At 38.5% G+C, this 72,089-nt stretch overlaps 1 protein-coding gene and 1 long non-coding RNA gene across 2 annotated transcripts; one reads left to right on the top strand and one right to left on the bottom strand.

The window, feature by feature from the left end:
- Positions 1 to 1,136: 1,136 nt before the first annotated feature.
- Positions 1,137 to 57,365, bottom strand: LOC124265898 (activated CDC42 kinase 1-like). Its single transcript, XM_046700751.1, is given in 16 exon segments — positions 1,137 to 3,330; positions 3,438 to 4,108; positions 4,110 to 4,183; positions 5,844 to 5,938; positions 6,780 to 6,876; positions 18,263 to 18,357; positions 33,127 to 33,221; positions 34,030 to 34,176; positions 34,591 to 34,717; positions 34,961 to 35,052; positions 35,733 to 35,918; positions 37,884 to 38,036; positions 38,315 to 38,500; positions 39,190 to 39,325; positions 46,011 to 46,124; positions 57,043 to 57,365. Coding segments are annotated over 16 exon segments (3,987 nt in total). The 5' UTR covers positions 57,249 to 57,365; the 3' UTR covers positions 1,137 to 1,817.
- LOC124265870 lies at positions 28,956 to 30,147 on the top strand. The gene is made up of 3 exons (XR_006895565.1): positions 28,956 to 29,065; positions 29,412 to 29,515; positions 30,021 to 30,147. It is a non-coding gene; the product is annotated as an uncharacterized LOC124265870 (long non-coding RNA).
- Positions 57,366 to 72,089: the final 14,724 nt, after the last annotated feature.

The following is a 72,089-nucleotide window of genomic DNA, read 5'->3' on the forward strand; positions in this document are numbered from 1 at the left end:
TCTGAACTGTGTGTTTTTCACCAGAAGAATAATCTCAATCAAATTTACAGTGTAAACTTAAGTTGAATTTCATTCATGATTCAAAAGTAATTTTAATCAATTTGGACACGTATGTGATGCTATAGTTGAGTCCAGTATACCTTGCTGATGTAAGTATGTAAGTATGCAACGCTAGTTACCTCCCTTTCATACACATTAACAGAGACAGATGTCAAAATGAAAATACTTTGTTTCAGTTTTAACCATTCTGCTCACTTGGAAACACTTCATGAGGATTGAGGTACATTTGCAACAGAATAAACATAAACATGGTTAAAACAAATACCGGTAGACGTAATGTAACTGACAGACTTGTGTCATTGCCATGCTTTACATCACATATGACCATTTTTCAACACTGAATATCATTTCTTGCAGACATGCATCAAGTTCAATTTCCAGTAACCAAAGTTCTTTCCCCCAAAATATGATGAAATATTACTATTCAAAGAAACCATCTTTTTCAATTGTCAAATTTAAATTGTAAAGATATTTGTTTAAAATGAAACAATTACTTAAATATTAGTAAAAAAATGAGAACGATTCTTCCATTTCTATTCTCTGTCAGGTCTTTTATTGTGAAATCCAGCCAGTGAATCTTGACGAAACATGGCCGTTAGAGTAAGACAAATGTCATCAGTGTTCATAATGACACGCTGTGGGGAAGGAGATGTCTGTTGTATGTGTCATGTAATATTCAACATGACATCCAGACATGACAAGATGCATGTGCTGGAAGTTTCACTTTCAATACAGACAAAATTTGACAAAGCAGGAATGCAAAACAATTTTTATGGATAACAACTTCTCCCTTATTCTTTGTCATGATATTTCAGAGAAACATCATCACAAGAAGAATAACAGAAATTGTCCTTAAAAGCATCAGGTGTTCCTGTTCCTTCAACTTCTATATGTCTGTAATAGGCTCGATGTAGCAACACTGGGAAAGTATGAGGCATTTGCTGAATTACTACTTTGGCATTTGCTGAATCCTACTTGAAGAGATGAAATCAAATGGTGGTTCTCATATGCCAATGATCATGCAAAATTATGGTTACTTTCCATTTTATTTTTTTAAAAGAAACAGACATAAATGTGTAATTTGGGAATCTTTACTGACATTTGCTGATGACTTTGGACAGAATATCAGCCCTGAGCATGTATGGATACATGTGTTCTCTTTCATCCAGATAAAGAAAAGGCTGATGGCTAGATGAATGTCCGAAACACTACCACTTCCCTCATCACACATCGTTTCACTTGATCATCTTGAAGTAAAGATAAATGGTCAAATTTGCACTGATTTACCTATCTGTCACTGAGAACACAATTTCCTATATCACTTGGTGTAGTTTATCCACTGACCAAAACGTTCTCAATGCAGTTACAATACAACTGTTTCAAATTTCTGAAGTTCCAAAACTATGAAGGAGGTAGATATGGCAAGGGAGGCAACTCTTGACTAGTTAAGAAACTGAGCAACTCGTACCTTTCATCGAGCCAAGTTGAGGGGTCTTCAAATTTCTTCTAGCTTTACAAGAAGATCAGGTATGGCTTGGGTTGAGAGTACACTTGTAATCTACGTACTATAACAAGTAAGTTATATGAAACTAATGTACTTTTTTGTAACATCATGGCACACAAGTTTTCTTTGCCCTGCAAACGAGATCCACAAATTAGGTTTACAATGCCACTGACAGAAAAATATAAATAACTTTTAAGTTTAATGTCTTCACACTGTACAGCCTAAAGTCTTTGCACAATACAGTCTAAAGTCTTTACACAGTAGATTCTACTTGAACGTTTCCCGCACCGTCAAGCATCACCGAGCTGGCTAGCTCCAAGTTCCACTGCAACGCAACTAGGAGTTTCTCACAGTGGTCTCGAGATGCCAGACCAAGTCGGAACAGTTGTTCAGTTTTTAAATATTTCACAGCATTTTCCATATCCCAGTGCGTATGACACAATGCTGTATGACACTCTTCGTCAGTGACACCGATGACCTGACTCTGAACCTGAGCGATCCGATCCCGAGGGGAGGAACTCACGAAACTGTCTGTCTGTCGATTTTGACTGCCCCCTTTGATATCCCGCGCACTGCTGACAGGTTGATCTGGCCTTGACCTTGGTGATTGTGCTTGTCTCCCCTGTTGCCGTGGCGACTGAGGAACAGCTTGTTTACCACCGGTATTATTTGACCACGTGAATGATGGATTTTCTCGGGCCAGTTCAGCCGGCCTTGTCGAAGATGTGTACGATATGTTTTGATACTCACTCTGATGATGCTCACCATCAGTTTGATCGTGGCTCATCATGAACGGCTTCACCTCCGCAGTGTTCACACCCCGCTGAGAACCTTTTGGCGGAATCAAAAAATAATGTGTGTGGCTCAACTGTTTCCCATCCTGAACTAAAGGATAAATGTTTGGTTTTTGGTTCACAGCTTCCCTTCCGCCAGCGGAGTGTGCCCCTCCATGATAGTCCCTTGGAGGGAGTGGAGGGGGGATGTCACCTGCCATTGCACATGTATTAGCATCACCTTCCTCAAACTCATCATCATCGAAATCTGAATCAAAGTCATCACCCCATCCATCAGGTCCGTATGATACTTCTGAAGCAGGAGCATACTTAGAAAAGTTTCGGACATCCTCAGGATCGTCATCAACTGGGACCTGATCATACTGAGGGAAAGATATTGGGGGTGTCAGCACCGGTCCTTGACTAGGTGCAGGCATTGACTGTCCTGCAAAGGTATGAGATCTTGCTTTGTGAACATCAATGCGAAGACTTTCTGACCCAGGACTTGGTGTACAGTTCTCTTCCTGTTCTGAAGACATATTTGGTTCTTCTTCAACCGGCACCTCGTCATACAAAGGAAAGGTAACCCAGTTCTTTTTTGCAGGAGGTTGTAATGCCTTTTGTCTGTTGTTTGCCCTAGCTATTGCAAAATCACTCATAGCATCATTAATCCAATCAAAAGCCTTGTCAGCTTTATTGGCTGAATGTCTTGGAACACAAGGGTTTAATGGCTGTGGAAAAGCATTGGGTGGAAACACTGGTTGTGCATTAGTCGGAAGAGGTCTGGAGGTGGTTGACTGACTCCGCACAGGGTTTGGGGAAGATGTCTGTGACGATGATATTAATTTAGGTCTCTGAAAAGCAGGTGAGGAGCTTGCAGACAGGCTGCGAGCAGACGGTAGTGATCTTGCTCCAGACGACCTAGAAATACACTGAGAACCTGGACCGCTTCTTGTTGGCGATAATGGTTTTTTCACCACCGCTTCCAGAACTCAAGGTCTTTTCCAAATTTTGTTTGAAGCGTTCACGCTCTAAATTATTGATCTGTGGTCTTTTCTCAGGGTCTTTATGCTGTCTGTCACTCGGAGAGAACTTGTCACTGGAATTGTAAGTGGGAGGGGGGCCGGACAGGTACCGATGTTTTTCTCTTTGTTGACTCAACACAGGAATTGGAAACTTTATCTATCTTACTGTACTGGGAATCTTCCAGAGGTGGCATAGAGTAGTAAGCCGGTCCAGAATCATAAGAGAGCTTATCTTTTTCAGTGACAGGTTTCTGAACTGTATATGTTGAAGACTCAGAGAAAACATGTCCTTCAGAATGAAACACAGAATGAGATCCTTGCCAAGAATCTTCAAACGATTTGGATGTGTCTGAGGAGAAAACACGCAGATTGGGTTGAATCTCAAAAGGGTCTGCAGCCTTGTCTGAGAAGATAGGCTTAGGAAGATCGACGTTACCGTAATGGCTTGTGTTCTGTTGCGTGCACAACGTGTCAAACAATGACAATGTGCTCCGCGTAGTTTTGATATTTGTTCTTGGTGGAGGCGCCTGTTCCTCTGTGTCCTCACTTAAGTCTATTAAAGGTTTTTCTGGTTCGGATCTTACACTCCGAGTTGAACTTCGACTTCCCGATGAACCTCGACTTGTGTTGGATCCTCGACTTCCAGTAGAGTTCCTATTCCCTAGTGGCCGGTCATTGTTCTGTCTGGGGGTGCCAGAAACTGCAGCCAAGGGGGCTGATTTTTGGGCAGGCGGGTTCTTTTTTGGTTGGACTTTTGGCCTCGAAGGATGGTTCGTTCTCTAGTTTGGAATAGTTCTTGTGTTTCTTTCCAGGGAATGGGCCTTAAAGAGAAATAGAGAAACACATGAAACTCCATCAAGAAGTGATAATATGAGTAGTTGTTGACATATTCCTGAGCCATAAATAAACCTGTAATTGGAAATAACTACTATAATAAAATTGCACCTAATACTCTCAGTTCCAATTAAATTTATCAATGCCTGTTGCTCCAGCAGATCTTACTTAAAAAGAAAAAAACTGCTTTCCCCTTCCTTAAAGAGACCTCCCTCCTTTCTACACAAGTAAACAAGGTAATAAGTACTGCTCATAAGATACTTTATGTTGGCATTGATTCAATTTTTTAATAACTATATTTTTATGATATTTTAATTAAAACTTACTGTTTACAAGTACTTTCTGGGAAACATCTGTTCAGTAATATTATAAAAAAGATTTGGGCCATGTCGGAACAAAAAGAGATAAACTGTTGAAGCAGTCATAAAATCTCATGTTGATCCCATTGGAAATACAAGAAGAAGCATGCTGTGGTACATTGCCATCACCAGAGATGCAGATAGATCAATTATGTCAATACTCAGATTGGAAAAGAACCCTTCTTGTAAAAATCAGATCTTATACTTCACTAAGACACCTTTCAAAGAAAAAATCTGAGGACACCTCGAAAGATGGTCACCTCAGATGAATTTTCTAATCTAATTGAGCAAAGCATTCACACTAGCATTATCTGATTTCTGAACCTCATTAACAAGCAGAAAGGTCAATTTAAACCACAGTGTTAACAGAAGACTGGTAGATCTGGTTTAATGCGATTGGGTCAGGCAAACAAGTGGTTGAAAGAATGGGCAACAATCCATTCCATCAGGGAAAGATGATATATAATCTAGGACCATCAGAGTCCCAGTTTGAGTTGCCTCACAAGTGGAGGATTTAGCCTATTTTGACCTTTAGTTTCCAGTATAATTTGACTGTGAGATTGTTGTAAGTTTATTTGTAGTGACTCAGTGGCAGCAAATGACTGAAATGCTCTTACAATGATTACTGTAGTGGCCCCATTATAACAGAAAGTGTAATAAGAGTAAGTACCCTTGGTTATTTGCACAGAACATATTTGATCATTCAGTAAGTTTCATGAACTGGCAGATTCCAGAAGACAAGAAGATTCATGGCCTTACTTGTCCAGTATGGAGGGGGGAAACCTTGTCAAAACACTGAAGTCTTACCAGCTTTCAACACTATTGAACATTTAAGAAAAGAAATGACACAGATATTAGATGTCTATTATGAAATAAGTTACTTCGAGATTAAAGCACGACATTTCAGAAATTATAGTGAGTGAGTATGGTTTTACACCGCTTTTAGCAAAATTCCAGCAATATCACGGCAGGGGGACACCAGAAATGGGCTTGACCCACTGTACCCATGTGGGGAATCGAACCTGTGTGTTGCAATATAATGTATTCATTATTCATTCAACTTATGAGGACATTTTACAGTTTAGTTAAATTTTGTTGATATAGGGACTGGGTTGTAACAGTGTGGGTTTTTGCTCATGGTATCAACCACTAGTTTGCCAATATATAGAACATGTTGCACTGATGCTAGCTGCAGCATAAAGCAGTGTCTAGCACATCAATGATAACCCTTTCAAGGCATTCAGGCTTGAACCACAGCATTATTGACATTATTCAATCCTTTTCTTACGTTTAGTACCACTTCTGTCAGAGAGTTTGGTAGCAGTCAGTTCATCGTTGACACCACCAATATCAGGAGGTTCCATAGGGTTCCGCAAATACACTCTGCCATAGAAAAAAAAATCAACATTGGTAACAATTGAACATGAAGAAATCATATGGATAAAGGGAGACTACTCTTGTTGGGATAGTTGTCCCACAGTTGGAACTTTGTTTTGAGTTAAATGATATGGCTGCAGTGGGTGTCTTATTTTTTCTGCTTGTCTGTTATTTGACACCACACTAGACAATTTTCCAGCCTGTATCATGATGGTCTGTAAAAAACTGAATCTGGACCAGTCAATTCAGTAAACGACATCATGAACATTGATCTACACAACTGGGATATGATGACATATACCAACCAAGTCAGCAAGCCTGACTAACTGATCCCTTAAGTTACCTCTTACGACAAACATGAGCTGATGAAAACCAGGGCCTAGATTTTCGAATCTCTCGTAGCACTAAGATAGTTGTAAGTGCCATACATTAACATTAACTTATGACTATCTTAGCTCTAAGACCCAGGGCCCCATTTCAGAAAGCTATCGTAGCGCTACAATTGTTGTAAGTCTATGTTACAGTATAGGAGGCATGACAGTTGTAGCGCTGAGGCAGCTTTGTGAAATGGGGCCCAGTTCTCTCAAAGACCTTCCATGGCTTTCCGAGTACGCGTAGTTCCTCCTGTAAACTGTATTTTTATTCACATCTTGACATGGTGGCTTGGTGAGGGAGAAAAGTCCACAGTAAGATGATTATCACTTTGGTGAAGTGATCAATACCATTATAGTGTGGTCAATCCTGAATCATACTCTTCATCTGTGATAAGAAACAAAACATCATAGGATTCTGGCCCAACAAGGGGACATAACCCTTCACAGAAGGCAGTACTAGAGTGAGTACATACTCATCAATGGCACTGGGGTCCCCCCATGTGTTGCCTCCCACGTCTCCATGGCCGGTATGGATGAAGCTGTTCTTCAGAGGTTTGCTGATGTCATGGCCTGAAACACACAGAAAACTGATAAATGCATGAGGGTGAGTGAGTGAGCTTGGTTTTATGCCGCTTTTAGCAATATTCCAGCAATATCATGGCAGAGACACCAGAAATGGGCTGCACACATTGTACCCATGTGGGGAATCAAACCCAGGTGTTCAGTGTGAAGAGCGATTGCTTAACCACTAGGCTAAGGGTGGTGTGAGGTACAGCACAACATGTGTCAAGATTAGTGCATTTATATAGATGCACCCGTCCTTGCATGTGAGGGTGTGTCTGCATCAGTTAGTTCAAACTAGAGCTGTTTTTTTCAGTGCTAGCCCATGGAGATTTCATGCTAAACATGGACACTGTGGTTGGTTGTTGTTTAACGCCGCAATCAGCAACATTCCAGCTATATGGCAGCGGTCTGTAAGTAACTGAGTCTGGACCAGACAATCCAGTGATCAACAGCATACGCATCGATCTACGTGCAAATTGGTATACAATGAAATGTGTCAACCAAGTCAGCGAGCCTGACCACCCAATCCCGTTAGTGCCCTCTTATGACAAGCATGGGTTACTGAAGATCAATTCTAACCCCTGGCTGTTACAAGTCACTCTCATATTTGGTGACAGGAACTGAATCCCTTCATGAGTTCAAATCTTCATTTGCAATCACTTGAATCAAATATATACGAATTTGTACAAAAGGAGTATTTTTAATAAATTAGGGTGATAAAATAAATGACGAGATAAGCAAACTGGTACATATCTAAGCCAGGCAAGATAATAGCCAACACTCACATAGAAATTCAATTTGACAGTAACATGGTCACTGGTCATTGCTGCGATAGATTTACACTGTCAACATGGTCATCACATGGACAATATTTCTTTTGTCATTGTTTCATTAAAGCTTATATGCAACCAACACAATAAACCGAATTAAAACACAATTTTCATTTCTTCATGACATATAATATACATTGCTGATTATGAAAGTATTTTTTTGAAATTTATAAGCCTACAATCACAAATCAAAAATGCAATATTTTGTACTTGGTTTGTACCTTCGAAACAAAGCACCTGGGGTACTGAACCCAGTCAGAGAGGGTAGGCGTGCACTTAAGTGTGACGAAGGCTTTCATTGGCTGGTTCATTTGCCAATATGCTCAGGGCTCTTTGTGTGTGTATAGGGATCCCAGTTCAAGCCGCTCGAACCTATTCACTGCGCATATGCCATGTGTGCAGCGCAGCACAGCTATTGAAACCACTTATCACCCCAGCTGTTTTTTTTAGTGAATTGTTTGAACTCCGATTCGCAGGATTTTCTTCATCGCGTTATTTTTTTAACTTTATAAGTTGAATTTGTATCTGCAAAGTAGAGTTTTGCGTAGCATGTAAGCTTTAGACATACTGACTGACTGACTGAGTTTAGTTTTACGCCGCTTTTAGCAATATTCCAGCAATATCACGGCAGGGGACACCAGAAATGGGCTTAACACATTGTGCCCATGTGGGGAATCGAACCCAGGTCTTCGGCGTGACGAGCCAACGCTTTAACCACTAGGCTACCCCACCGCCCCTTAGACATACTGAACAAGTGTAGAAGTGAGCACAGCTCACATACCCCCACTTCCCACTTTGGGACATGGAAATGACTGATATTGATATATATATACTGTGACAAGGATCAGCAGCTCACAAGACTCCATCAAACTTTATACACATCTTAGATAATAGTTTTCCCATTTACTGATTACATTAATAATTGAACCTAGCATGTATAGCTTCAGAGATATGCTCCGGACAAGATTACCATCAAACACATTTTGCACTAAGTCATCTTTCCATGGAAACAGCATGAAATTCTGATGAACTTCAAAATAGCAAAAGGCACACCTGTTGGTCATGATTAACTTGTGTGTTAAGTTTGTTGAACCTAGCATGTAAACTTTAATAGATATGCTCCGGACAAAGTTTCAGAATGGAAATACAGATGGAAGGATGGAAGCATGGAAGCGCTACATGTATAGGGGAAAACACGCCCCGAGGTTTTGATAGAGAATGTAAAACCGAGGGAGGAGGGATTTCCCTCCTCCCAAGGTTTTACATTCTCTACCAAAACCTCGGGGAAGTGTTTTCCGTAACATATAAACCATCAATGATGGATAATTATGTAGATGATCATTTAATGAAGCTACATAACAATAACTCAAGTAAAATCAATTTACTGACAGTAACTATAAATAGACAATTCAACCCCTACGTCTTCGTCAGCTCGGTGGCCATGAGGTAGAGCGTCCGCTTAATAACCTGATAGATGCGGTTCTAATCCTGCTTGGGAAAACATTTGCATTTTGAAATTGATCTTGGACGATATTTTTTCAATTGATTTCAAACACTCATATATCATTTGAATATTGATGTTCATATAGAGTTAGGAAAAAATAAAACCTGGGAAGAGGTCTTACTTACAAAAGGTAAAACCTGAGAGGAAACACAAACCTCAAATGCAGTTATTCCGGGAAAAGAAGAGATGCTTAATATAGTAAGAAGTACACTTCAGGTGTATATGAGTGCTATATACCCCTGTTACTACATCAGCTGCTGTTACTGTATTGTTACCCAATACGTGAGACAAGTATCATATTCGCCTCATAGTTGATTCGTTGCCGCCCGAACTGATACAATGCTCGAGTATGCAGACTCCCAACTGACCGTCCTGGTAACCCCTTAATGCAGAACACCAGAGAGGGTTAAACATAAAACCACAGGATGACAGCCTATAAATAATCGAGTCTGGGACTGGCAATACAAAGAGTGATAGCAACAATTATCACGGTAGGGAGTTAGACATGATGACAAGCTACCAACCAAATCACCAAGCCTGACCATGCATTCCATTTACCTTAGGATCAGCATGGGTTGCTTAGGAAAGATTATAAGCCTTACAAGACCTAGTAAATTTGCCCACAAACCAAACAACAAAATTTACACAACGTTACAGGATAGCTGTGATTGTCAAAGGATAATGGCATCAAACTTTCACAATATGTCACCTGATTATGAATCAATTTTTTCGAATGTTCAGAATCTAGTTTGCTAAATAATGAGCAAATGAATTTAATCAAGCATTCACCTAATTCCCTAAATTTCTAGGGTGCAGCCATGTTGACCTTCCTTATTATAACATACAGGGGGCAATGTCATCAGGAAATGATGAGGTTAACATACATTGACATCATATCTTAAAGAATAGTTTGATGCTACTTACGTTCAGTTTACAGTAAACCTTAAGTGACATGTCATATAACAGCAATTCTTAAATGTCTTATCATTGACTACTTGACTATTGTCATCCCAGCATTTTGATGACTCATTAATGTCTATGTCGTTGGGCGGTATGGTAGCCTAGTGGTTAAAGCGTTCACACATCACGCCGAAGACCCAGGTTCGATTCCCCACATGGGCAAAATGTGTGAAGCCCATTTCTGGTGTCCCCCGCCATGATATTGCTGGAATATTGCTAAAAGCGGCGTAAAACCAAACTCACTCTGTGTCGTTAACCATAGTTGTCCAAGATATCACTGATTTGTTGGGTCTCTAACATCACATTCAGCAATATTCCAGCAATATGATGCAGTCTGTAATTATTGAGACAGGACCAGAAGATCCAGTGATTGATATTGAGAACAATATATCCATGATGTCCGGCTACAATGAAATGGTCACTGAGCCTGACCACCCAGTTCACCTCCTATGATGGGAGGTGGGGTAGCCTAGTGGTTTAAGCGTTCACTCATCACGTCAAACACCAGGGTTTGATTCCTCACATTGGCACAATGTGTGAAGCCCATTTCTGGTGTTCCCCGCCGTGATATTGCTGGAACTGATGGGAAATTCGTCATTTGCAATCACTTGAATCAAATATTCATGAATTTTGTTCTAAAGGAGTATTTTTACTCAAATTTGGGTACTATTAAACATAACAGGACGTGCAAAATGGATAGGGCTGGATATTGCCCTGATTCTCATTGCGATATATTGCAATAATTTAAGAGATATTGCAATACATATTGTGATATATTGAGTGGAAGGTTTCTGCCCAAGTGTGTACATCATAAATTCATAATAGCTCTCTGTGTGCGACATCATCTTCTTATTTGCTGTTACACAATACTTTCAGGCTCCCCATCCACATTGTGTATGGCTGTATGCCAATGGTTTTCCACATAAATAAAATAATATAGAGTTTAACGTGGAATGCTTAGTTGAAATATTGCAACAAAGTTTTGCGAACATAATGATAAAGGTAATAGTATAACATGATTTTCATGGTCAGTGTTGTTTGCTTCAACAGAATGCACTTCAAAGCAGTATGTAATTATTGTTACTGTATGTCAGTGATTCGTTCAGATTCAACTCCAATATAAACATGTGTTTACATGAACTGTTGTAAAATGAAACAAAAGCATGATTTAGTTGAACTACATGTACTTGAGCTTAACATCGCATGTGACCTCCAATAACTCAGATCCTTGACTAGAATGTCATTATACAGTACAACAAAATTTATAAGACTTAGACCTTTATGATAAATTGATGTCACATGTCCCATTATGAAACAAACAAAATGGTCACTCAGAGCTAGAGGCTCTACTAATAAGTCCAAATAAAAAATGGTCCATTTGAGGCCACTTAATTCCTCCAAATGAAACCATTCAAACTGACAAAACATAAAGCATTTGGTATAATATTTGGCACTTTTGGAGCCACTTATAATGACACTTCCACTAGTTAAATGTTACATGAAACCATCAGAAATAAAAATATATATTTGGCACTTTTAGGGCACTTTTTGCTATGGAAATCAACGGCAGATAATTCAAAGGGAGCTAACTCTGGATGACCCAATATATTGCAGAATCTGAACCATATCGAGATTATCGTATCGCGAGATACTGTACCGGTATATACCGGTTTACCGGTAATATTGCACAGCCCTAAAAATGGAACATATCTCACTCACTCACCTACTATGACAAGCACAGACTGCTGGGGACCTGTATAACCCAAACTCTGTATGAGGCATATCACTGAAGTCTAAACACCCTGTTCAAGGCAGATATAATCAGAGACCTCTTCAATGTCAACTAGCCAAATTCATGGTTTATGAATCCTGGAGAACATCATCATAGATGTAGTGTCAAACTATTATAACATGACAGAATTAAGCTTTCCTACTTTCCAATATGTCACATTGAGATAACAGTTCTATTTCATTCAGCTGCAAATAAATAACATTAAGAATAAACATTATCTATTTTTATAAATACAGAAATATTCAGAAATATTGAAGCATTTCGAACAAGTCAACAGTGTACTTACATAAACAAGTCCTACCAACACTCTAATACGTCCTATAATGTGAGAGAACCTCACCCAGCTTGTATGGCTGTACGCTTCACTTCACGCTATAATATGGGCAATCACCTTGCTATTATTCTCATTTTTATGCCGTCTGTGTATTTCCCCTCCACAAGCAGATGTTACGTATAAACTTCCTGCCCAGAATCAGATTTTTTTCCTTAAGTAAAAAAGCAAAATTATCCATGCTGATCAAAGAAAAACTGATAAAAAAGACTGAATGACTGGATCTAACCAAAGGGAGTAGACTGCCACCAACACAATCGTCACCCCCTATTATATTAAGACTTATGCTTCGCTTAGCATGGCCAGCACTGGGAGGTTTCAAAAAACATCAGACAAAACCTGAGCGTAAAGATTTTGGGTTAATGGACTGAGGCAAAAAAAGCCACCACAAGAATAAATAACATTACCTTAATGAAATATTAATATATCAATCTGTAGAAAAATATTTTCATTTAACTAAATAATAGTAAAACTCTATAGGGAATAGAGAAGGATGTGGTCTCAATACAATGTTGTTCATGAAAGGAAACAAGTGATATCTAATGATGGGAGTTGTCAAAGGATAACTGTGTAGCTAAAAGTTAGGTGAGGTGAAGTGAAATTGGGTTTAACGTCGTACTTGAGAATATTTCGCTCATATGACGACGCGCATGCGCGTGTATGTGTATGTGCGGCTGCTTGTACTAGCGCAGACTGAAGCTGGTTTTATAGTGCTAGCCCACTGAGATACCATGCCGCAGTGAAGCATGAATACCCCAATCAGACACATTATACGGACTCCTAGCCGACCAGTCCTTGTTGTAACCATTAATGCCGAGCGCCAGGCAGGGACCAACAAGTACCATATTTTAACGTCTTTTGGTATGACGCGGTCGGGGATCGAACCCGCGACCTTCCGCTCTCCGGGCGGATGCTCTAACCACTACACCATGGAGGCGGTCACTTAGCTAAAAGTTAACACTCAAGGGATTTCACACATGAAAATACTTAACTGTCCAGTAATTTAGAAAACTCTTAATGGGAGACTTTCCTTAACCGCTTGTTAGCACTCAAGGAAGCTCTTAAATGGAGACAATCCTAAACAATTCCTTTGCAATCACTACTATTTAGCCTCATGGGAGCTTGTAACGAGAGCACCTAACTAGCAGTTAACACTCAAAGAAGTATTTAAAGTGTGACCATTAATTATGAGTAAGAACTCAAGGAAGATCATAAAGGGAGACTTTCATTAACTACTAGTTAGCTCTCAAGGATGTTCTTACATGAAGACTTAGCAGCTAGTTAGCATTGTAACAATGCAGACTGTAACTACTGATTAGCATTCAAAGACGTTCTGAAAGGGTGACTCTAACTGTAACAATACTAAGATTGACCAGTCAATATGCTGGGTTTCAGCTTTATCAACTCAAGCTATCATGTAACAGTTTGTGTATTGTAAACATACATAATCGTAACGATCTATGAAATATACACATAAGACAAATAAGAGTAGATAGATCTTAGAGATCGAAAACACATTTTAGTGGGTTTTTTTATAAGTAAACAAAGTGATTGAAATCCAACCATTGAGTAGAGATTGTATTTATTTTCATATACATTTTATGCACACAACTAGTACATAAAACATAATGGTTTGCTGTACATGTAAATATAATCTTCACCTTGATACGAATGAATATCCAAACTAAAGTACACGTATTACAGAACTCACAAAATGACAGTATACTGAATTATTATAGTGTATAAACTTGCAGTTCAAAACACACACACACACACCCCAATATTTATGAAGGTGGGCGTGCCTATATTTATACTGAATGTAAACGAGGTTCATAAGATTACAGATGTGCTTGTATGCATAAACATTAGAAAGAGAGGCGTGACTCCATAAAGCAGGTTGTCCAATGATATAACATCGCATCTGTTTATTTTACACTTGTCACGGGACAAACCTTTCAACAAAGGCGTAAGTACACATGCATTCTACCGGAGGCTGTTATTTCAAGGTCGAAAGAGGTGTTCGATTATCTCATTACTGTGATCTGACTGAATGATTATACGCATGTATCTACGTAACTGATATACTATCCAGCTTTTAATGACGATAGATCAATAGAGACTGTGTTCACACCGTATTTGAAAATTACAGAGATCAAATACAAACGTTTTACAGAATGCTCATGTAAATTGCATAGAAAACTGACAATTCAAATCAACATGAAACTTTCAACAGCTTGAACATAAATGCTTGAAATACCTTTGTATGGTTTACATGTAATAACTCACTCACTCACTTCTGGCTATGTCTAAGAATCTTTTGAATTACCAACTTGCTGTGTTTTGTAACAAACGTAGTAAAAGATTTCATTGTTGTAATAACACTGACATGTATATACATGTATATTCGATGCCAAGGCTCGACTTATCACTTTATATTCGATTAGGTAATATTGTCAACTTTAGATTATGGAAAATAAATAACTAGTTACAATTCAGTAAGCTTTAAATTAGTAAGTGAAATTATGTCTAATCTATTCGAGCTTGGATGTATAATTATTTGTGTTTATACATTATGTTTCATTATATGAAACATGACAACGTAATAATACCTGAAAAGTAAATTCAAACTATTCTATTGTGTTTGAATTCTTTGTATGTCCTTGAAATTTCGTATATTGTTACCTATTTATTAGGAAGTTGAAGAAAATATAATCTTCAGTAACCTCTAAACCATTACATCTAATTCAATCAATGTGCAAAAGAAGTTTTTTAGTATCCATTCCCAATGAAGAGTACCAGACACTTACCTCTGTAAAAACATCATAATCCCCTTTCTCGCCGACATGTGTTCATTTGCCAAATAATGTATTAGCCTATGATAGTGATTAGCAATTGCTATCAAAACACTTTAAATACTTCTTCTGATTGACACTACAGGTAGCATTTCTCGTAAGAAAGACTAATATTTGCCCAGTACTACTAAATTGCTTGAAATAATAGGTACAGTGCGATTTTTAAAAGTACGACACACATGTGTGTCTCTCGCTGAATAAGAGGTGCTTTCTGTTAATGAATATATGTGGCTCTCGCTGTGAGAAACTGCCAATTACCTGCCCCATTAACACGTCTCTTGCTGTGAGGAGCTGATTAATTTGCCCCATATATGCGGCTCTCGGCCTTAATGAGTTAAAAGGCCTTGAATTTAGCTTCTGCGTTCAAAAGGGTCTCCCTTGTGCCACCCATTTGCTGTTATGTAGAGCAGCAGCTTATTGGAGGAAATATGGTAATTTTGGCCTTTATCCTTGTCCCTGTTGAAGGGACTATGTAAGGAGCTTGACTCCACAATGGTGTGATGTGAGGTCATTCAGGCATTCAGTGTGTGGGAGGTTGCTGCACAATAACAACCCTGTGGCAAGTTTGGGCTAAACTGTTTATCCCTGAACTGTCTGTATCTGCCGATCAATCAATAAACACAATATCCTTCTGTAGGTATTAATAGAAAGTGGCTGTCAGACACACACACATGACAAATATACAGTGTATATAAACCTTATATGCTCATGGCACAAGATACTGATCTGTTGTTGAGCCAGTCGAACATGATGATGCTAACAGTTACAACAGTAATATCAACAAGTAAGAAGGTGAGAGAGTGAGATTAGTTTTACGCTGCACTCAGCAATATTCCAGCTATATGGTAGTGATCTGTAAATAATCCAGTCTGGACCAGACAATCCAGTGATCAACATCATAAGCATCAATCCACATGATTTTCTGAGCCTGATGTGGAATTAACCCAGTTTTATTGGCTGCCCCATTTTTCATAATAGAGTATGATGAGTATGATCTAAGCCCACTGCTATCAATACTCTAGAAGTTTCAAGAACAGGCCCACTCACAGTACCCACTCAGGGAACTGAGCCAAGGATGCTATTCCACAAAGGGAGCAAAGGGTCCTAGTTTCATGCAAACACTTAAACCACCACACCATCCTTGCTATGAATTACACTCAAGGGAAACCCATTAATAGGTGGATTTGTTGCTCAGTATCGCTGACATGGCTGATGCATGTAGGGGTTCAGAGGACTCTCCATTACTAATTTCATTGGTTTGCAGGAAATATGAAGTTCCAGTAAAGTGAGTGAGTGAGTGAGTTTTAAGCCGCTTTTAGTAATATTCCACCAATATCACAGCGGGGGACACCAGAAATAGGCTTCACACATTGTACCCATGTTGGGAATCGAACCCAGGTTGTTGGCGTAATGAGCGAACACTTTAACCACGAGGCTACCCCAAGTTATAAAGTTGTGTCCTGCACTGTACTGGAAGACGTGATATTATGTTTACAGTTGGAATTTTATATTTATTGTCAGGAATTTGTTACAGTGGATCCTACTCCCTCCGGATGCAAGATATACTTTTTGTGCATACCAATCAATACACTCATACAGGAAACACATTCCATGTGTTTAAAATTATGAGGGCTTGAGGTTTGCTGCTGAAAATGTAGTATGTGAACCTAAGCAGCCCTAAAACTAAACTTTCACGAATGGACCCCTCATTAACTTATAAATGTAAGACTTTTCATTTGTGTGACAACTTAAACAAAATCTAAAAATGAACAAAATTCGCTGTACTTAATTCAAGCCCACCACAATTACTGTCTACTCAAATTCTCCCCAAGTTTTAGAAAGTGGTAGATAGTTTGTTATGAGCTTACTGGACACGTCAGAGATGGATCAGGCCCTGCTCTCAGATTACCTCTAAACTGGAGAATCTATGTTTAGATGCAAGCTGGGAAGGGATTTCCTGTCTAACTCCCAATACAGGGGGAGGTGTAGCTATATTTGGGAATATGTTCTCATATGAGCTATATATAACTCAGACAAAACAAACACACCCACGAAACTCTGTAACTCAATGACATTTTCTGGTTGGTAGGTTGGCTTGCTGTTTAACACCGAACTCAGCAATATTCCAGCTATAAAGCAGTGACCTGTTAATAATTGATTCTGGACCAGACAATACAGTTGATAAACAGCATGAACATCGATCTACGCAATTGGGATCTGATGACATGTGTCAGTGAACCTGACCACCCGATCCCGTTAGTCGCCTCTTATGACAAGAATGAGTTATTGAAGACCAATTCTAACCCGGCTCTTCATGGGTCGACATTTCTGGACACACGTTAATCCATAAAGGGTGCTGTAAGTCATGTGTGATAATATTTAACCTTGGAAAAAATTAATTAATTTGTGCATTTTTCAAATACTCAGTCAACCAGGAAGGACATGCAAATATCAAGGATTGAAAAGTATTACTAGTACATCGATATACTGCAATAGGACTTGCAAACAATACATTCTTGCAATATTCTCCATTAATTGGGGTAAAACATTGTACCACATTTTGTTTGTACTGTTTAACCTGCCATCTACACAGAAATTCATTCACAAATGAAGTGTCCCTTTGAAATTGATTGATTAAATCGTGGAAGCAAGGAATCGATTTTTCTCACATTTTTCTTCCCTGTATCCATGGCTACAAAACAACAGTGACCATGCTTACTTTGACATCATATTATATGCATTAATTTGCAGAAAACAGAGAGGGAGATGACATTCTCAACTGAATTGATTGCAAAAGACTAGCTCATATTAAAAAACCTTGAAAATCATTTTACTTGCAATGTATTTTGTAGCTTGATGAGTGAGTAAGTGAGTGCGTTGAATTTCAGCTATATCACGTTTGTTTCAGCTTGGAGTGGGAGGAAAGCCCAAGATGATACAGATCTTGGACAATTCCTACTTAAATTAAGAGTACGAGTCCAAGGGACCCTCAAATACAGGACTCAAGGTACCGGTATATCCCTAATGACTGTATATAATCAGAATGAACATTTGGGGCAGGCAGGAGATGGGAACACAGATTAAAATGACCACAGCCCAACATGTCCAAACTGTGCAACTTACTTGCTAGTCTCCTCTGGGGATCCAGCAAGTTCCTAGGGAAGTCGCCAACTTCGGATGTCCGCTTGTTTTGTCCCTTCCACCAGTAATGTTCAGGACTGGAAGTAAAGATCATTGTAAGTTATCACAGTGATAGAGACAGTGGTTGAAATAACTAGTGGTGGGAATTGAAAACCAAATCCACTATCGATTATCAGAGGACTTGTGGTGAACAATTATCGATTATAATCAAAGTTTTTACCCAGTTTTATTTTCTAATTGATGTTTTTTATTACTAATACTATCATGCAATGAAATTCAAGAAAGACACTGGAATTGTAATTAAACAATAAAAGTGGTTCAAATTTAACAATGCGCATAGCTTGATGCTGTTGAGCAAATGTTTGTTCGTGAATATTCATCAAATTTAATGGTTAGTTTACTTCATTCAAGTGTGTTAAACTAAAACAACAAAATTCCAATTAATCGAAAACATGTTTTTTACAATCGATAATTATTTTTAATCCTTCTTTCGATCGATTTTCGATTATTTTCGATCATCGGAACACCACTAGAAAAAACTGCCCTGACAACCAGTGTTATAACAGTCACTCACTCACTCAGGTTGAGAATAGGCGACTGAATGATTTGAGTGTCTCCTTCAAATGTGCAGAATTTCTGTACGGTTGTGTCACATATGGTTGTTATAAGTGGCAAAATCACAAATATAAACAGAACGTTCTGTTTCTTGTTTCAGTTAATAGTTTTGATCAAATGAATTAATAATTTTTTTATCTGCCCAATCTTATATCTTTCAATGGGTTAAATTCTAATGTTGATATGACAATACTCCTGTTCTGTGGTGTTATTTCATGTGTAACTATTGGGAAGATCTGAAAATTGTGTGTATTCGTGTAACCAATCTTCCAGCAATCTTTGGTTGATTGGATGGTGCACTTACATCATGTTTGCTACAGAAAAACAGAATTTAAAATTTCACAGATGTGAAACAGATATGAAGTCAGTCTGGAATGCCACGATATCCTGGATGTCATCCCATACTTCCATGATAACTGAACCTGCCATGGCATCAGATTGTGAAAAACATCACAGTTAATATCAATCAAACTCAATATTTATTTATGAATCCATTTCCACAAGATAAATGGCACAACTTACAAGTTTGGAACTGAAAAATCACTTCCAAAGAAAAGTACAATGTGTGAAACCAATTTCTGGTGTCCCCCGCCATGATATCCCGGAATATTGCAAAAGCGGCATAAAACTAACTCACTCATTCTGAAAAAAGTGTAATATGGAGAGAAAAGTTGAATCACACTGCAGAAAACGCTTCTAATCATTTCACATCAAAACCTCATGACCACTACACATGAGACAACAAACCAGAATGTTCGTCTGTCCACACAGCATTACAACTGTTCACACACAACTTCTAAATGAGGCAGACAAAATTCTTTGTTGTTCCATGTAACTGAGAACATGGAGGTAGTAAAGTCTCCTGAATATACTGTACCAAGTATCTACAATCTTGAGTCACACTTCTCTGATAGCACACAGTGTTTGTACGACAATGTTATTCTGCCAGACCACCAGTCTACTCACACAATCGAGTCAAAGGCTGGATTGGCAAGCTGCCAAAATATCTATCAAATATGTTACACCTTCGTGAAGAATCCATCATTTCACTAAATTACACTTCACACAGTTTAGCCATTTTAAGTGTGTCAGGAATAGAGTATATCGTCCTGCGACTGGAAGAATTGGACTGTACACCAATTTTACTGTCTTAAAATAGCTGAATATTTAGATAGTCATGGTGAAAATAGATGGACAGAAATACATCCATTGATTGTTCTTAAGACAGTTATAACTTACTTCATAAGGATGAAATGTTTATTTTTCATTTTTCACAGAATTAAAACTATAAAATTTAAAAAATTTAAATGGCTTCACAAAATGTGATATCATTGCGGTTTTGAAATTTTGAAACTGTAATGTTGTTTGGGACCAGGTGAAAATATGACACAATATTTGTTCACAAGCTAAATCTTTTAACAATTTATGACACAAACACCTATGACAATTTGCATGACATTTCAAGGGTCACACCACTGACATAAACTGACTGCTTCAATATGAATTAATGACAACTCACCACGTGAACCATATGACAGCATATGACACTGATTTTAGAATATATTTGACACAACACGAAATGCAAGTGGTCACTGCAAATTGACATCATGCTTAATCTAGACATGCACCACCTTAATCCCTACCTACCGTCAAGCATGGATAATCCCCCTACAAATTCTTGTCCTGTGTTCGCAGACACAAAATACCAGATGACCTTGACCTAGGTGTAATCAATGAGCAAATACCTCTACCCAGAGTATGTCCTCTTCCAACAGAACGTTCCAAGTATGTGTGATTCTGTCGATCACATTACATCAAATAATTGATCAGCCTGCAGCATTGATTTTTTCGTGTGCCGTGCTGGCGGCTACTGACAGCATGAATCATTTATACCTGTACTATTTTCATGCTGAGACTAGTGGGGAGGGACTGGAGGTATTGTGGTCAGCCAACAGAATGGAGTCAGTTTGTGGTGGCAAGTCTTAAAGGTAGTGGGTGGTGGGTATTGTGTGTGGTAAGGTTAAATTACATGAAATGGGTTTAATGTTGCATACATAACTGTGTTGCTCATATAGCAATGTGTGCATGCATGCATGCGTCTATGTGTGCATGTGTTTGCTGATACTTGTCTGTCTGTGTTAGCCGATTGAGATACCATGCTGCAGTTTATACACCACTCCAACACATCTATTGAAACCCGTGAAGGTCTGGGTTAGAATATTGATCTTCAGTAACCTATGCTTGTCGTAAGAGGCGACTAACGGGATCGGGTGGTCAGACTCGCTGACTTGGTTGACACATGTCATCGGTTCCCAATTGCGCAGATCTATGTTCATGCTGTTGATCACTGGATTGTCTGGTCCAGACTCGATTATTTACAGAGCACCACCATATAGCTGGAATATTGTTGAGTGCGGCGTAAAACTACTCTCACTTACTCATCATACTGAATCTAAGGTCTCAAATCCTTGTGTCATTTAATACAAGGGATGACATCAAGGAAATTGTATCAGGCAAATTAGATTAGCGGTGCGGTTCGTGGCACCAGTCACGATAAAATATACAGGGAAACTAATTATAGCACACTGAAAGAAAGACGACATCGCTCTAAACTCATAACTTTCTATAAAATGTATCATCGTCTGACTCCTGATTATTTGAACGATCTTGTACCAGGTAGAGTACTCGAACAAAGTAACTATAATCTTAAAAATAGTACTTCCATACAAACTATTAATTGTAGAACGCGAAGATATTCTCAATCATTTTTACCGAGCGCGATTATGACGTGGAATTCATTGCCTGATGGAGCTGTTAACGCTATTTCCCTGAATCAATTTAAAACCATGATAAACACAACAGAAACTCACAATTACTTTGATTTGAATTTTGGAACTAGATTTTGTCAAATCATTCATTGTCACCTGAAGCTTGGCAGTAGTGATCTAAACGCAGACAGATATAATCGGCATATATCGGACACACCCAGGTGCTCATGTGGTTATTGTAACGAAGACGTTATTCACTACCTCTTTACATGTCGGAACTATCAAAATTTAAGAACTGTGTATTTTTATATTCAAGGATATGATGTTAAAACTACCTTATACGGTAACGGGCGCATTGAATAACTCAACTAATAGAGACATTCTTAACTCATTACACCAGTTCATTTCCAAAAGTAACCGCTTCCAGTGATTACCCCCTTAACATAGATATTCAGTGTAAGACAAATTTTATATAACGTGATTTTCTGCAGCAGCCCATTTCGTTGCTAGGCATAACCAACACCAGAACGAACATATTTGTTACTCAATCATATATTTGTTAAGATATTATTCTTTTGTTGTCAAACTACTTCATTATGTATCCAGCTATTAATTTTGAACAATGTACTGGAGCGGTGTTAATATAAGCCACTAGGCTTGTTCGCCTATCCGGGTTTCTGCTTTGGCGAAATAAAAATATGTTTAAACCAAATTAGATTAGAGTCTTTGAATGGCATTTGGAAGTGATACACATAAAAGAAAGAATTTATGGATGTCAACTTCTATATTTTGAGGGACACGATGTTTTGGAGTATATTCACCTTCTCCTGATGAAAGAGTAAGAATATACTCGGAAACCTTGTGTCCCTCAAAATATAGAAGTCAACATCCATAAATTCTTGCCTTTCAAATTTAGCTGTACAAGTGAATGCATCACTGTTTAACACTTTAACTAGTTCCTCTACAATTATACAACATTCTCCAACATGATGACAAGCCTAACAAGACTCAGGACTGAGGTCAACAACAGATCACTTAGGAGTACTTTGACATGACTTCATTTAAATGGGCACTCATGTGAAAACTCAAAAGGCATTGTGGAAAAGTAAATAATTAAGATTATTACTCCTGTCTTATTACACCTACCAATCCTGACAGTGTACTGCCGCACCACTACTAATGAACAACCATCAAGATACGGATAACTGCTCAATCATTCATTGTTGCACTCTCATCCACCTATTGTAACCCCATGGAAGTCACATAAGTGCATATGTGAATGAGTGCATGCATAAGTGATAAAAGAGCATAGTTAGGTATGATATAAAATATGATATAGTCATGATGACCCCACGTGGGTACAACGCACGAAGCCCATTTCTGGTGTCCCCCGCTGTGATATTGCTAGAATATTGCTGAAAGCGGCGTAAAACTATACTCACTCACTCATGATGACAGCGCCATATAACTGAGAAATGTGACAACTGTTATATACAATGTCATATAACCATAGCATACAATGCTATATAGACATAATATACAACATGATTTAGCTGGCCTTGATTTAACATGCAATGTAAGATAGACATAATATACAACATGATTTAGCTGGCCTTGATTTAACATGAAATGTAGATAGACATAATGTAGAACATGATTTAGCTGGCCTTGATTTAACATGCAATGTAAGATAGACATAATATACAACATGATTTAGCTGGCCTTGATTTAACATGCAATGTAAGATGAACATATATACACATGATGCTGGCCTTGATAACATGAGAACATGATTTAGCTGGCCTTGATTTAACATGAAATGTAGATAGACATAATGTAGAACATGATTTAGCTGGCCTTGATTTAACATGCAATGTAAGATAGACATAATATACAACATGATTTAGCTGGCCTTGATTTAACATGAAATGTAAGATAGACATAATGTAGAACATGATTTAGCTGGCCTTGATTTAACATGCAATGTAAGATAGACATAATGTAGAACATGATTTAGCTGGCCTTGATTTAACATGCAATGTAAGATAGACATAATGTAGAACATGATTTAGCTGGCCTTGATTTGACATCCAATGTAATATAGACATAATGTAGAACATGACATAGCTGTGATATACAATGTGATACTTCTATGATATACTGCCATCTAACCATGACATACATACAATGTGATATTGTTGTGAAATACAATGCTACATAGCCATGATATACATTACTGATATATATGTGACATACAATGCTATGTAGTCAATATCATACAATGTGATAGCCATGAGATACAACATTGTATAACCATGATATACAATGTGGCATATCTGTGATATTGCCAACTAGAGTATAACGTAACACTCCATTCTCTTCAAATAAGTATCAAGAGATCTGCGCATCACATAAACAAACTTTTTCCTTCTCAGATCAGTAAATGATAAGAAGAACACTTTTGTACAAGAAACAAGTAATAATAACTTACTTTACTACATGTCCAGTATCATAAATCCATTAGATGTAGCAGTATACCAGAACACTTCACATCTGGTTTATAACCCTGAGACCAACATAACATCACTGTCTTTCATGACGAAGTCAATCATCATTAAGAGCCGTCTCAGTTTTACTGTGTTAACTTAGCATTGTTACACATTTAATTCCTAATCAAGACAAAAATATATCAGAAATACATCACTTATAAGTGACATATTTGGAAAACCCTCAAACTTGAGATATATTTATTTCCGAAGTAGTTGATACATGGATACTTGTGAAAAAAACATTATAAAATGTTTGATACGGTCCCCACACCTACACCCACCTCCTCTTATCATACAGAACATGAGACCAGTTGAAACCCAGACAATGACAGAGAGTGCTTTCGCTGCAGCTTAGTCTCACTGAGATTGTATACATATATATTCATGGCTTGTGGTTGAGCTTTGATATACAGCTGGGAACAGACAAAACGATTAGTCACTGATGGTGGGAGGGCCTTGGAAGCAATGCAAGATCACATATTGTCATACAAAGGTGAAACGGTGCATAGTGAAGTAATAAAAATAAAAGACAGCAGGGAAGCATACAGCAAATATATAAATTAACTTCCCTAATTTCATCCCTCATTAGAACAGAGCAGAGTCACAGCACTGTAGCTTACCTGGCTATACAGTCAAACACTCCAAGACAATGACTGGCATTAAAGGTGTACATTGAAAAATGTTGCCTATTTTACTTATTTAAAAGTACTACTGATTACATAGGTACCTTTTTACTAGAGACTTATTTACAATTACTTGAAATTATTTAAGTTCTACATATCTACATAAAGTATACACAAACAAGGTTTGTAAGTCTGAAAAAATATTTTAAAATATTGAAGTTTTACAACATTGTTGAGTGAGTGAGTGAGTGAGTGAGGAGTTGTGAACTGTATTTCAGTTGTATCACATGTCAGCTTGATGTAGGAGTAAGAAGCCCCAAATACTGTTGTTTTAAGACATGCAATACACATTGCAAGTAAACTAATGGGTTTATAACTCCAACAGCTAAAAGGTGCCCAAGTGCAAATCTCCGTAACATCATCAAGATATTTGTACAATCATACTCGTACAATGTGCTCTATTCTTAGTCTTTTGATTACGCAACATTTCATCTCCCATCTGTACCTCACTATCACAAGTGACGAGAAATCGGGCAAGGTCGACAAAGGGTCACCAGGTACACAATTCACCTGTGTGTTGGGGTGGACGTATGACAACATATTCACGATGCGTGGGTGTATCTGCGGACTGGTAGCATTAGATCACCATAATGAGCACACAGCAACCAACATCTAATTTTAAAATGTACATTAGCGTCAATCAATAAACATTACCAAGATGTCTATCCAACCAACGCTACAGCACTGACGAGATTGGAAATATCCAAACACGGATAAACATCACCATAATATCGTAGGTCAATGCAAGAGGCCAGTGCTTTGACTTACAGCTGTGTTGTTACTATGGGGGATTTAAGATTAATTCTCCAATTCTCTCTTATGAACATCATGCATGTTTTCACAGACATTGATGTGTAATGACTTTTTAATTTACAGGAAGCCTGCAACAGATCAATGGCAAGTAATGGAGGCCACTTGTTTGGTTGCTGCACATGCTGCAGTATCTAGTATTCCTGTGTATAACAGGTGGCTGATAGTATGAGCAACATTCTAATCTGTCGGGTAAGGTGACACATTGCAGCTGAGACTTTGAGCCTGGTATTAGGGCATTTAGTCAACTTATAAATCAAGCATAAGAGTGCAGGTGGTATCTTTTATCCCAGGTCCCATGGAGTGAAATGCCATTGTTTGTTTGTTTTAACTTTGCTACACTACAGTTGTATGTAAATAATCAAGGATGGACCAGAGGATCCAGTGGTCAATATTATGAGCAATGATCCTTGCTGTTGAAGTACAATAACACACAACCAATCACAGAATCTGATCATCCAATTCAGTTAGTTGTCTTCCAATAGAGTGAGTGAGAGTGAGTAGTGATTATAACAGCTGTTAGCTGTACCTACATTGTACCTACGTGGGGAATCAAACATGGGTCTTCACTGTGATGGGTAAATGCCTTACCCACTAGGCTACCTCACTGCCTCACCTTTCGAAACAAGTAAAATAATCATGGTGACTTATTCTAACCCAGGTCCCCACCTGGTGTGATCTTAAAACTACACCGCCCGTAGCAGTATCTGAAAATGTCTATTTCAAAATCAATCAACTGTTTGAGTGAGTGAATTTAGTTTTACGCCGCACTCAGCAATATTCCAGCTATATGGTGGTGGTCTGTAAATAATCAAGTCTGGATCAGACAATCCAGTGATCAACAGCATGGGCATCGATCTGCGCAATTGGGAACCGATGACATGTGTCAACCAAGTCAGCGAGCCTGGCCACCCGATCCCGTTAGTCACCTCTTACGACAAGCATGGGTTACTGAAGATCAACATTCTAACCCGAACCTTCACGGGTCACTCACATAAGTTCACACAAGTGTTATTTTGAATGTTCTTCACAAAACCACAATGTGTTCTTTGCATTCTATAAGTTAATTGTAAAGGGTGAGTGTTGTTTTTTATGTTCATGCAAACATTTCGGTCAGTTGCGAAATCAATCCACGATGACTTCAAGGCCCTCACATCAAGTACTAGGAATGGCAAGTCTTTGTGGGTGTCCCCTATATATATCCTGCTATATCCAGTCACCACCTCAAGCTTCAAAACGGCATAAGTATCCATACCGAAATGTTGCTATTGTACAATAAAGAAGTTGATCATCCATAAAGACTTGTCATTCCTAAAATCAATCTAATTCTGCATATAATGTTAATTCCACTGACAAAGTTCGTAACAAATAATCTGAGACATCCTTAATCATCCGGGTAGAATTACATCCACATTTCCACTCTGATTAACACCTGTGACTTGCTGGTTACTATCAACTTGTTTGAGCCAGATTGGAAGGCACAATACTAAACATAACCACCAGTTTACTCTTATGAGCATGGGAAATTCTGCATAGGTTAGAACAGTTAGGATGGAGATGGTGACATTGCTTCTGGTACAGGGCCTAGATTTTCGAAGCTCTCTTAGCGCTAACATAGTCGTAAGTGCCTACGACTATCTTAGCGCTAAGAGAGCTTCGAAAATCTAGGCTCAGGACTATGGCAAAAAGTCTTGGGTATTTATAACAGTGAGTGAGTGAGTTTAGTTTTATGTCGCAGTCAGCAATATTCCAGCTATATGGCGGTGGTCTGTAAATAATCGTGTCTGGATCAGACAATCCAGTGATCAACAGCATGAGCATCGATCTCCACAATTGAGAACCGATGACATGTGTCAACCAAGCCAGCAAGCCTGACCACCCGATCCCGTTAGTCGCCTCTTACGACAAGCATGGGTTACTGAAGATCAATATTCTAACACGGACCTTCACGGATGTATTTATAACAGAATGGTGATGAAACAGTTTTGATAAGGATGGGTTTTTACACATTCCACACAAGATAAAGAGGACTGCCTATTTCAGTGTCGCTAGCTGTATACAGCTATAGCTATAAATTAGCATCCTTTGTACAGTTTTCAGCTATTTTTGATTTAGAAACAGCTGTGCCTGAACCTTTTGAGTCAACGAGTCTGAACTTGGCCCTTTGTACCATTTTCAGTATGCTAAAATCAGAGACCATATAATAGAGGGACGGCCCTCTAGCCAGTGCGCAAAACCATCAGCGCTACGGCTTATACTGCGCAGCCTATCCATTCGAAGCTGGCTTAAAACGCAGTGTTGACTTCAGTCATCGATTTCGCGTATTTTCATTGCAAAGGTAAGATCTGATTTTTTTCATGTATTCTCATGCCTATACTTACATTTGCAACAGTGCATTAGAGGTGTATTAGGGTGCTAAAGCATATATTTGTCTTTGTATTTAATGAAAACTGTCATGTGTGCTCGCTGCTCTGTGAGAACAATGGCGGAGGTGTAAAATCGGCAAAGTCCCGATTTTGATTTTCAATAACGGATACTAATTCTCAATGCAAATCCTAGTTACCGGGTGTAATGAAAGAAAATAAGATGAAGATTTGTATAGGGCATTTATAAGTCTGTATGCTCAAGGCCATTCCTTATTTTGGCCTCGTGTAATGCGATGAAATATGATGTTTTCCCAAATATTTTACTCCACAACACTTGATTTTCGACGACGCCACAAGAACAGCTTATTACTAGCATGTTTAAAATAAACATGTGAACATTCACGGCGATTTCCTCTTTGCGTAAGTACACTTTTTATATGGCTACGATCGGTATTTTATTTTTTATGATTTTTTACGAAACCCATATTTACGTCAGATACTGAACATTTCAATTATCATGTAGCAGACGACATAACATTCATTTCTTCGCTCATTAATATAACGGAATATATATTTAAATCATTCTAAAAAAGTCTCATTCACCTAATCGCTTGAAAAAGTACATATTTCCATTATTGTTCATTTTGATGATTATATTTGTTGAAAAGGTCCTTATTTATCATGTAACAATTCATATATTTTTCTGTTATCATTATTCTTCCTACTGAAGTTATATTGCCATATATTATTATATTATTATACAGTACCAGCAGCCTGACTTTATGCAACAATGAATCAACATTATATTTATATCATTACACTATTTATATAATAAATTATCATTTGTTTGGCAGATGCCCAGGAAAAGAAAGTTTTCATCGGCAGTCGCCGGAAGGGCTACTCAAGTGGGGTCCGAGACAACAAGGTGTCAGTTCTTCCTCTCTCTCTGACATTCTTATTCATCAGTTCAATCAACTGTTCTCGACGATTGCAGGTAAGTAATAATAGAAGTAAGAAATTCACAAATGATGTCTTTGAAAAAAAAAATGAGTAATTTTGTGTTGATATTTTGTAGTTATTGGTACTTGTATATCTGGTACCTGCAGAAATAAGTTTAAAATATCAAAGCAATTGTATAATCAAATATTAATATTGTTTCTTTTCTTATGTAAAAGCAGCGGTATAGTGTAAATTATTAAATACAATATTCCCATCTTGAATAAGTAACTAGACCTTGTTTGAAAGAGCATTGGCAACCAACTATTGCATAATTTTAACAACTATTTAGAACACTTCAAATTTATTTTTTTAATATTAATATTGTGTAACTCCATTTTCAGTTCAAGAGATGCACTGTGGGACAAAGCATGGAAGTCATTCTTCATTGACCTCACCGATGAACCCAAAGATACCCCATGCCTGGAAGAAGCGACAGATTCTGATGGTTGTTCGGCTGATGAATTCTTTGGGTTTATTTGACACAATTCACCAGTATCATCCAGACAACAATGTAGATGAATTTGCTGATGGCATCCTGCGATACCAGCAATATTTAACATTAAAAAAGGAGCTGTTTCAGCATGTAGATGAACTAGTCGAATGTACAGTTCACTTCATGGATATCTAAAATATCTGTTAATGAAGTGATATTAAGATTGTGTTCAGATTTGTATGATTTTATGTTTTACATTCACAATCAGTCCTAAATGGACTACATAACTATGCAGGTTGTGTTGCAAGAAGTTTATAAGTTATCATTTTCCCTTATTTTATCATGACTACAATTAATATATTTTTCTGTTATCATTATTCTTCCTAATGAAGTTTGATTATGAGTTTACCTGGGCTTAGACAGTACCTACAACCTGTCTTATGCAACAACAAAAATGAAAAATGAACTCATTATTCAACATTATATTTATATCATAAAATTATCATTTGTTTTGTAGATGCCCAGGAAAAAGAAAGTTTTCATCGGAAGGGCAACTCAAAGAGCCTACTATTAAGTACAATATTCCCATCTTGATTAAGTAGATATACCTTGTTTGAAAGACCATTGGCAACCAACTATTGCATAATTTTAATTTCAAATTCAGTTTAGAGTTTATTTGCAACAGTTGAAATTCACATTTACTGTGTTTTTAATGAAAGAATATCTATACGGTTGAATTTAGTAATACATGATTGTACATATAGATCTATGGTCCTATTCTACAATAAATACATTGTACATATAAGAACGTGTGATGTTGTGTTTTAATGTTTTTTGTTGCATTTTCCTGCCAAGTTAAAGTTGACACTTTGCTGATATTTTTTAATTGACAGGGTAATGTAGTACAGCCCATTTAACACATATATTTCATGGGCTCGGAGGCAAGTGACTTTAGTATTTAGTGGCTTCCCTTTGAAAAAAAACAACAAGTGTCTCCAAACGGCCCAAAGCATAATCACTGCTAGCCCCAAACTGGCATTATGAAAACATTAACACTCTTGGAAAATGTGAAATCGTGGTTTCGCTGGGACTATAAACTTTACAATAAACACCAGTCAGTCACAGGCCCTCGTAGTTCTTCCGAGGATTCATGATTTTAATGATATTGTTTTTGAGAAGACACCTCACTTAAAATGCTTCACAGTACAATACATAATGACAAGGCCGACACTTCTAGGGTGCACCGCACCGACTCATGCTGCGTCGACGCTACGCCATACCATCGCATGCAATCGATTAAAACTTTATGTAAACATAATCATGGATGATTGGCCTATCGAGCAACATTCATGACACCTACCAATTCTTTATTGTTATTTCTGCAAGTCGATTGAAAACCAATTTTGACTCTCAACTAAACGATCTTGACACAATGGATGACGATATGTCCGCACACAAAGGGTGTGGTCGGCAAGTCCTCTGATTGGCTAACGCTGCAAATCTGCACATTCTTTATAAATTCGCTGGAATTTTTACTTTCATCGACTGCTTGACCACACCCTCGCTTTGTGCCAACGAATACTTGCAAGTAAATCTTGAGATTAGCCATGTGATGATATGCTTTAGCGCAGCATCGGGATATTGGCAACTGTAATGTTAAAACTGCCTTTACCTGACTGGGTGAGTTTGATTTTGTATTTTGGTTTATATTCTCTGTCCTGTCGAAGTCTGTGAATTCCAAGTAAGTATCGAGGTCCAAGTCGAATCATCCCAGTGAATGAATTAAGTCGCCCATGGCCATGCCGAATGTTGAAACAAACATTCCAGGCTTATGACGACACGCATTTCGCGTATAATGATACATGTTCTGCGATGTTGTCAGTTGACATGTGCAAATGAGAGATAAGATAAAAATTAAGATTATTGTAATCAGTTTAATGGAGCTGTCCATGTAATGCTTAACTGTCAAACGCAGCCGGTGAAATCCCGCTAAGGGAATTAACTCTAGGCCCGGATATTACGCAATATTGTTTACGTGGTTACCAGAGTGCTCATTTGTGAATGTCTGCGCATTTGTTGCGCATGTGTACCGGTAGAGGGAAGTTAGCAGCAGGTTGTCGATGTGTATCAGTTACATGCCAGGCCGTAACGCTGATGGTTAGTGATAAACTGTTGGAGAGGGCCGTCCCTCTATTATATGGTCTCTGCTAAAATGTTATATGGAATATTAAAAACTGAGAATACAAAACTAGACAGGATTTAACTAGATTTAACTATGGTTCTGACAAATTAAGATTGAACCCTTGATTTTCACAACCTGCGATAACTAAGGGATTCAACAAAGAGCAGCTATTTGCAGAAGCTCAGTTATCTGGACTGTGCCATCCTCTAGTATGTAGGAATGCTACCACATTATATTGCTAATGGGAACAAACAGAACCTTGGAAGTGAGGTGAAATGGGGTTTAACAGTGTTGTGTTTGGGACAGTTCCACTTTTAGTTCAATGTACATCCATGAAGTTGTGTGCACTGAGATATGATGCAGTTGAAGATGGTTACCCAACTCATAGACACATTATATTGACTCCTGGGCGATCAGTCATTGTTTTACCCCATTAATGACTACCATCAGTCTTTTGGTATGACACAGACAGGGTTTGTAGATGGACCATCCACTCTTGGCAGATATATAAAGGCAGACAGCTATAAACAGAGCAACAGTCCTGGTTTATACTATGTCATCGGAAGCAGATAGTGGGTGACTTTGCTCATAATGTCCACCACTAGTTTCTCCAGACTTAACTACATGCCCAGGAAAATATCTGGAATATCTGTGACTGACATGTTAATCACCAAGCAAACAAAGGACATCATGCTCTCTCAACCACAAACAGGCTCTGTAATACTATTTCAGTTACCAGTACATGTATATTCTGGTACATCAACTGCATGTTGGAACGAAGTTTCAAGAGATGGAGGTCGGAAAACGTTCACTACTAAATGACAATGATCACCTGGCATGGATCTAGTGCAGGCAGACCTAGGACATGAAACTGCTAATATGGGATTAGATGCAGCAAACACCTGATCATCATGCCTTTGGGGTGTAATTCAACACAGCTGCACCTACAGCACCTTCCTGCCCTCCATCAGTGATAAACAGTGTTTCAGATTCAGCAAGGGATCTGTGTCATAAATGTAAGTTTCAAGTAAAATTGTCAAGAACCTAAATGCTTAAAATCCATTTTTAACAAGACATGGTCATCAATGTCCCCTGCCACAGTGTTCTGTTCCTGTTTGGTTCCTGTTTTTAAACTCCACTATGACATTCATGTCCTGAAAACACATACCAAATTTGGTGTCCCTATCTATAATATATTTTGAGAAAACGCCACACTCCACAATATTCCAGCTATATGGTGGCGGTCTGTAAATAATCAAGTCCGAACTGGACAAGCGTGTGATCAATATCATGAGCATTGAGGTACGATGAAATGTGACAACCAAGTCAGAGAGCCTGACCACGCGATCTAGTTAGTCGCCTCTTACAGAAGTTGCAGAAGACCAATTCTAAACAGGATCTTCATGGGTCCCCCATTGGAAAGTAAAGACAGCATACTCACTTTCCGTCAATGATCGTGATAAGATCCCCCTCGTCAACCTCCAGCTTATCCTTCTCCTGGAACTTCTGAGTGGCTCTCATATCATTGGTGCGCACCTGCAAGCAAAATACATCAACAATCATACAACATCTCCAACAAAACACATGATTGATATAATGAGCACCATTCATACCATTGCATTGATTGCTGATTTCTGGTGGATCTAATGCTAACCAAGGCGAGGTGAGGTGAAATTGGGTTTAACGTCGCACTGGAGAATATTTCGCTCATATGATGACGTGCATGCATGTGTATGTGTATGTGTTGCTGCTTGTACTAGCCCAGATTGAAGCTGGTTTTATAGTGCTAGCCCACTGAGATACCATGCCGCAGTGAAGCATGAATACCCCACTCAGACACATTATACTGACTCCAAGCCGACCAGTCCTTGTTGTACCCATTAATGCCGAGAGCCAGGCAGGGCCCAACAAGTACCATATTTTAACGTCTTTTGGTATGATGCGGTCGGGGATCAAACCCGCAACCTTCTGCTATCCGGGCGGACGCTCTAACCACTACACCACGGAGGCAGTCCTTATGCTAACCAAGAATGGCCATGGGGGAATTATTCAAATATTCAAATGTTTATAAATCACATTGAAGCTGGAGATATACTCTGATAATGACAGATTCCTTCGAACATTTTGAAGTTGTTGCTCTCTGAATAAATCCGTGTGAACCTTCTTGTGGTTGTACAATTAGAAAACACCTTCTGACAGTATCTTTCCTGATCTGGTAAGCAGCATGCTGATTGAACAGTTATTGCTTGTTGACCTCAGGAGATGTCGTCAGATGTTCAGCAAGAACTAGGATCAGGCCTGATGGGATTGAGATGGTATAAGCATAAACAACGTCATCCCTTACCTCACACAGGAAGTCCTTCAGTGCCACAAATGTTGGTCTATCATGAGACTTATGTGCCCAGCACTGCAACATGAGCTGGTAGATGTCGGTTGGGCAACACTTGGGTTTGCTCAGACGCTCTGCTTCAACATCAATCTTCTGAAGAATCTGGAAAGAGTACACGACAGACTGAGAGAGAGATTGAAAGAGTGATCAAGTGAGTGACTGAATAATTGATCTAGTGAGTTCCAAGAGTGAGTGAGTGTTTATTTGTATTCTTGTTGTTTAACGCCACACTCAGCGATTGTTTAGATACATGCCAGCTGTCTGTAAATAAGTGTGTCCACCAAATCAGCAAGTCCGATCCGTTATTTGATATTCGAAAGTATGGGTTGCTGAAGACCAATTCTCACCAGTATCTGAGTGAGTGGGTGGGTGGGTGATTGAGTGGGTGAGTGATTGGTGGGTTGGTGAGTGAGTGAGTGGGTGAAAACAATTTGGATAAAAGCCAACCAATGTTTGTGAAAATGAACCATTGTCAGTATCAAAACTAATTCACAAATCGACAGATCAAGTTTTTACCTGTGAGCCATTGTACCCCAGCCATGGTTCCTGACCATATGTGAACATCTCCCACAACGTCACCCCAAACATCCACGTGTCACTTGCATGGGAAAACTGACGCGACTTGAGACTCTCTGGCGCACACCTGAAACAAATATGTACCAGATCAATTAGATATTTACAGTGTTTATATCATTAATGAAAACAGACATAACTGGATAGAGGTGTCTATTTCCCGTTCCCCTCAAAAACGCTAATGAAAAAAGCACAACAATTATTTTTCGTTTGTGATAATTTCATAAGTATTTTGTTGGTCTGCCTCATAACCCAATGGAAAATAGGCCATCAGGGTCAAGGTCATTTGGTGAAACTGTCAACATCTTCTCACCATGCAAACGGCACCTTCTTGTGTTCAGACATCACGTAGTGGTCCTCCTGACTGGGCAGAGCTCGCATCAACCCAAAGTCACCAATCTTTACCTGAAAGCAAGAATGTATCATGACATCAAGCCAAACAATCAGTACCTTTTAACGATTTAGTCACGTGACAGTAAAAGTAAGGTAATGGCAAAATTCAAAGCAACAGTGTCATTGGTGAATGGTGGTAAGGGCAACTTGGGCCAGAAATAAGGTATATTCGAGCCAACAAGCCTATATGTGGCATAAAGAAAGAGTTGTCTCCCCTGCTACACTGTTCACAGAGATTCGTGGCAGTTTACATAACAAAAGTTGGCATCATATTTGGGCTGGGACTGGTAGGAAAAAATGGAATGCTGTTACTCTTTACCCGCATGTGCTTACCCAAATCGGAATCGAGTACCCGGAAATGTAAGGAATGCAGTGCTTCTGTCAACTGTCTGAATATTCAATCACGATTTGGCAGAGATTATTATAGAAACTTGAAAGGATGGCAATAAGGCATTAAATCAGATCTTAGGCTATTTAATTTACGTCTATTTAACCAATATAAAGAGTAACAGCATTACTTACATTCCTTGTTAAAACACAGAACTTTTCGTTCCCGTCGCTCATGCGTAGATAAATTACAGTCGTTAATAATAACCTTCATTAATCGGACAATACCAATGATGTAAATGTGTGTTACGTCAATTATGAAGAAGACAAGTTATTATCTGCCCTTGTCATTACATCATCATCACCTTGTCTGGTGTAGACAACAGGACATTCCTGCAGGCCAGGTCTCGATGTATGAAGCGTTTGGACTCGAGGTAGCTCATGCCAGTAGATATCTGTATTGCATACTCCACCAGGGTTGAGATCAGTATCTTCTCCTGCAGCGCACGCAGTCTGTCCAGCATGGCACCAAGGGGAGCTAGCTCTGTTATCTGAGGAAGGAAAACTTTACTCAGAGCTGGAATGGATCAGGTTTGGCAAAAAGGAAGTCTAAAAACTAAGAAAATTGTGAAATATATTTACATGAATGATAGATATTTAACTAAAGAGTTGGATGCCAAAATCAATAGTATTTTTATGGCACTTTATTGAGGTTTACCGACTCTTTTAGGCAGACTTTCATTTAAGGCCTTACAAAGGCTGGGCTGCCATATTAAATGCTTTTCAAGACTGGCTGTTACATTGAGGCCTTTTCAAAGTTAGCTGTTAGATATGGCCTTCTCAAGGCTGGCTGTTAAATTAAGGCCTTCTCAAGACTGGTTGTTAAATTAAGGCCTTCTCAAGACTGGTTGTTAAATTAAGGCCTTCTCAAGACTGATTGTTAAATTAAGTTTGTTGGCTTTATATGAATAATATGCGAGGTAGAGTTTGTTAGCTTAATCGCTTTGATGTCGATATAATTAACTTAAGCTACATATACAGTATATATAGAAGATATAATGAACTTCTAAGCACATATATAATAGCTCGAAAAGCTCTGAACATCAATACAATATCACTGTACCCTTATAATAGCAAAACCTCACGAAGTTTTGTTAAGAGTATTTTCACAGTTGTAAGAAGCGATTTTATTGATAAAGATTGGTTTTAATGACGCTTTTCATATATGACAGTCTAAACCTGTAGAGTTTTGTTAGCTAATATATGTTATACAACCATATTTAAGCGTGATTGGTCAAAATCAGACCCATATAATGACCTAAGGCAGCCAATCCTATATATACGGCAATGGATACCTGTAGAGATTGTTAGCTGATGCATTTATCATGTAACCATATTACCTTTAAATGAAAACAAAACTTTTAGATTTAGACAAATTGTATGATGTTTTGGGTAAAATAACTGCTTATTCTGAACATTTATTAAGCAAGTAAAAATCTGTTAGGATTGACTTATTTTCTCGAAATGTCAGCTGTTGTCACCTATAATGTCCCTCGGTGGTGATATCTCCCAAATTATGGAACTTATTGGACGTATAGTGCTAGGTGATGACCTCAGACCAAAATGCTTCATGTATATATTTTCGCTATTAAACATTGTGTCCGAAAGTGTGAAGATTGAGGTCCAAGTATGTCTGGCGTAGTTCATAAACCCTACACTTGTGAGAGCACTATATTCATATCCCCAGGTTGGAGATGTTCTCCAAACAGTTTAGTAGGTTTACACTTAGGCAGTGACTTGACTTACATTACATGAAGTCGCACAAATCTTGAAGAAAGGCAGTCTAATCAAGGAATGTTCAGGTTAACTGGACTGTAATGAGGCTTGCGTTCGCTCACTGATATATATAGTTGTCACTTGTGACGTAAGTCTTGAACTGTGAATAGATGGAAATAGTTATTTTATATGTTCGAAGTTATCCGGAAGTACAGTTTGACAACTTTTATGAATGTTGTTTATAGACGGCATCTGGTCAATTTATTTAATGAATTCCTCAAACATGGTTACTTCGCTCTTTGACAATGTTATTGTGGACCCGCTTCGTCAAGGTCCGCCTGTGTCCGTAGAATCGTTGTTTTCACAACATTGCAGAAATAGTTTATAATTTTAATTCTGCTGATAATATATGATAAATTGAAATTTAATAAGTGTTTTCAGACATTGTGAAATGTGATAGATTAAATATATGAATCATAAGTCAGGTAGGGTCTCCAGAAATATGTCTCATTTTTCTCGAGACTCTGTGCGCGACTACTGCCTGGCTGATTAATAAACCGCGATGGCAGGACTCCTGCCTCCGTGTCTGGGGACTCATAACGCTCTGCAGTGATGATCACATCACTCCGAAACAATCATTCGCCCTAGGCCCAAACCCTGATGTGTTGAATGGACTTAAGGGTGGATCAAAAGCCTTTTTCTGTCATGGTCAGACAGGTTGGGATGCGCTTCTAACTTACCATCATGAGAGGTGCAGACAGGACAACTCCGTACAGTTTGATCAGATTGGGATGGTTGAGGGTGTGCATGGCGTTCACTTCCTTCACAAAGTCTTCAAAAGCTCCTGGTTGTGCAAGGGCATCATTCTTCAAAATTTTCACCGCAACACTTTTCTGAAAATAATAATCAAATATGAAAAATTAGCATTTCTAATCATAACCAGTCTGAACGTCACAATTCATATTGTAAATCTAGCAAAATCTAATCATACAATAGACTTGTAGGTTTTAAAATCATACATGTGAAAACCAAACAGAACCAACACCATCTTGATAGAGTTGTCTCCCTTACATCATTAACCAGAAGTTGCTGCTTGAGGTTTAGAAGCAACACACTTGTTATCCTACATTTTAAAAAAATGTATGGTGTATACTTTGTTTTTCAAGTTTACCTTTGACCCGGCAGGGGTCATCCAGTCCCCTCTCCTAACCACACCGAATGACCCATTGCCCAGTTTTTCATACATGTTAAGACTTTTCTGGTCTATGAGGCAAGTTAGTGCCTGTTCTGTAGCCTTGGAGCCAGGGCTCTGTTTCTTCATGGATGCCTTCTCATTGGTCTTCCCACTCGGTAATATCTGAAACACGAGAAGAACAATGCCAGTCAGTGCTTCAGCCAGAATTTTTTTGAGTGTTGCCAATTGGCACCTTAACTACTAAAATGTGTGCCAATGCAGTTGAGACTTTTGCCATTCATGGTAACCATGGTATAGAAGACCTGTGGATTATATTAAATGTTGCGCCAATGGGCTCTCTAGCATTGAAAAAAAAGTGCCATTGCATATTTTTGAGTGTGAATGGCGCAATGGCGCTTGCCTGGCTGAAGCACTGTGCCAGTACACACACCACACAGCGACTTCGGTGATACACTGATTTATTTAAAACTGGGACACTGGGAGTTGCCCTCTGCAAAAGCAATCCAATTCCATAGAAATAATACCAATATTCTGGCCATTCAGCAACCTGGAAATAGGTATGTCCGGATCAGACAATCCAGCATCTTCAAGACAATCTGTACAATCCAGACTGATATTGTGACCCGAGATCTTTGCCATCAGGTTACGATGACATGCTATCATTATTTTCATTTAGCATGATCACTCGATCCACCAGTTGCTGGGACCAATTCAAACATGAAATTCCCATAGGGTGTAAGTTCTATATGAGGACCCTTCCATCAAAATGTATGACAGCTAAAACCCACCTAATGACACTAACTAAATACATTTCCTTGAAACAGTCTTCAGGTGATAACTGATGCGCCTACCTTGTCAAGGATTCCTCCACCTTTTTTGCGAACAGACTTTTTTCTTTTGACAGCATCGAGCAGACGTCTGATGGCGGGCTTCCCCATCCCGATCTTCTCCAGGTCTTCCCCTTTCACATAGTCGAAGTGCACCAGTCTGCAACATATTAGTCATATTTTATTGAGTACAGTCATCACTGAGTCAAAAATGTACTTGTTCCATGTCTGTCTCCGACATCAACATACAATTTGCTGGCCAATAATTAATCACTTCGACATATCGTAATGTTGGACTTCACACTTACTTGCCACATATCACTTTTACTTTTAATTACCAAAACGATATATTTGTTCAATATGAATTGACACACTAATTTCTTAGACAAAATATGCTACACAATAAAAGAAAGGACCATGAAATTTTTTCATATTACTGCTAGGCATGAGAGAGGAGTGAGTGAGTGAGTTTAGTTTTACGCCACACTCAGCAATACTCTAGCTATATGGCGGCGGTCTGTAAATAATCGAGTCTGGACCAGACAATCCAGTGATCAACAGCATGAGTATCGATCTACGCAATTGGGAACCGATGACGTGTCAACCAAGTCAGCAACCTGACCACCAGATCCCGTTAGTCAGCCTCTTTACGACAAGCATGGGTTACTGAATATCAATATTCTAACCCAGACCTTCACGGGTCACTCACATAAGTTCACACAAGTGATATTGTGAATGTTCTTCACAAAACCACAATGTGCTCTTTGCATTCTATAAGTTAATTGTAAAGTGTGAGTGCTCTTATTTATGTTCATGCAAATGTTTCGGTCAGTTGCGAAATCAATCCACGACAACTTCAAGGCCCTCACATCAAAGCAATGTTAGCACTCATTAAACATGGTCTTGAGTCTTGTGCACTTAACATTGTCTTGAGTGAGACAAGCCTAGATATGGCTTGAAATAGTGTAGCTGGGTTTTGAATTGCCTGTATTTAGGTAGTGTAGGCTTTGAGTTACATTAATTTAGGGTACTGTAGACTTTGTGTTTAGGGTAGTGTTCGGCTTTTTCCCCATGGGTTTAGGGTAGAGTTGGCTTTGTGTTGCATGGGTTTAGGGTAGTGTTGGCTTTGTGTTGCATGGGTTTAGGGTTGAGTTGGCTTTGTGTTGCATGGATTTAGGATAGTGTTGGCTTTGTGTTTGCATGGGTTTGGCTTTGGTTGTAGGATTTAGTAGTGGCTTTGTGTTGCATGGGTTTAGGGGGTAGGCTGTGTGTTTTAGGAGTAGTGTTGGCTTTGCATGGATTTAGGGTAGTGTTGGCTTTGTGTTGCATGGATTTAGGGTAGTGTAGGCTTTGTGTTGCATGGATTTAGGGTAGTGTAGTCTTTGTGTTGCATAGACTTAGGGTAGAGTTGGCTTTGTGTTGCATGGATATAGTGTAGTGTTGGCTTTGTGTTGCATGGATTTAATGTGAAGTAGGTTTTGTGTTGCATGGATTTAGGGTAGAGATGGCTTTGTGTTGCATGGATTTAGGGTAGTGTTGGTTTTGTGTTGCATGGATTTAGGGTAGTGTAGGTTTTGTGTTGCATGGATTTAGGGTAGAGTAGTGTTGCATGGATTTAGGGTAGAGTAGGTTTTGTGTTGCATGGAATTAGGGTAGTGTTGGCTTTGTGTTCCATTGATTTAATGTAGACTAGGTTTTGTGTTGCATGGATTTGGGGTTTAGTGTTCAGCCATAGCTTATTAAATTTATTGGGATGAGAGCTGAAAAGTTTTGTCCCCTTCCCCACCCCCGGTGACATATTACCTTTAGACAATAATAAATGAGGTGAGAATTGAGATAACACAACAGAGACGACTTAGGTGGTTTCAGCCCTTTAGCCCCTGGTAGAGGACAGTAAAGCCTCTCAGCCAACCCTACATCAACTTCCTGGTGACACATGTGTAGGCAAGCACCTGCTACATCTCACATCTCCCAACTGCATACCTGCATAATTGTATTACATGCATGTTGGCCACATGTACAAAAACCAGTTGTTTACAACACACTGACATTTCTTTATATCTTCTGCATAGCTTACATGAACAAACTTCAACATTTCAACAATTCAGTTCAACACTGCTGCTTTGTAATCATGTTACCGTTGCTGTGTCCTGTCTTAGAGAAAAAGGGGCAAACAAAAACTGTCAAAAACCAACTGCCACTGTGGTAAGTCACATAGATTCCCTTGCAGACATGAAGCATGCTTGTGGTTCTCACTTCAAAAAGCTTAACAAAGACTGGATTCTCTCACGTGAATGGAATTAGGTCTTCTTTGTTTTTTACCCTAAGATGTTGCATTGCAGTTTTACCTTGCTTCTCACAATCTACATTTGTCAGGACAGCTAGCATGCTCAAGTTCCAATATATTTTACAAGGGAAAAATAAATTCCTTGCCTGTATTTTATGGAACAATTTTTTAGCCAAATACAAATGTAATACCAAAACGTTCCAGAAAAGATACCATACATGATTCAGTTCCTTTGAAGTTGACTTATGACCAGTTACATTCAGTATAATACTGTGGGCCTAAGTTGCATATTTGAAGGTCTCCATGCGGAACTGGATCATATTTCATTCACCTATGGCTTCTTCATTCTAAAGCTTACCCTTGCTAGAGTAAACTAAATCTAAAATATTGGGTCTGATCAATGCCTGATTGTCAATGATTACTGTGATTGATCATCAATGATTTCTCTGCTTAATTGTCATGTAACTTTGCTTGATCATAGAATTACTGTGTTTTATCATCAATGATCACTCACACTGAAACATACTTAGCTGAAAATAACTTGCATTAATGTTATATAAGTACTTAATGAACTCAGGCTCCTTATGATTTGGATATACCTTGAGTATTCCTAGTTTCTATGGATGTTCATTATGTTATTCATGTGAATTCTCTGGGATCCAATCTATTGTTACTTTTACACCACACTGTGGCAATTTGAAACATTAATAAAACTCGGCTAATATGCCGTTTCAGTTTCATTTCCTATTTCCATTTGAATTGTTCTCTAAGTGTTAAAGATCTCTTAAAACTCACACCAACCATATGCATAGCTAATCGACAATAATCTAGTATATGCAACTCCCTTATACATTATTCACTACAAGTGTTTTCATGCATGTGTGAAGTCTGTAAAGTATATTCTGTAACTAAATACAGGCAAAAATGAAAAAGAGGATATTAGTCAGTAAGGCTTTACACCATTATTAGCAATAATCAAGCAATAACAATGCTGGGGACAACAGCAACAGGTTTCACATATTGTACCCATGTGAGGAATTGAACCTGGATTTGGCGTAATGATCGAACACTTTAACCACTAGGCTCCCAACTGCCACTTCAGAATAAAATGACACCAAGCGTTACTCAAATTAATTGGGTAATGGTGATTTATTTTGAGTATTTTACACAGATACGCAGCTTATGTAGCTCTCTATGGACTTTTTGTATACATTAACACAAAACATCCCTGAAAAAAAATCCAATTTGCTTAATTTTTTCTCTGCAAAATCTACAAAATATGAAAAGAAAGTCATCAGGCCTCAAGCACATTTCACAAATATAGGTTCTATCAGATAATTAACAAGCTGGATTGGTTTTCAGTAGCTAATCACACCATCAACTTCCTTAAAGAGTTCAGTCATCTTCCGTGATGGCGACATGGCGCCAGATTATCATTGAGTTAGAGCACCCACACATGTGCCACAACTGTTTGTGGACCTGCCCTGGAGGTCAACAACATCCTAATCTAGTTGACCTCTGACCCGACCCCATGTGACTCCATGACTTAACATAAAACCTGCACTTCCTGCTTTTGGGAGTGCATGAGGGGGAGTGAATAAGAAGAGCCAAAGGTGTTCTGAGGGAAATAGGGTTGTGTCATAAAAAATCAAGGCGACAATTAGGGAACAACCAATTCATATTCTGAGTAGGAGGAAATATGTGGATTTTGTTACTGAGGTCATGTTGTTTTTTCTAAGATGAGGAGATCAAAGACAACAACAGAATTACAGCAGAACTCAAGCCTGTTGAAAAAAAAAATGTCAAGTATTTTTTGGAACAAATTGTCTTTAGCCAAAAAAATCATGCATTTTCTGTGAATATGACTCAAAGCGATAGCTATTTCTGGGGAGTGGTATCTCCATCTATTTTATAAAACTTATACAAGAATTTAACTCCTATTAAATCATTATGATTACATACCACTATTGCTGTTGATTCTATGCAATGACTATATTGGCCATTCTTAAATAAGTTGATCTGATGCAACAGAAGGTCATTATGCCAAATTACAAATAATTATTTGATTAAAGTCAGAGAATCTGTTGAGTCCGGAAGTAGAAACAACTACCCCCTTCAGAGTAAGTTGATTCTACGCCCAGAAACAACTTCGAGTCATTTCTCCATGAAACTTACTCATGTGAAGAACTGTGTCATACATGGCTACAAGGCATGCCATACAGACTGTTATCATATATATCAAAACTTACAGTTACATTGTTACACTGACAATGGAGTTTCACTCTTTCTATTATATGTCAGTCGGTCAGTCAGTCAGATTTTATGAAGCTTTTAGCAATAATCCAGCAATATAATGCAGGGAGCACCAGAAATGGGCTTCAAACATTGTACCCAAGAGGGGAATTGTCTTCGGCGTGATGACCAAACGTTTGAACCACTCTATCGCACCTCCCCATAGATTAAAGATAGTACAAACATAAGACAACAAAGAGATTTTGAAGACCTGCTCATACTTTGAGTTTCATTTGATGTTTGCAAAAACAGCAATTTGAGCAATTTGAGCACATATTTCATAATTTTGAAAGTCCAAAACCTGAAATGAGAAAAGGGCCACCTGTTTGCCATTTGAACATGTCTGATAATCTGTAAACAGTTTCCTGTGAATGTACATTAGACATTTCCATGGAAGTTTATCCTACCTCATCAGTTCATTTATCCTTCATGTTTATTTTCTTTTATCTCAGTTGTATTCTGCAGATTACTTTAGCAAATGCTGATGATGTTCATTAAATAGAGAGTGTCTCAGTTTTACATCAACCATGAATTACAAGGAATAATAGTCAAAAATGAACTCTAAATAATGGAGTAAGCCTGGGCCACATGACTGTGAACATGACCTTTCTGTCTGTGGTGTGCACGAGTGAGTGAGTGAGTTTGTGAGTGAGTGAGTGAGTGACCGGTGGAGTGGTGTCTGAACTGTTTTCATTTAAGTTATATCCTTGCATGGGTGCCAACCCATCGAGACGCCATGCTGCACTGCGACCTCACACAGACTCACTAAACTGACTCACATAGCAGACCACAGTTCACAGTCCCCATTTACAGGTAACATGAAACATATTACAAGCTTCTATTGTGGTTTCTGCTCCTACAGTCACACCTGCCATGCTGACCTACATCGGGTCAAGTCTGTTCATTTCCTGGTCAACACTGACCCTGGTGTAGGTCACCAGGTCCATGTATATACCTGGCAGACACGTGCCAGGTGAGACAGGAGGTCGCTTAATGGTCATCACTGTCATTCACAACAAACACGCGACTGATAAAAAATCAATACGTGTGTTCGATTTCAAATCAACTCTGTCCCATGTGAACTCTGGTTGACTAGTGGTCAGTCAACTGAATCATGCCATATTTAGGCTGACCACATTATATAGAGGAGGGGTTGGGGGAGGGGGAGCCACTTGGGCCAAGAGACTTCTTGCATGGTACCGTATATTACCGTAGATAGGCCGACCTCATAGATAAGCTTACCCTTTAACTTGACCCTTAAAATCTATATCAAAATGGTATATTTCATACATAAGACAACCCCCCGTGATGGGGTCCTAATTTCGGCCAACTCAGACCACAGACAACTGGCAGTGACCATAATTACAACTTCCGTCCGCATTATTCACAGAATTCACGATCATATTGCGTCTACTCATGCCTCGAATTGAAGTGTAGTTGATAGAGAATGGATAATATATAATTTGTTTCGCTAAATATTATATTTATTGTAGCTGGATGATCACGTCAACAAACTGGCTTGCATATTTGACCCCATTCCATGTGCGTACAATTTCCGCTTACCTGATGCTCATGAGGGTACATTTTTCGCTCCAACCTCAATAGCCCCAATTTCACATCATATTATCAACAATCACGAACTGATTACCGCCTCATTATCCATGGACCACTAGTTAACAGTAACACTGATCACTGCGTCAGAATTCATCCTGTTATATTATTGTGTATGTTTTAACTAAATCACCGGTAGATCGCCAGATCGCACAGCTGATTGTTATTTCCGGCTCTATATATGAGACAATTATACACGATCATCTTAATCCCTCCATATAATACAATGCTTTGCAAAAATTAGAACTGAAAATGTAAATAATCTTATCTAGTGATGTTTAATTGCAAATTTGACGTCTTCACTGACATAGTTGTTTTCTCTTGTTCGTTCATGCGAAACGATACTGCTGGTTACCAGAATTTTTTTTTGATGAAAGTGTTTATCTACGGTACTTCAATAAAATGAGTGTTGTTGGTTTTTTCTTGTTTAATGCTGCACTCAGCAATATTCCTGCTATATGGCAATGGTCCGTAAATAATTGACATTCGACCAGACAACCCAGTGATCAACAGCATGAGCATCCATCTATGCAATGGGACAATCAAATGTTTCATGGTAGGCAAGAGACATCACATCACACATAATGACATCATGATGTTGAAACAGGCCTGACTTACCAAATTAGTAAGTTAGATTCATGACTCGGGTACCTACCTGGTGACCTGGAGGTCATCGCGGAGTTTTGTGTAGAACTGTTCCAGCTGGACCTCCTGTAGCAGCTCATACAGCCACTCCTGGCCATCCTCTTCCCCCGACACGTCACTCATCCTGCAACACAAAAGATACAGTCAGAAACAACTATTAGTCAGGACCTCCTACAGTCAGAAAGTCAGGTGAGTGAGTGAGTGAGTGAGTTTAGTTTTATGCCGCTTTTAGCAATATTCCAGCAACATCATGGCAGGGGACACCAGAAATGGACTTCACACATTGTGCCCATGTGGGGAATCGAACCCGGGTCTTCGGCGTGATGAGCGAACGCCTTAACCACTAGGCTACCCCACTGCCCCTCAGAAAGTCAGGACCTCCTACAGCCTCAGAGTTAAGACCTCACACAACAAAGCCTGAGGACCTACTACAATCTAAGAGATAGAACCTACAGCCTCAGGCCTAGGACCTCCTACAACAAAGTCAGGACCTCCTACAACCTCAGAGTTAGGACCTCCTACAGCCTTAGAGATAGGACCTCCTACAACCTCAGAGTTAAGGACCTCATGCAACCAAGATAGGACCTCCCTGCAGCCTCAGAGCTAAGGATCTCCTACAACAGAGTTAGGACCTCCTACAACCTCAGAGTTAGGACCTCCTATAACAGTCAGAACCTTCCTCCAACTGAAAAGCTAGGACCTCCTACAACCTCAGAGCTAGAACCTCCTACAACAGAGATCCCCCTCCAAGCCTCAGAGATAGGACCTCCTACAGCCTCAGGGATCTTACCTCATCTCAGCCTCAGAGTTAGGACCTCATGCAACTACACCAGTGAGGATCCTGCAGCCACAAGGTCAAGACCTCATACAACAAAGTCAGGACCTCCTACAATCACAAGTTCAGGACCTCATACAGTCATCTCCCTCCTCTGACATGTCACTCATCCTGCAACACACCAGTGAGAATCTACAACAGCAGTCCCCCTCCAATACATCAGTGCTCTACAAGATTCAGGGCCTCATACAGTCATCTCCCTCCTCTGACATGTCACTCATCCTGCAACACACCAGTGAGAATCTACAACAGCAGTCCCCCTCCAATACATCAGTGCTCTACAAGATTCAGGGCCTCATACAGTCATCTCCCTCCTCTGACATGTCACTCATCCTGCAACACACCAGTGAGAATCTACAACAGCAGTCCTCCTCCAATACATCAGTGCTCTACAAGATTCAGGGCCTCATACAGTCATCTCCCTCCTCTGACATGTCACTCATCCTGCAACACACCAGTGAGGATCTACAACAGCAGTCCTCCTCCAATACGTCAGTGCTCTACAAGATTCAGGGCCTCTTACAGCCAGTATGAAACTCAAATATCACAGAATATAGGATGTGAGATGAGCAGTGACCCATGGTGCACAAAATGAGGCTAGACTAGTCACACACTGTGACCATGATCCATATTTCATACCTCTAAACCATAAGCATGACAAGCACTAACAGATATATGGATACATATTCTGTCTGAGAAACCCTTCGGAAGACTGAATGTGGAATGGACTTAGTTATTTACATTACACATAAAACAAGTTTCATTCAAAGTAAATGTGGCATAAAACAGCATCACAGATATTTTAAAGCATTTCCACATGTATTTAATCTACAAGCTATCGTGTTATAACCCTGTGCCATTAACTGATTGTTCTCCAACCTGGTAAGAGCTCATAACCAGAGATGCTCATATATCGTGTGGAGTTTTTAAAGCATCCTCTTACACTTTATAACTGAACACACAAGTTATGTTCTCATTAACTTTTTCCTTAAAAAATTCCTTCTGCTGGAATGGGATTCTTTACACACCACATGACATTTTTGCTGTTAATTCCAGCAAGCCACTGGGGCCTTAGCCACAACTTTTCCTCAAAGCGATCGTGAGCTTCACGATAGTCGTAAGTCACTTAAAGGGGCCTTATCAACAATGGGAATTATCATCCAGCTGTACTTTGAGGTCATAATGTAGCAGTGTTTGATAAAATATGCTGTTGCTTTCTTAATTATAATAAATTCATGAAGGCAAAAGTGAGTAAGTTTAGTTTTACACCACACTCAGCAATATTCCAGCTATATGGCAGCGGTCTGTAAATAATCGAGTCTGGACCATACAATTAAGTGATCAAGAGCAAGATCATCGAGCTATGCAATTGGTATACGATGAAATGTGTCAATCAAGTCAGCGAGCCTGACCACCCAATCCCGTTAGTCGCCTCTTACGACAAGCATGGGTTACTGAAGATCAATTCTAACCTGGATCTAAACGGGATCATATAGACAAAAGCATCCTAAAGATTATAAAAGACATGCAATGTCTATAATAGCAGCTGCTGCAGCCTACCAACCAACCAAACCTACCAATGAATCAATCACCCAACCAACCAAAAACGCATTTAATAAAGCATTTGTCATGACTGCAATATTCGAAAATAAGCATAATAGGCCAGTAGGAAGAGCATGCAAGTTTTGGAGGTAAGCAAAATTCAAATACCATACAGAATTTGAGGACCACTAATTATTTCAAACACTGTTCAGGTATAATATACCAGTGTGCTGAACTTTTTATGCATGTCTATGAATTCTTCCCATCTATTCAGCAAGTATAATTAATCATGGTATTACAGATCTGAGCACAATTTTTATTAAACAAAGGAATTCATAAAATACCTTTCGTACTCTTCCACATCCCCTGTAACACAACTGTTCATCCTGCAAATTTGGAAGACACACAGGTATTTTCCCAGTGTACCCATTACTATCTGCCAATATTAACACACGACCTCCAAGACATTCACCTCAGTGGGGTGCGTATCAAAAGTCGTCAAACATAATAAATCATCAACTTCATAAACCAATGTGTGTGACAATTTCAACTGGTTAGACTAACAGATGAACAGAGTTCTGAAATTTACCTTTTCCTTGATTAGGAAAGATCATGAAACTGGCAAACTAAATAAATAAACTATTATACATTTGATACAACCCCCTTTCTTGAGTGACACCTGAATTGGGAACCATGTGTCAATATCTACCAAGTAGAGAATGTCTAATGCAGTGTGTTGCCATCTGTCACCATAGAACGAACAAAGCCTGGAGTGTATAAATATATATGTCGGTAATTTGCAGTTATATTACACATGCTGAACATATAACCTTGTGATGTCACAATCTATGAGAATAGTCATAAAGCAAGGGAGATTACTCTCATTTCATCAGAAAAAGGCAAGCTAAAAAAACATTCATCATGTTTGCTGAAACGGTTTATAATTTTTTCAGTGAAAAATTGAATTTTGAATATTTTATTGAAATAACTGATAAACAAGTGTGCTTTTTATGTTTGATATATCACAAGAATTGTTGTGATAGGAGTACAAAACAAATTTCAAACGCAATTTATATTTTCCCAGTGTCATTTTTTGGCCAGAGGATCAAAATCCTAAGAATTAAAAAGTGTTGCCTCACCCGTTCATGACAACGATAATATATCATGATGCTTATATCAAAGGTTAAACTATCGTACAGCCAGGAAATATGTCTACAATACTAGATCAGATTCATTCATCTAATTACCATTGATTACAGTCAGCCAAACTGGCCATTTGTGATCTGGAGTATTGTGACATTTTGACAAAACGACCTTTCCCTGCTGAGGTCAGAGTGACCTAGTATATCGGTAAGTTTATGCAGGGATGTTGAATGCAGAGGTCAGTGAAACATCCATGCACAGATACCTAATCAGCCAGGTGTTGTCATTACACTTTCAGTGTTTCTGGCAAAATAGCGGTTTAGTGGCATTAGTGTATTGACTGTAAGCGGATTGAGTAGACTGCGAGATGAGCAAGCCAACTGTGAGTCAGAGGAATGAATGGAGTGAGTGAGTGAACTGTGAGTTGTATAGCAGTGAGTGAGTTTAGTTTTACGCCGCACTCAGCAATATTCCAGCTATATGCGGCGGTCTGTAAATAATCGTGTCTGGATAAGACAATCCACTGATCAACAGCATGAGCATTGATCTGCGCAATTGGGAACCGATGACATGTGTCAACCAAGTCAGCGAGCCTGACCACCCGATCTCGTTAGTCGCCTCTTACAACAAGCATAGTTGCCTTTTGTGGCAAGCATGGGTTGCTGAAGACCTATTCTACCCTGGATCTTCACGGGTTGAGTTGTATAGCAATTTTGGTAAAGATGGGGTTTGTGAAATACCCAATTGTAGATGTTTCACACTCTAGTGAAACTCAAAGCCAGGAAAGCGCGATGACAGTCTTTGGATCAAGTGGGCGGTTCCAAGAGTGGCAGACCATTAATCAAAGAGTAAACATCAGCTCCTGGCTTGATGAGTTGGGTGAGAGATTGATGTGAGCTGGGTAAGTGGGTAAGGTAGATAGGTATTAGGTGGTTGGTTTGTTGTCTAATGCTACACTCAGCAATATTCAAGCTATATGCAGGCAATCTATAAATAATCAAGTCTGCTCCAGAAAATCCAGTGATCAACAGCATGAGCATCAATCTATGCAATTGGGATACGATGACATGTGTCAACCAAGTAAGCACCAAGACCACCCGATCCCATTAGTCGCCTCTTACGACAAGCATTGGTGAGTGAAGATCAATTCTAACCCGGACCTTCATGGGTTGAGTGAATGTGTAAGGGAAGTAGGTTGAGGGTGAGTTAATTGATATTAGGTAGGAGGGTTGTGGGTGAGTGCTATCTGTGGAGGTGAGGTGAAATTGGGTTTTACGTCGTGCTTGAGAATATTTCGCTCATATGACGACGTGCATGTGCGGCTGCTTGTACTAGCCCAGACTGAAGCTGGTTTTATAGTGCTAGCCCACTGAGATACCATGCCGCAGTGAAGCAAGAATACCCCACTCAGACACATTATACTGACTCCAAGTCGACCAGTCCTTGTTGTACTATCTTTTTAGCATCAAGTCTACCATGTGGTCAGGCTCAGGAAAACCAAGCCTCATCCTTGGCATTTAATGATATGAGATCATGCCTGCTGCTTCTCTAATACAACATAACATCTCACGCAACTGTCGAGATCTGGTCCTGATTCAATTAAACACTGACCATCATCACATCATAAACCAGAATATTGCTCACTGCAGTGTTAAACAAGTCAGTCATATACCACATAAAGAGGTGTTTACAGACTATTTGTACATCACTGAACAGATCAATAAGAATACATAGAGGTATGTCCACAAACCGTGCATGTGGCAAAGCTGTATAACACCATCTGATGGAGGTTTCCATCACTGTAACACCCAGCTGGGGTCAGTGAGGAGAAATCCCTACAGATTAATTCAGTAAGCCTTGAAAGTCCACTGCCTCATCCAGCTCCATCACTTAACACCAGAGTTGCATAAGTGAATGTAATTCCCCATCCAGGATTACCCACGTCTCATGGTGATCAACTCCAGTCTGATGAATAAGTCATGGCACTGTGTAGCATGATACAAGCATCACCATTCTGTAATTGGCTGCAAAATAATTTCATTCGTACGTAACGATATTTTGTTTTTACGTCAATGAATAATCCCAAGAGAGTGCATTGAATTTCTGCTCAGACTTAGAATATCATTCCAAACAGTATCCAGGTTAATTCACGGGTTGTAATATCTACCATAAATGCTTCAGTACAACTAGATTCAGTATTACTTCAGAAAAGTTGGATAATACACCATTTTCTCTTTGTCTTTCATTATTTTGTGAGAGTGAATTGGCTTAATACTGCTTTAACAATATTACTGTAATATCACAGCATGTCAGTCTGAAACTGGAGGTAAAACCGAAGTGAGGTGGGCTGTCTGTAAATCCAGGCAAGCTCAATTCTAGCGTGTGACTTCTTTGTTATCTCTTTCAGTATCAGGGCTTAACAATATGCAAGTGGCCATTACATACTAGAAAATTTTCCCCTGACCTCTGACAACTTCAGTGTTAAAATCTAAAGATCAAGGGGACCCTGGCTTCAAATATCATATGACTCGTGAAGATCCAGGTTAGAATTGATCTTCAGTTACCTCATAATGCTTGTCGTAAGAGCTAGGCGACTAACAGGATCGGGTGTTCAGACTCCGCTGACTTGGTTGACACATGTCATCATATCACAGTTGCGTAGATCGATGCTCATGTTGTTGATCATTGATCATTGATTATTTACAGACCGCCGCATATAGCTGGAATACTGCTTAGATCGGCGTAAAACTACACCACTCACTCTCAAATATTCTACCATCAGATCTTGTTGACAACAAGAAACAAGCATGAGTCATAACTAAACAACGTCAATCACTCACTCACGCACACTCTTTCATACAAACATACTTCCATTAATATGTTCCCTTATTTATTTACTTCTACCAGTATTAGAAAGACTCTGCTGTGTTGTTCACATTTGGAATTCTGAAAGCAATTTTACATGACAAGACAAAGTTTATTTAACAAAGCACATGTCAAACACAATATACCCAAAACACTGTGCTCAGCAACTGTAATTACAAAGAGCTTATCCCCAACCCACCACGCCCTAACCACAGCCAATCTCAGTTGTCCTGGACTAAGTTATCTAATTATGGAAGTCAACCCTGACACTAAATCTTGGATTAACTATGGGTGTTATGGACCACAGGCTAAATGTCACCAATGCCAGTCACCACTGATGGGCAATAATAATGACATGAAGGTCACACATAACAATTCTATGGTTTTCAAACTCTGTACCAACATAAAACATAAGGCATTGATTGGCACAATTTCAATAAAGTTATTTATTTCTTTTACTATGATAATTCACCTTTCTGTGATGACACTTTCACAGAAGGTTGTATCAGTTGAACTTCATAATCAGCTAGTTGGTGCCAAGACTTCTAAATTCTTGGTCAGAGTTTAGGAGGGAATGGTTCGGTGGGGTAGCCCAGTGGTTAATGTGCTCGCTTGTCATGCCTAACATTCATGTTCAATTCCCTACACGGGTTCAAGGTGTGAAACACATTTCTGATGTCACTCCAACATGATTGCAGGAGTACTGTTAAAAGTGGTATAAAACTATGCCCACTCACTCGCACTGGAGTGAGTGAGTTTAGTTTTATGCCGCACTCAGCAATATTCAAGCTATATGCCAGCGGTCTGTAAATAATCGAGTCTGGACCAGACAATCCAGTGATCAACAACATGAGCAACGATCTGCTCAATTGGGAACCGATGACATGTGTCAACCAAGTCAGTGAGCCTGACCACCCGATCCCGTTAGTCGCCTCTTGCGACAAGCATGGGTTACTGAAGGTTCATTCTAACCCAGACCTTCACACTTCACTCACAGTGGAGACCTGATGGGTTAGAACCATTTAGGTAAGCATATCATATTTCTGAAAGGTGAGACCATCAATGGTCGAGCTCCAAATGCAAGACCATAAGAGACATACTATTACATTGTTACAGCAATTTTTACATGTCATTATTTCTGAAGAAATGCGCAAAAGTGTGTATTAATAAAGAATGAAAGGTATATTTGTGATCTGATGCTATGATCAAAATTTAGAACTTCCGTCTGATTGGCTCACCCAACCTATCCTTTATTTACAATGGGCTGTCCAAGTCTGTTTAGGGCTCTCTGACAAAATCTTCTTGAGTTACAGATCTGAATTTAAAAGGACTGAATTGGATATGGTATGTATCAAACTTGAGAATACTCGGCTTCCCTTGTGAAATACAAGTTATCTCAATGAATGCCTAATCACTTGCTATTTCATCAGTGGTGCAGCCAAAAGTGAAAATGTCCAGAACCACGCCACAGGTATAATGGACGCCCCACAGACACAGTACACAGACACCAACTCAGTCAGTCCTTGTTTTATCTCCTGGATTCCATGCAGGGTAACAAATACCATATTTTAAGTCTTTTGTATAGGGATCGAACCTCGGACCTACCACACTCCGGACAGACCCTTTACCCGCTTGGCCACATGTGTTACTTTTCAATGACATGACAAGAAAAGACAAATATTGTATTTACATTTATTTTGCAACTGATTTTCATGATGTTACTTTGGAAAGTTAAGGGATATTGGGGATGAAATTTGCTTGAGTCAAACATTGATTCCATATTTTAAGCCACCAGAAGCTATTGCATTTCATCACTGAACATATAAACAAATTAATGGGTTTTTTAACTTCCTTTTTCCTGACTTGTTTCTGAAACTTTGGGTAGCCATGGTAACAACTGTCTGAATTCCTCTCTATAAAAAGTAGAATATCGCATGTAGGATAAGAGTGAAACCAAGTATAAAGGAAATTTGTTCCTGCTCAGCTGACATCATGTGTCATCATGTGATCCACCACAACAAAACTCAATTATCTCAGTCATCGGGAAATATATCCTGCTGGTCATGGAAAAAAACATTTATCAACATGTCTTTGACTGAATCAGCTGATAGTAAAAAACATGTAATTCACGGTATTTTCAGTAACTTCCCAAGGTCATTTTGATTAATTTATAGTCTAAACATGGAACACTAGTATGATGGCAACAATGCTGACTTTTATGGATCATGGAAAATGTAGTCGTAAAAGGCAAAATAAATCACTGGCCATCTGTCAAAAATCTATTCAGGTAGAATGAATGATGAATTATAATAACGTTACACCTGAAAATGAAATAGATTACCAAAATCTCAAATCAAAATGCTGCCAAATGCAATAAACCAGAATCGATTTTGATTTCAGTTTCGCTTTTTTTCTGTATTTAATCGTCCTTGAATCAAACTGTCAACTTTAAACCTTTCATGATATTTAAACATTGAACTTTAACTTGAAAGCCAATATTTCAAAGTGAAATAAAAAAATATCATTGAAGGAAATTATTTAGAAAATATATGTACATGGGTCTCATAATGATGTAATACTAAATGTGTCCTACAATACTTATGATAATGTGACATCCAATAAGTTGTTGGCTAATATTATCTTTGATCAAGCTAGAAATGGCGCAGTTGTCAGCTGGTAACACTGAAACAACACAACAAAATTTTAAATCAAGTTTGTTGATTTTCAAATTTTGTTTGTATTTTCAAATCCAGTGAGGTTGAATATGACACATGTGCCTTGACCTCATTATGACGGGACTTATCAACACGCATGCTATCGTATCCATACAAACACAGAAGACTGTAAACAAGTAGCCTCACGCTTTCTACACAACTATAGAACAATACAGTCCTTGCGTTAAAAATTATCCACATCTGGAAAATATTCATGAATATTTTCTTACCTTGTCATATCATGTAGAGTGCTAAGAATACCTAAACTGAATAAATTAACTGGGTTTTTAAAACAAGAAAGAACCTGTCCAGTATTTATTTTCATATTGAGGGAGCAAAATTAATATATATTATGTCTAATAAGAGTTAAAATCTCAAATAGACAAATAATAAAACAATTCTATTTCAAATGCCTTTTGTGACATCATATCACCTATTATTTTTATCTAAAACTTTTATTACCAGAGTCTGTTTTTCATCATGAATAGAGATTCCAATATAAATTCCTAATTTTCTCTTTAAAAGTTAAGTTTAGCCCCAAAAGACCCTTCCCATTTCTATAATTTAATATGATTTGTGAATCTCCAAGGAACAGACTGAAGTAATTACTGGCTTCACACACCTCCTGCTAGCCATAAGGCTGAAAAAAGAACAAATAATCTATAATTGGAACTGATTGTTCTGGCAGTAATCAATCTCAAAATGTACATCTTCAATTCGACATTTTGAGCTCCAAGGACAGCAAGATCTCCCCTTATGAGCCTACCAAACCTGAGTGTTATAGAATATATTGCATACCACATTTGCCATAATGAATGCCCTACTCAAATATTTGCTGCCATATTAACTTCAAGACCTGTCAGTTGTCTTTATGAAGCACCCCTGAGTTCTGAAGATTGTAAATGGACATGGCAGCCATATTTCTTTGCATAACACAATTCCTACATAGCAGCATATAAAAATGCCTTGTAAATGTTTGTTTCAATGTTTGAATTTAGTTTGTTCACTAATATTTGATATCTACAAACAAATTTAACTTATGTGTGGTTTTAACAAATATCCCACTATATTTCTCACTATATTTCCAAGCAAGTTAACACTGCAATTATTTATTTACCAGTTATTTTCATTTCTAAAAGATATTTTTACTACTATTTTGTCCACAACAAGTAAGGCATAAAAATCTAAGTTTCAATAGGAAAGTAACATTTTCATTTTAAACATGAACTGTCTTGTAATAAAGAGACCTATTTAAAGAACAGAAAATCCCTTATCACGCCAAAAGACTAAAATGACAAGTCTATGACACAAACAGATGCCTGCATCTTACATGACTCGATACTTCTGGCTCTAAAGACAAATGTTGTATGTGATGGAGAAAAGCCTTCAACTGGTCACTTCCATGTTCTAGACATGTGGATGTTTTATACAGTGTATAGTTAAACACCTAGTGCATCACGACCACTGGTATAGAAGTACATTTACCAGTGTTGGGACCAGGCAAAATCGGGAGAGCTCTGATCGTGTTTTCAATAGTCTATTTATGTAACATAGACCATTTTTCTGAAATATGATGTGTGCAATTTTGATACATTTCATGGCAACTACAATTCTTCTTCAGATCAATGAATAAACTATTTTTCTGAAATATGATGTGTGCAATTTTGATACATTTCATGGCAACTACAGTTCTTCTTCACATTGATCATTTAATTACATCGTACTTAACAAACAAATTCACATAACCATAATTACTTGATACATAATTCATAAAAAAAAAACCAAAAAACCCCAAACAACAATATCTTTCTAATAAAACAAACATTGGAAGCAGAAATGCAAGTCAAAATCACCGAACGTTTCAATACATTAGTCCAGTCATTACAGTGTGCCATATTGTCTAACAGTGACTTAACAAAGACGCTGATCACATGTGACATCACCTTTCAGTAAGAAGCAGTCCTCCGATATCATACGTTCCATCATCCCTTACAGTCAACTGCGGTACTCCATCCGATCCAGACAAACTTTTGGCCAAGTCGGTAATGGCTGGGTTCACCACCCCATGATCACCATCACCACCACCCTTGTCCTTCTTACACCTGGCCATCTTAACCCGCTTGCTCACTGTGTTCTCTTTCAGTTTCATGTCTTCCACCACAGAGACAACAAGCTCTTCCTACCAGGACAAAAACAGTGGAGATCCCCACACAAACTCCTGGCGCATGCTTACTGACCATACACTCAAACACTGACTGTGTGCAGGATCTCACTTCCTCAAACACTCACTGAGCTTGACCCCTGGCAGGTCACACGCATATATTCTGACGATACTGATAAAGCTGATCTAAGGTCGGTACTAATCAGGTTAGGTCCTACGGTCTCAACCTCCGCGTTTTTGGAGATGCAAAAACAAAGTGATTTTGAAGGTCTGTTATTTATCCAACTGCACATTTGATTGACAGATATTTCCACAGTGATGTTTAGAGGAAGCTGATCAATATGTACACTACATCAGTTGCGTCGGAAACGGCAGTCTTTGTTTTCTCAAGACTGAAAATGTGAGATGTGCTTCTCATATATAAGAATTTTATGAGACATCACAAACACTTTCTGTTTTATAAAAATTTATTTATAGTCTACATGGTCTTCATTCATAACATAAACAGTTACACCAACATCTATTTTTTCTTTCTTGTTTTTTTGCATACATGCATTTTAATCTGATTCTATAGGTTTCTGTTTCATGTCCATATTATACTTAATCGGACATGAGATGTTTTTCCTTCACTTTCACGTCTCATGTGAACAATAACTAGACTGCAAGATAGATTATATTTTTACCTTAGTTACATATTTTTACTTACATTCAACTGAAGAAATTAATCGTGTTGAATCTTAGTAATTGAGGGGTCTCTGAAGGTTAAAAACTATATAAGGAAACTTCAGACACCCTTGGGCTTATGTTGAACACTCAACTTAACATGTTAAACGTGAACAGATTTTATTGTCACCAGTTTTACACGGCTTTACTTTATATATTTATCTATACTTTACTTTTGAATATTTAGAATAGATTAATAACAAATATAAAAAACCCAATTGGATTAAAAGGAAAGTGTTTTTTTCTGATCTATCTAGACCTTAACAATTTAAAAATATATTAGAAAAAGAAATTGTTAAATTAACTTCCCTTTAAAAAAAATGAAATGCAAAATGGATACAAATACAAGCAATAATCAATAAACAAAAACTCACAGGATAATTTGTTTTTCATAAAAAATATTTCAAGAATAATAATAGACAAAGGAAATCAAAGACTGTGCATTAATCAGAGTGAGCTGTCAATCATCAAAGACACACGCCAACCAATTTCCAGAATAAAACACCATTCAGATTTCATCAGAAAACACAAACTTCAAACTGCACAAATTTATGCAACATTAAAGATGATGGCATGCATCCAAGACTCTCAGAAATTCTTACAAGTCAAGAATGCCATTTTGACGTATTCAATTCTTCCAACCTCATTGGATATTGATGATCTGGCACTGAGTCTTGAAAGAGATCAGTTTCTTTGGCATCAAACACCGAGGGGAAAATACCACATATGCTACCTAGGGGATTATCATGGTTATACACCAAATACCCTCCATGCATATTCATAGAAAATTCCTTAAATACTTTAACTTATCTATAATCCAGTATTCATGAAGTGAAATGTAGAAAACAAAATAATGCTATTGTATATTGTGTTTCTGTCAGTAATTTACATTGGTAATATTTCTCAGTGCATTTTCTCATGTATGTTTTATTGCATAAGACTTAGTTAATAGGTCATTCTGATAACAACTTATAAAGTATCCTATTTTGATATTTTGACATAATTCAAGGGCAAACAATTATTCTCATATTTTTGATATTTTCCAAGCACTGATGGAGAGATTGAGTGAATAAGTTCGTAAGTTGGTCATGGGGGGGGAGAGAAAGGAGGAGAAAGAAACGACCTGAAAAAGGCTTCAGACATTATCTTGTCAGGATCGAACCCAGGTCTTCGGCAAGTGAATGCTGTAACCAATTGGCTAACCCACCACCCCTAAATGAGCATGCTGGCATATATGATAATATGATTCACAAAAGATAAATCCATCTTAAAATTTGTTTTGTGGTAAGCACGACCCTCCACAATTTTCCAGCTTTTTGACAGCGGTCTTTAAATAATCCACGCTGGACCAGACCATCTTGAGCATCGACCTGTAACGTAATTAGGATACGATGACTTGTATCAACCAAGTCAGTAAGCCTGACCACCTGATCCCATCATTCGCCCCGAATGCGACAAGCATGGCTTGCTGAAGATCAATTCTAACCTGGATCTTCATGAGTTCACAGCCATCATTTAGGGACATGAGCGAGTGAGTGCATTTAGTTTTACACTGCACTCAGCAATATTCCAGCTTTATGGCGGCAGTCCGTAAATAATCGAGTCTGGACCAGATAATCCTGTGACCAACAGCATGAGCATTGATCCGCGTAATTAAGAACCGATGACATGTGTCAACCAAGTCAGTGAACCTGACCACCCGATCCCATTAGTCGCCCCTTATGACATTCTAACCTTCAAGGGTCTTTAGGGACATTTCAAGATGTTCCCTGCAACATCTGCATAACATTTTAGGGCCTTTCTAACTTTAGTCACTGACGAATCATGACAATGTTATCCTGCAACTGTTCACTGCTATAAAGACCGAGTGAACTCTGACTAGTGTTCAACAATACCGGTCGTAAACCTGGCAATAAATACCACAATCTGAAGTATGCCTGGTGTCATGATTTGACTGTTTACACGCAGCATGTTTGATTTCCATATTTTCTTTTGATGATTAAAATCATTTCAACTCTGGTAATGTCATTTCTGCATGACATGAAAAAAATCAATAGACATAAAAAATCCTTTAAATCAATAACAGTAATGCATATTGGGTTTGTTTGTTGCATGACGGCGGTCTGTAAATAATTGAGTCTAGGACCGGACAATCCAGTGATCAACAACCCGAGCATCAATCTACGCATTTCGGATACAATGACATGTGTCAACCAAGACCCATATCAGACAAGTAGATTATATGAATCAACGTTTTTCAATGCTAACGCTAATTGTCTTTTCACAAGTAAGTCGAGAAGTGTACATCTCCAACACCTTGTGTTGTTGCACAGTCAGAATGACAAAAACAGAGGAAAAAACAGCGTAGCATTTAGAAACTAAACAAAAAGTGAGTTTAGTTTTACGCCACACTCAGCAATTTCCCAGCTATATAGCGGTGGTCTGTAAATAATCGAGTCTGGACCAGACAATCCAGCGATCAATAGCATGAACATCGATCTGCAATTGGGAACCGATGACATGTGTCAACCAAGTCAGCGACCCTGGCCACTTGATCCCGTTAGTGGCCTCTTACTTCCAACATGTGTTTGAGCAGGAATGAAGACCTAGAAGATTTCTGGAACAAATATGGAGTAACACACAGGCCTACTTTCTGCTGCCATAGTTGCTCCATGTGACCTGATTCCTGACCCGAGCAAGGTGCACACTGATTGATTGATTTAATACCTGAGTAAACATAACCATCACTGTATGCATCGATTAGATTTTCTGATGTTAAATCAATTTTCAAACTGATAACCAATACATAAATTTCCATGTGAATGGAAGCCGGATTCTCTGGAATCTGAGACCCAATACTGAAATACTTTAGTATCAATCTATTCAAACATTAGACAAAAAAAAAAAATTCAAATGAAATTCTTTGAAATCTGAATCACAATACTAACCTTAACTTTTACAACATTTAATAAATAATTTTCAAATGAAATCTCGATGTCAAATTATAAATGAGAAACAAAAAACACATCTGTATCATAATAACTTAATGATTATAATGGAATTTCCACAAAGAGTTGATGCATCCCTTTGACTTGTAATACAGATGTTTGCTAAGAGTAAGAAGCAAAAACCATAGTTTCAAATATCTGCTTTGCCATTGGATATCTTGTGAAATCTTGAGTTTTTCAGTGTTTGAAATAAAGGGGGGCTCTGGGATACTTGGAGTAAGAAAATTGTACATAATTGTATATAATTGTGTTTAATTTTATCTCTTGTACCACCATGTTTGGTTTTTCTGAGAAACAAATGAGCTTGAGGCTCCCTTGATGATAGGCCCCTTAATGATATCTCTCAGTGAATAGTGGGCAGAGAACAAGTGCTACAAAGTGGATTTAACACATGGCTCATACAGAACTCAAACAGCCCAGTTTCAAACCTCTTTATCAATCTTTTTAACATATCAAAGGCAATGATCACACTTTTTAAGGCTAACACCTGACGAAAAAAATTCCTGACACAGATCATAAACATAGTAATGAGAAATACATGGTAGATAATAAGGAAATAGTGCTGTAATATACGTACACATGTACTCATCACGATCATGCTGTAATGTCCTTATAATGTAAACCTTGGCTAGAACAACAAAGCTCAAAGCTGTTAGTTCTCTGTCACACCTTCACTGTCCCAACATGAACTCTGTGATTGTCTCATGACAAATAATAACAACAGCAGAGATGGAGAGAGAGAGAGAGAGAGAGAGAGAGAGAGAGAGAGAGAGAGAGAGAGAGAGAGAGAGAGAGAGAGAGAGAGAGAGAGAGAGAGAGAGAGAGAGAGAGGGAGAGAGGGAGGAGAGAGAGAAAGAGAGAGTACAACAATATAATAGGTGTGTGTGCCAATAATAGTGCCAACCCATTGAGACATCATGCTGCATTGCTACCTCACACAGACTCCTTACACTGACTCACATAGAGTTTAGTTTTACGCTGCACTCAGCAATATTCCAGCTATATGGCAGCGGGAGAGAGAGAGAGAGACAGAGAGAGAGACAGAGAGAAAGGTGAAGGAGACAGATGCCGAGAAGAAAAGGAGAGAGAGACAAAGAAAAAAGGAGACAGATCAGGCAGAGAGAATGAAGAGACAGAGCCAGAGAGAGGAGAGCCAGAGAGAAAAGGTAAGAGAAAAAGAGAGAAGATGAGACAGAGAGGGGGGTGAGTGATATAAAATTTTACGTCACATTGGCAATATTTCAGCCATATGATGATGACAGAAATTCATAAATCAAGAATAAATCTTAGAATACTGTATAAAAGGCTGTCATCAAAGGACAGTTTAACTGTTAGAATATCACATATATCATTAAAACTAGTTTGAGAAAATTAAAATATTAAGCTATTCATTTATAAACAAAATAAAAAGAGGGCTAGAGGTCACTAGCAACTAAAGTGAGACACTTCAGAGAGAAAAGTGCGACAGAGTGAGAGGGAGAGAGATTACAGGGAGAAAGATCTATTATATGGTCTCTGGTGTGACTCAGTGGTCAGTGTGTGTGGTCAGATGGGTGGAGTGATGTGTGAACTGTTTTCATTTACCTCCTTGCATGTCAGTTTTAAACTTCAAAACCATTCAGATATTAAGAGAGTTCTATTTGCCCACTGATAATTGCAAGGATCATGAAGAGGGTTGAAACCAGGACCAAGTCTCACATTATTTCCTGATAAATGAGTACTTGAGAGGGAAGTAGCACTTGACTGTGAGAAACAGTGACTTGCATGGCCAGCCGCCCTCTGTAAGCTGTGCCTCACACAACCAGCACTCTTTACTGCCAAATGTATCATTAGTCTCTAGGAAAACAGTCTTGGAATCTGAAGAGCATTTAGCTGATTCAGAGACACCATACAACTGGCTTAGTGTGAGTGAGTGAGTTTGGTTTTACAGCACTTTTAGCAAAATTCCAGCAATATCACGGCAACGGACACCAGAATGGGTTTTACACATTGTACCCATGTGAGAAATCGAAGCCAGTTCTTCTGCGAGACAAGTGAAAGTTTTAATTACTAGGCTTCCCCACCACCCCCCAACTGGGTTAGAAATCTTCAGGACTTTGGAAAATATTGTATAACCTTGAATATATAAAGCATTTAAATGATTTTAAGAATGGGGATCACACTTTCTCAGTAAAGTACTGCTTCTAGTCCTAGATTTAAACCCACACTCTCAGAGTCACACAAAGTCAGCGATCTAACTATGCCAAAGCTACGAAATAAGCCAGTATGTTTTTAACACTACTGACCTGGTCAGTAAATGAATTTTGTAAGTGAGTTCTTGTGAGTTTTCGATGTTCATGAGGAGGTGAATGTTTCAATTTTCAAGTGAGAAAGAAAGCACTTCACTTCAGAGAGTGAGATGAATTGTGCTTTTATGCTGTTTAAGGCGATATCACGGTAGGGTACACCATAAATGGGCTTCACACAATTTGTATCCATGTGGGGAATCAAACATGGGTCTTCAGTGTGATGAGTGAACACTTTAACCACTTGGCTACCCTACCGCTGACTTCACTGCAGATACCTATGCTGTGTGTGTGTGTGTGTGTGTGGTGGTGTGTTTTGGGTGGTGTGTGCTGACACTGTGGTCGGGGTGGAGTCATCTGAGTGTGGTATAGGTGAGGTGTGGTATGGGTGGGTTATAAGTGGTTAAAGGGCCACGTGTGGTGTTTTAGTTTGGGTGTGGCAGGGGTTGGGGTGGTATGGGTGGGGTGTAGTGTCACATAAGGAGGACAAAGGAGAGGCATGTCTTCTCTCTTCTCAAGGTACACTTAATCTTATAATGAGAGTGAGTGAGTGAATAAGGTTTTCTTGCAATATTCCAGCAACATCATGGCTGGGGACACCAGAAATGGGCTTCACACATTGTACCCATATGGGGAATCAAACCCAGGCCTTCATGATGAGCTAACAGGCTACCCCACTGCCATATAATGAGAAAAACTACCCACGCGATAGTATTTATTTTCCTTCATGCCACATAAGCATATTCTAGAAAACAGCAACAGGATCCAATTAGATCTATTTCCAAACCTCTTGTTGCTGAATGTCAGACATGTATATTTGGAGAGTAGTTTCAATGTTTCAAGTACATGTAATTAGGTTATTTCTTCCATTGGGTAGATTTACGTTTTGATTGAAAACAGTTTAAAACCTAAGATAAGAAATATGTTACATGGATGGGAGAAATATATCTGAAGATTTTATGAGACAAATTGATTGTTTGTTGTTCTTTCAATACATACAAATTGTCTTCTTGCCGAATGGTTTAGGTTTTGCGCTGGTTTTAGCAATATTCCACCAACATCACAGCAAGGACACCAGAAATGGGCCTCAAGCATTCTACCCACTTCTTGTCAAGAGGGCGGTGGGGTAGTCTAGTGGTTAAAGCGTTGGCTCGTCATGCCGAAGACCCGGGTTCGATTTTCCAACATGGGTACAATGTGTGAAGCCCATTTCTAGTGTACCCCGCCGTGATGTTGCTGGAATATTGCTAAAAGTGGCGTAAAACCGAACTCAGTCAGTCAGTCTTGTCAAGAGATTTCGACTTACAACAGTAAAACAAAGTACTTGCGGCTGCCCCTGGTCTTACAGTCCAAGCCCACTGAGATACCATGCCACAGTTTAACATGGGTCACTCCACTCAGTACAACAAACACTGAGATGGCCAGTCCTAATGCATTATACCCTTCATGGTAAGCACTCGGCAGGGTAACATATTCATAGGAAGTATTACTTCCTCACTAATGGTCTTTTGAACGTTTTCTGTAAGTGTTTCTAATGGTGTAAAATCACACAATGCTATAAAACATTTGCAGTTCTTAGAATATTTATAACACAGACTGTGGTATATTATAGGTAATACAAATCATAAACATTTCTGACAGAATTATCATGATCAGACATCATTAACAACCTAAATGTTATAATCGTTTTGACGACCAGAATTCCATCACATTAAACAACATCTACAATGAGTCAAAGAATGCAACTCCTTCTCAGACTAATAGAATCACAGTGACACCCTGCATATTCATGAACACTCTACTTCAAAAATAATTCAAAACCTCACAAATTCAGTGATCAGTTTCCAAACTCACACCAATCACCAGCTCCCAGTCATAAACCTTCCCAGAGCTGCTTTCAAGTTACAAAATGAAACAGAATCTCCTCTGGATCTTACCGATTCCGTATCTGGCACTTTGTTCTCGATTTCTTGATGGTCTTAAACTTGCTAAATATAAGCTCCATGATGCCATAAATGGTCTTTCTGGGGCAGATGGTTGGGGGAGCTGGGCCTGTTATTCCACGGAAATGTTTGATGTTGCTCGGATCAATCATCAGTGGTTGCCTGTTCAATGCTAAATGAAACCGCTGTTCAGCTGCTGCAGATTTTCTTCAGAGGTATAACTGAGCTGTTAGCAGTATTTCTGTTCGCAAAGTAAGCCATGCAAGTGTTGTTTCTTTATTCCGATTCTTCATTAGGCATGGTTCTTGTGACAATGCAAGAGAATGACGTATCGATAGTTAGAACGACGTATCGATAGTTAGAAACCACAGTTTCACACATTACAAAAGGACTTGTCACAGTGTATGAAGTTTATTATCTTTTCTTGATAGGAATTCCACATCTGTTGACATGAACTCATAGAGGGTATATTATGATTATATCATGATTGTTTTATGTAACCGATTTGGGGCATGGTGGCCCAGTGTCTGTGATGCTTTAATTCAATGTACATAGTTGGGAATCTTCATGGTGACACTAGAAACACATTATTAGGGGTTTGTATCTTGCTCCGTACCAATCATGATTCCAAATTTGTCAGTACTTTGTCGATGCTTGTGAGTTTCACCCAAGTGTAAATTTACTTAAGCTAATTAAGCCATGAACATTTGTAGCACAATTAAGCCATTATAGCAAGAGTTACTGTAGCTATGAACCATCAAAGCATGAGGAGTTATAACCAGGCACCATTCTAAAACCAAACTATTGTAGCATGAACCATTATTGACAACTATTATAGCTGCCGTTATAACACGAGCCACTATTACATGAACCATTATACACAAAAACAATTATAGCATGAACCATTATAGACAAAACATTATAGCATGAACCATTATAAACAAAACCATTATAGCATGAACCATAATAGACAAAACCATTATAGCATGAACCAGTAGACACAAAACATTATAGAATGAACCAGTATAGACAAAAACAATTATAGCATGAACCAGTATAGACCAAAAACATTATAGCATGAACCGTTATAGACACAAAACAATATAGCATGAACTGTTATAGACACAAAACAATATAGCATTAACCGTTATAGACCAAAAACATTATAGCATGAACCATTATAGACACAAAACAATATAGCATGAACTGTTATAGACACAAAACAATATAGCATGAACCATTATAGACACAAAACAATATAGCATGAACCATTATAGACACAAAACAATATAGCATGAACCATTATAGACACAAAACAATATAGCATGAACCATTATAGACACAAAACAATATAGCATGAACCATTATAGACACAAAACAATATAGCATGAACCATTATAGACACAAAACAATATAGCATGAACCATTATAGACACAAAACAATATAGCATGAACCATTATAGACCAAAAACAATATAGCATGAACCATTATAGACACACAAAACAATATAGCATGAACCATTATAGACACAAAACAATATAGCATTTATACCGCATGAACAATAGACACAAAAAACATTATAGCATGAACCGTTATAGACACAAAACAATATAGCATGAACCATTATAGACACAAAACAATATAGCATGAACCATTATAGACACAAAACAATATAGCATGAACCATTATAGAGACACAAAACAATATAGCATGAACCATTATAGACACAAAACAATATAGCATGAACCATTATAGACACAAAACAATATAGCGTGAACCATTAGATGAACCGTTATAGACACAAAACAATATAGCATGAACCAGCATAGACACAAAACAATATAGCATGAACCATTATAGACACAAAACAATATAGCATGAACCGTTATAGACACAAAACAATATATCATGCCATTATAGACACAAAACAATATAGCATGAACCAGTTATAGACACACAAAACAATATAGCATGAACCGTTATAGACACAAAACAATATAGCATGAACAAATTATAGACACAAAACAATATAGCATGAATGAACCATTATAGACACAAAACAATATAGCATGAACCATTATAGACACAAAACAATATAGCATGAACCATTATAGACACAAAACAATATAGCATGAACTATTATAGACACAAAACAATATAGCATGAACCATTATAGACACAAAACAATATAGCATGAACCATTATAGACACAAAACAATATAGCATGAACTGTTATAGACACAAAACAATATAGCATGAACCATTATAGCAAGAACTATTATAGCCATGAGTTACATTTCACATTTCCTGTAAAATGAAAACCCTGCCACCTGGTGACATCCATGGAAACTACATAGCAGTCACACATAAACATACACTGAAGTTGAAATGATTTCCACACTGTACAAGATTGATTTTACTCCGGCCCAATCCTTCATGTAAAATTGGAATCCCCTGATAATGGATTTCAGTATCTGACAGCACCCTGTAAAACTGTCAACTCGGACATATAAGCAATCTAATTGCAAAAAGGTTGCGTTCAAGACTTGCAGGAAAACACTCATACCATCCCAAATTAACTGACCAACTTGTCGGGATATTCAGGGAAATTGTGACCGAGTGACACTGTGTCTGACTCATGCAAACCAATGGCTGATCATGCAGAAACTGTCCGGGAAACCTTAACTCGGGTATGAAATCATATAAAAACAGCAGGTCCATGATGAAGACAAAAAAATGAAACAAATGTGAATGAACAAAAACACAAAACACAGAACAAACAAATTTTCAGGAGGGATTCCCACGGTTCCTAAAATTGGAGAGTAATCATTACTCAGTGAGACTTAAATATTCATGATGATTAAGTCATAAGCTAATCTTCCCATGAAGATCCGTGTGCTCAGGCTCGCTGACCTGGTTGATACATGTCATCGTAGATCAATGCTCATGGTGTCTGTTATGATCACTGGATTGTCTGGACCACACTTGATTATTTACAGATTGCCGCCATTAGCTGGAATATTGCTGAGTGGCATTATACAACAAACAAGTAAAACATTAGGTAATATTTCAGTCAATGAGAAAACTGTTATTATTTGTGAGGTATTACAGTTATTAATAACATACATGGTCTGAACCTGCATAGCCAGGGCTACACATTGTACAACATTACTGGCTTTTAGCCACCACAACCTAGAATCATCAGATACCAAAAGCACCACCTTCCATCATAGGTTAATTACTGTTACCAATAATCCCACAACCTCCAGGAATTCTACAGACTGTCAGACATATGGAATTAGATCATGGATGTACATAAGCTACAAGATCTTCCAATTCTAGGGTGCCATCAGCTAATTGGATTCTCCATATCCCTCATTCCAGACAAACCTGGGTGATACTGTACAAGCTGAAATACGTGCCATCACCTTCCACAAGTAAATTGAATTTTCAGTTAAAGGGAAAAGTGTCAATTACTTAATGATAGTTTAAAACTTGAAGAATAAACAGAATTTTAAACTAAAATAAACTGCTTTGTCCTGGACATCTGTGTTCCTGATACAAATATTAAATCACAAAGGCGTTGTTCATTTTCACCTCGCCATTCATTGGGAGATGTTCATGATGTATTTTATGGACAAAGAATTGGACAAGAAGAACCAAAAAGGATTCAGTTTAGTAAATAACGAATGTACATTCATTTCATGGGAACTTCTTTGAGTGGCATTTTGAAGTTGGTGTGATGAACAATGTATCAAGCAAGTGATCACTTGCTTGAAAACGATTTTAGTATCTAAACCAAAACGTCACTCATATTAATAATAAAGAAGTTGTGTATCCATAGAACTCTCCTCGTTGGTTCATTTCATGGGAATACCAACTTCTGATAACTGCTATGCATCAAGAAATCATGACACTGAGGCATTATACGGACTGAACAGAACCGCCATGTTACTCCTCTTCTACAATCTACATTCAGCTAGAAGCAAACATGTCCACACTTAATTAGACACTTAAGACTTTACCACCAGGGTCACATGGACATACTTGTGGTTGTGTGCGAAGAGTTTGGTTGGTTGGTTTGTTGTTTAATTAACGCTGCCCTCAGCAATATTCCAGATATGTGTCGGCTGTTTGTAAATAATAGAGTCTGGACCAGACAATCCAGTGATCAACAGCATGAGCATCACTATGTAACTGGGATACGATGACACGTGTCAACCATGTCAGGGAGCCTGACCATCAGATTCCATTAGTCGCCTCTTGCGACAAGCATGGGTTACTGAAGACCAATTCTAACCCGGAGTAACAGGCCACTGATTAGCCCCTGCCCACATTAAACCTGGGTACAGTTTGGCCCAGGCCAGAGTATATCCCGGCGATTAAACTGTCCTAGGACAAACTTAGGCTAGACTTAATAATGCCCCTCCAGGCCAGAATATTATGTGACCCCTCATGTGTAACATTGCTTTGACAGAATTAACACAGTATATTAAACAACCATGATCATTTTGATGTTTTTATCAGTGTTTAACTTACATTTACACATACAGTAGTGAGGACTTAGAAGCTGAAGTTATATTTTTTCACAATTGTGTTTTGAGAATATATCTTATTTTAGTGTGCGAACAATACTGACAAGTGTGGTAGTGATCTTTGATCTTTTGTTTTTACTGATTGGGGTTTTCCTGGTTGAAGTAATTAAAGTCTGTCTAATAAACACCTCTGATGTCATGGGAGTATAATCTTCTGAACTGGGTGGGGGTTGGGGTATAAATTGGCCTGGGCCACAATATACCCAGGGTATATTCTTGCCAAGGCCGTTTTAATCCCGGGTATAGTTTGGTCTAGGGTATACTATGGCCTGTTACACCGCATCTTCACAGGTTGTGTGCAAAGAACCTTTTATCTACATATTTGCAGGATGTGAACATGAAAATGCTTGTTTTTCCCACTCACTCCAGCAGATACTCGGAAGTGAATTAAAACGGTTTCTGTTCCTTTCCTACAACAATTAAAGCCCCTTAAAAACTTGAGTGGTCATGTGAGATCAATGTTCATTATGTTAGTCATCAGACTCAAAACATCATATACCCTGTGAAGGTCCGGGTTAGAATGAATGTCCAGTAACCCATGCTTGTCGTAAAAGGCGACTAACGGGACCGGGTAGTCAGGCTCGCTGAGTTGGTTGACACATGTCATCGGTTCCCAATTACGCAGATGGATGCTCATGCTTTTGATCACTGGATAGTCTGGTCCAGACTTCGATTATTTACAGACCGCCGCCATATAGCTGGAATATTGCTGAGTGCGGTGTAAAGCTAAACTCACTAACTCACTCACTCAAAACATCATATAGCTTGAATATTGCTATTGGCGTTAAAATATAAATAAAACATACTTGACCCAAAATTACTTGCTGTAGGTCTGAAGCTGCATACAAAATGTCACAGTGGAAATTGTTTCAATGTATCCTTGACAAAACTATTGACATTCATGTATAAATAAAATGGTCTGATCATTCATACCCTGATGCTGACTGAACCTTTAATTTACAAAACCATAAAAAGTCAAAAGGAAGTCATGCATAGTCATAAAGAAAGGCAAAATCAATGGCTTGTAGAGTAGCCATGGAGTTATGCCATTTTTTCACTTTACTTGAACGACAATCATTCGTGCTAAACATCCCAGCCAGTGCACACATCATACAAATCTTTTTGATGCCGAGAATTTAATACTTCATTACTACTATTGTCTGTTTTTCATTTCACCATCTCAGCAGCCATCTGGATGGTAACATCCATGATAGTAGCTGGCATAAGATATGAACTGCCTAAAAATGTCTCACAAATTTTTTGGTTAAACACATGGCAACATTCAGCATGCCCAAGTGAAAATGGAAAATGACCACAAATTCATGGCTCTTTTCATTCACCATCCTTTTGGGGTTGCAGTGTCTTGTTTATCTTAGTTATTGCAGAGTTGTGTCCCTTTGGTGTGCCATGATCCTGTGATCATGAGTCTGAATCCAAGACTTGACTTGATCATATCAAGGTTTGGTAGCACCGTACCTGGCCTCATGGTATTATCACCAAAGAGACAAACATGGACATGCATCACTTCTGGTAATACTGACTGAAGGTTCCACAGGTCATGGCATCTGACAGCTATGCTAAAGGCATGAGACAGATCAAAGCCTGTAGGGGTATAACTCTCACTCACTATGTCTCTACATGTCATGTCCACAAGTCCCAGTCTCTGACCCAGACAATATCATCTGATCACCATCCCCACTCAGCTGAATAGCTGCCCAAACCTGCTTAGGTCTGAACAACAGAGGTTTCAGTTTTCTGTCATGATGACATGGCAAACCTGACTTCATGACTGATCAATTAATCATGCTTTATATTCTATAATTCCACAAGATTGCATTTCATGCTGCAGTCTGGTCAGCTGAAAAGGGCACAGATTCCCTAGACATTTATTGGCTTCAAGAATTGCCAAGACCAAATATAAAGCCAAGGCATCAGATTGTAACCACTTACCACCATACTGGAATTTTTATCTCTTATTCACAGGCAAATCAAAACCAAAATAATCAAGAAATTACCATTTTTTAAAAGGCAGCAAATTTTGCAGCCATGGGTTGCAACCAAGATGCTTCTTAAGCATGAACCTAAAGGTGGAAGGTCAAAACACGAAGTCATAAAAAATCATTTAATTTGACTCAATGTGAAACAGCACAAATTTCATTGCATTACCTTTCATTGATTCAGTACCACTTGATATTCACTTAGCTAATGCTGAGATTAAACTTAATTCCTCTTATTCACCATCTTTTCACCTGAAAGCAATGGTGATGAACTAAA

This window comes from Haliotis rubra, unplaced genomic scaffold (assembly GCF_003918875.1).
Source record: "Haliotis rubra isolate DU_JTF1 unplaced genomic scaffold, ASM391887v1 Scf122, whole genome shotgun sequence".
NCBI lineage: Eukaryota > Metazoa > Mollusca > Gastropoda > Lepetellida > Haliotidae > Haliotis > Haliotis rubra.